Source organism: Wyeomyia smithii, chromosome 1 (assembly GCF_029784165.1).
Source record: "Wyeomyia smithii strain HCP4-BCI-WySm-NY-G18 chromosome 1, ASM2978416v1, whole genome shotgun sequence".
Classification (NCBI taxonomy): Eukaryota; Metazoa; Arthropoda; class Insecta; order Diptera; family Culicidae; genus Wyeomyia; species Wyeomyia smithii.
Genome location: NC_073694.1, coordinates 127,135,085 through 127,192,103, shown reverse-complemented (window position 1 = coordinate 127,192,103; position 57,019 = coordinate 127,135,085). Strand labels below are relative to the sequence as shown.

The 57,019-nt window shown below is 38.5% G+C and overlaps 3 protein-coding genes across 3 annotated transcripts; 1 reads left to right on the top strand and 2 right to left on the bottom strand.

The window, feature by feature from the left end:
* Positions 1-14,624: 14,624 nt before the first annotated feature.
* LOC129718099 (major facilitator superfamily domain-containing protein 10) lies at positions 14,625-55,250 on the top strand. Its single transcript, XM_055668520.1, has 5 exons — positions 14,625-14,785; positions 20,196-20,712; positions 20,766-21,357; positions 54,644-54,811; positions 54,866-55,250. Exons 2-5 carry the CDS (start codon positions 20,269-20,271, stop codon positions 55,096-55,098), a joined length of 1,437 nt encoding a protein of 478 aa, XP_055524495.1. The 5' UTR covers positions 14,625-14,785; positions 20,196-20,268; the 3' UTR covers positions 55,099-55,250.
* Positions 17,164-19,147, bottom strand: LOC129718103 (uncharacterized). The gene is made up of 3 exons (XM_055668525.1): positions 18,956-19,147; positions 18,555-18,893; positions 17,164-18,492 (listed from the first exon to the last, which is right to left on the bottom strand). The coding sequence occupies exons 1-3, from the start codon at positions 19,027-19,029 to the stop codon at positions 18,348-18,350; spliced, it is 558 nt and encodes a 185-aa protein (XP_055524500.1). The 5' UTR covers positions 19,030-19,147; the 3' UTR covers positions 17,164-18,347.
* LOC129718097 (uncharacterized) lies at positions 38,562-43,450 on the bottom strand. The gene is made up of 2 exons (XM_055668517.1): positions 39,777-43,450; positions 38,562-39,716 (listed from the first exon to the last, which is right to left on the bottom strand). The coding sequence occupies exon 1, from the start codon at positions 43,441-43,443 to the stop codon at positions 39,835-39,837; it is 3,609 nt and encodes a 1,202-aa protein (XP_055524492.1). The 5' UTR covers positions 43,444-43,450; the 3' UTR covers positions 38,562-39,716; positions 39,777-39,834.
* Positions 55,251-57,019: the final 1,769 nt, after the last annotated feature.

Sequence of the window (57,019 nt, the reverse complement as noted above, 5' to 3'; positions counted from 1 at the left end):
AACTACAGGAACAGCACAATGAAAATTAATTTTATGTTGGCTTTTATAACTGGTGATAACCTTGGACTTTCTGAAGTACTTGATTTAGTTGAATCCGTTCGGGCCAACTTCTATTGTAGAATGTGCAAGCGGAATCGTCAGGAAAGAGAAACTGATTGTATTGAATACGAGAACAGTTTCCGGACAATTGAAAGTTGTGCAGAAGATATAAAAGTTAATGACACATCGGTGACCGGGATAAAGCGAGAAAGTATTTTCAACCGTATTCCATCATATCACATAATTAATAATGTTTATTTCGATTTGATGCACGATGTATGGGAAGGCATTTGCGTATATGCATGAGGACACTGCTTAAATTATTTCATAAAGATAAAAAAATATTTACTCTCGAGGAACTTAACTTTAGAAAAAACACGTTCGTTTTTGGAAACCTGAGCTTTGGTAACATACCGAATGTTGTAAAGGATTTTAGCCATGGGCGCAATTAAGGAAAATTTTTAGGGGGGGCTAGTTTTCATACACTTCATTTAAAAAAAATAGGAAAAAGAGTTACAATGCGCCTATTTAAAAACGCATTAAGTAGTGTCGTAATAGAAGACAAAATCACTTCAACCGGGAATAAATCTCCGAAGATGTATTGAATATCTTGACCATCTCTTTCAGCTGACACTGTTTCGATATTGAGGCGAACTAGGTTTGGTAAACGCACTGCCCAGCGCGTACCAGCAGTACATCCGTGCTAGTCGGCATAAAATAGGTCCCAGTGTGGTCCAAGGCATAATGCCATATTCTTAACTCCACGTAGAACCGACTGGAATACGAGCAACCATGAGAAGATTGGGGAACCGGTACTTGGTCGTATGCTGACAGGGAAGCGATAGTTGTTCTCCTGTTTTCCAGGATGGAGGCGGCTCGAACAGCGACTGATCCGAAGTGGACGGTGAATATGAAATGCATAAATCCTCTACACCCAAGACGGCGGCCCCGGCGCGAGACTAGGTATCGCAGCCCTAGTAAAGCAGCATGCCAAAATAAACATACTAAGAACAATCAAGAATTGAAAAACGAACCAGAATTACCCGCAATGATCTAGTGATGAAATGAGGACGACGATTAGAAGCACGGTATATGTAACAGTAGATTGCTTAACGCCTCGGATGCCGACCGGATCCTGCTGGATCAGCTAGAACTTCACCAGTTCGGCATCGTTGCGCTCCAGGAGATTTACCGAAAAGATGAGAAGGTACGCCGAATTTGTGGCCGCAGGGCAAAATTTTACCAGAGCGGCGGCACAAACAATGAGCTGGTACCGGGTTTATAGTGCTGGGCAGGATGCAGAGTCGTGCGGTAAAGTGGCAGGCGTTCAGCGACACGTTGTGTTTGTTGAGAATAAAAGGCCGGTTCTACAACTACACCATCCTCAATGCCTACTGCCCTCTCGAAGGACGTCCCGATAAAGAGAAAGAAACGTTCTACGCACAGCTGGGGAAACTCTACGATAGCTGCTCGCGTAGAGACATCAAGATCGTCATTGGGGACATGAACGCTCAGGTCGGTAGGGAGAACATATATAAGCACTTCGCAGCTTCCCGCAGACTGGCAGTCCGAAGAACCTGCTTTTCCCAAAAAAAAAATCCACGAAACCACCTGGAGATCACCTGACCAACGTACAACAAACCAAATTAACCATGTTCTAATCGACGGCTCTTTTTTCTCAGACATACAAACGTACGCACCAATTGTGGTGGGGGTATTGGCATGACCACTTCGATCGAGTATAGTGCGACGTAGTAAAAAGTTGACGATGTAGCTGATACGACCGGTAGTTCTCTACGGAATCGATACATTAACGCTTCTGGCCCCAACGCTCTTGGAGTTTTCGAACAGAAGGTGCTGCGGACTATCTATTGTGGAGTACAGACAGACGACGGATAACGGCGACAGTGCATGAACCATGAGCTGCACGCGCTGCTTGGAGAGAACCCCGTTGCACAGCTGGCGAAAGTCGATAGGTTGCGGTGGGCCGGTCGCGTCGTAAGGATGCCGGACGATGATCCTGTGAAATCACTTCTCTTCAGCAACCCTGTGGACTAGGGGGCGCAGCGTGCGCGATGGCTCGACCAGATCGAAAGAGACTTGCGGGTGATGAGACGTCTGAGGAACTGGCGAAACACAGCCCAAAACCGAGCAGCATGGCAACAACTCCTTGATACAGCACGAGCCACCACGGCACTCGTCTTATTAGTAAGGAAAGTAAGAGAGCTAGGTTTGAGAATCGATCCTGGGCTACTAGTTCTCAGCCAATTAGTGTTGATTTTGATGCTCTGATAGGAAGTATGGGATGTATTTATATTGACTACAATTATTCTCTGGGGAATTCTAGGGTGGGCCTAAAACTTGCTAGGGGGGGCTGTAGCCCCCCTTAGCCCCCCCGTAGGTGCGCCCATGATTTTAGCATTATAAAGAGCAAGTTAAAAATGACAGCGAGTGAGATTAAACGTTTATAACTTTTTTTCCTCTAATAATTGGAGAGTTAATACCTAAAGACGATAAAGTATGGCATTATTTCTGTGTGTTATTGAAACTATGTTATTTATTTATGTTACGTAAAATACCCCGTTATTTAGTACCAACATTGAAGGATTTAATTTTCGTTCATCATTCACAGTACCAAACATTGTTTAATGATACGTTGAAACCAAAGCATCATAACATTACCCATTACGCTACTTTTTTACTATGCTCAGGCACACCTCGTCATCAGTGGACTATGAGAGGAGAAGCCAAACATAAAGATGCTAAACAATATAGCAGAGTTAATAATAATAAAATTAATTTGTGCAAATCACTTGGGATTAAATATTGCTATAATTTTGCAAACAACGTCATAAACAACAATTTTGTAACTTCTATTGATCTTAGTAAATCTAATAGAACAAGTCTCATGGTATCTTTTAAATACGAAAGTCTGGATTTCGAGAAATTCAACTTAGACAGAAGCTGCTTGGTATCTCTAAATAAGTTTTTTAAAGAAGGCTCTGTATATAAAAGCGGTGTCGTTTTCTATATTAGTGATAGAGATTTATTGAACGTATTCGAGCTTGATCATATAATCATCGACACAAATGACAAATTGTTCCTAATATGCTTAAGATATATTCCTCTCGATTTTGACGAACATCTGCAATCATTCGAAATGTACAAATCAGAACAATCTTTGATTATAGCCAACATAGAAAAGTTTGAATCGAAAGTGATAAATTTGCACAAAGTTAATAATAAAACATATTTCAGATGCTGTAATTTCGTTAAACTTGATACGAGTATTGTAGAATAAAGATGTGAAGATTACAGAAATAAGCTGAAACAAAATTATAAAGATTAGAATAAAATATCAAAGCAAAAAATAAAACTGAGAAAATGAAGAACAGAACAATGAATTTTTTTTTTTGAAATAAATAATTTATTTTTTTGTTTCAAATATCTTTCTTTTTATTACTTCAACATAGCAAAATAGTTAATATAATGCAGCTTCGAGCATGATTGAAACAAACTATACCTATATTGTTTTAAAACTTAAAATTTTGGTCGAAACAAATTAGGACGCTGTCGTTTCAATGGAAATGAAACTTCAACTCAAATATATTTCTATTTGAAGGTTGTTCTGTCAAAATTGGTGAACAATCGCGCATATTATTAAAATAACAGCAAGCCCTGGTTATTCTAATAATAATTTTGCATAAGCCTCCAAATAAACAGAAATGCTGTTGTTTGTAACTCTCTTTTCTTTTGATTCTACAGTGTTTTTTTCTGCGTGAAGCATTTAACAAGAGCATTTCAACAGTCGAGCAACGGCTTAGCAAATGTTTCATTGATATTTTATTCGAAAGGTCGAACACATTCAGAATAGTAGCCTAATAATTTTTTTGCGGTGCATCTATTCAACGCTGGTTTAACAAGTGTTTAATGAAATATTCTGATGTTGTTGTTTAAAACCCTCTTCGCCGTTTCTAGACAACTGTGTGCCGGAAAATTTCAACCATTTTCCATTTCGGTTGTTGTTCGACTGTTGTCTAATCAAAGTTATTCAATAATTGTAAAATGCTGTTCAAATTTTCATAGAGTTTCGCAGTTTCCGAGAATAAAAAAATCTTTCGGGGCATCACTGACGTTCATTTGAAAGTACACAAGTTGCTAAATCTTTTAGTGATTTAAAAAAATGTTTATACTGCCATAAATCAACTATACGACGCGTTCAGAAGGATGTTTTATAAAACCGGTGATCTAGCGTTCACGTCTATAAGAGCTAAAGAATTGCTCTCTGAAAGACTTCAAATGCATGTATGCAGAATTTGAACAACACCTGCAGAATAATAGTTGCGGAGTTGCCGTTTGAACCGTTCAAACAGCTTTTATTGGGCGATAACACCACTGATGAATTGAGACCTTTAAAGCGCTTCAACGCAGCACATATTTATTAGTGCTGCTGGTAATCACTTACAAACGTTTGAACAACTTCTGTTAAGCTAGAGTTCCACTGTTGAATAAGTACATGAACATAGAATGCTGCAACGTTTGTTCAACAAATAGTTCAACGTGTTGTTTATTCAGCATCGATTGCTTCAACACTGCTTTTGTTCCACATTTGCTCTCTAACAGCTTCCAAATTGTTTTTCGGGTAATTCTGGGTAAAAACTTATTCTGACCTAAATGCTTGTATATATCTGATATAATGTTAAAAAGGCGAAATAGCGAGCTGATAAAGTGCTGCAGGTGGCAAACCATTGATATGTATCACTAATGCTGATTTGGAGCACCCATGAGATTTCTCTTTTCTGACCAGTGAGATAAGAAAACAAGCGAAAAAGTTAGAACCTTAATTATTTGGTGTCTGGAACGAATACAAAAAACCTAAATTAATCCACCTAGCGGTCAGACTCAGCCTTTCTCATTCAAACTTGTTATTTGTTAAAATAACAATAGATAGAAATAGATTTACATGAATGCTTAAATCCAATAAAGGTATATTCACTCTTTGGGTTCTAAAATATTGATGTTGTAATTGGAGTATAAATTATGAAATTTGACGTAATGTTAGTGCTTAAGAAATAGCGAAATAAAAGAAATGACTCTTAATTTCGAACAATTTAATCATGAGCGATACCGGGAACGTTCAAATAATACGATACCACATTTAAATTATGTTGAGGCCACATATATCGATCAAAGCAGGTATAGTTTTAAATAGTCTTTGAATTTCTTTTCTTTCCAAAACTTTTAAATCACATATCAAATTGATATGAAGTTTGTTATTTGTAACTTTGAGAGATGACTCGTTTGTATGACACTAGTTATGTTCAAATAAGTCGTGTAATACTTGAGATAATATACTTTCGTTGTTTTTGCCTTTCTCCTAGAAAGGTATAGCAATCACTGGAAAACCAAAGGTATAAAAGTGGTCCCAATGGCCGAATGTCATGTACCACTCGACCCCTTTCGACGAACTGAGCATTTTCTGTATGTATGTATGTATGTGTGTATGTGTGTGTGTGTGTGTGTGTGTGTGTGTGTGTGTATGTGCAACTTTTTTTTCGCACTCACTATTCTCAGAGATGGTCTGACCGAACGGATTTCAATGAAATTAATTGCAAATGAAAGTTGCCCTATAAGACCCTTTTGAATTTTTTTGTCATCTGATTTCTAGTTTAGAGGTTATGTATCAAAGTGTAAAAATCACGAAACATCAATATCTCAGAAACCACACATCTGATTTGATTAAAATTAGTTTCAAATGAACGGGCTACCTTAAAAACCCTTAACTTTTGAATTTTATGAAGATTGAACATGTGGTTCAGAAGTTATGGAAAGAAACGTGTTCTGGAGACTATTTAATCTCACTCATGTTTCTCAGAGATGGCTGGCCCGATTTTTATAAAATTAGTGTCATATGAGTGGTCTTGTTGCCCCATAACACCCTAATGATTTTTTTTACAAACGGATTATTACTTTTCCTATTATGTTTGAAAATGTGAAATCCAGTTATGAAAAGAAACATATTCTGATGACTACTTGGGCTCACTCACTTTTCTCGGAGATGGTTGACCCGATTTCCACAGAATTAGCATCAAATAAATAGTCTAGCTGCCTCATAACACCCTATTGAATTTTGCTGTAATCGGAATGTAACTTCGTCTGTAATGTATCGAAATGTGAAAATCACGAAACTTCATTATCTTAGAAACTACACAACAGATTTGAACAATATTGATATCAGATAAACGGGCTAGTTAAGGGTTAACTGATGAATTATGATTGAACACGTGGTTTCAAAGTTTGGCTGCCCCATACGTTACCTTTTTATTTGATTGTAATCAAACTTAAGCAAGCGTTATGTTTTAATTTGTAAAACAACGAAAGTCTATTATCTCAAGTATTACACGACTTTTTTGAACATAACTAGTGTCATACAAATGAGTCATCTCTCAAACTTACAAATAACAAACTTCATAACAATTTGATATGCTGTTTAAAAGTTTTAGAAAAAACAGAAATTCAAAGACTATTCAACACTTTACCTGCTTCGATCAATATATATGGCCTCAACATGATTTAAATGTGGTATCGTACTATTTGAACGTTCCCGGCATCGCTCGTGATTAAATTGTTCGAAATTAAGAGTCATTGCATTCATTTCGCTATTTCTTAAGTACTAACATTACGTCAAATTTCATATTTTATACTTTAATTACAACATCAATATTTTAGAACCCAAAGAGTGGATAAAAATTTATTGGATTTAAGCATTCATGTAAATCTATTTTTACAAATAATAAGTTTGAATGAGAAAGGCTGAGTCTGACCGCTAGGTGGATTAATTTAGGTTTTTTTAAACAATCTAATACATAACGGTTGCTTAAGTTCGATTATAATCAAATGAAATGAGAATGTAAAGGGCAGCCAAACTTTTAAATCACGTGTTCAATCCTAATTCATCAGTTAATCCTTAACTAGCCCGTTCATCTGATATCAATATTGTTCAAATCGGTTGTGTAGTTTCTAAGATAATGAAGTTTCGTGATTTTCACATTTCGATACATTACAGACGAAGTTACAGTCCGATGACAACAAAATTCAATAGGGTGTTATGAGGTAGCTAGACCATTCATTTAAAACTAACTTTGTAGAAATCGGTTCAACCATCTCTGAGAAAAGTGAGTGAGTTTATGTAGTCTTTTTAAACATAACAGACAAAGTAATAATCCGTTTGCAAAAAAAAAATCAATAGGGTCTTATGGGGCAACAAGACCTTCCATATGATACTGATTTTATGAAAATTGGTCCAGCCATCTCTGAGAAACATGAGTGAGATTAAATAGTCTCCAGAACACGTTTCTTTCTATTCCTTTCTTTCTATTACTTCTGAACCACAAGTTCAATCTTCATAAAATTCAAAAGTTGAGGATTTTTTAGGTAGCCCGCTCATTTGAAATCAATTTTGTTCAAATCGGTTGTGTAGTTTCTGAGATATTGATGTTTCGTTATTTTTACATTTTGATACATAACCTCTAAACTAAAAATCCGATTACAATAAAATTCAATAGGGTCTTATGGGGCAGCTAGACCTTTCATTTTCAATTAATTTCATTGAAATCGGTTCAGCCATCTCTGAGAAAATCGAGTGAGATTGGGAGAGCGTTACACACACACATACACACACCAATACAGAAAATGCTCAGCTCGTCGAGCTGAGTCGAGTGATATACGACATTCGGCCCTTTTGAGCACTTTTAAACCTTTAGTTTTTGCAGTGATTGCTATACCTTTCTAGGAGAAAGGAAAAACATTCAGAAGGAATACATATGGTTTATTTTGTGCATGTGTTCTTCCTCAACATCGTTTGGAATTCAAAAGGGACTTTTTCAGCTTCTGATATTGACGGCTCAGAAAACAACAAGCCCAGGAGATTTAGATCATGGATCCAACTCACTAGTTTGCAATTGTTTTGCATTGGGTATTTCGGAAAGTTTCATGCTTTCATATACCCGAACTTTGCGTCGAAAATTCCCACTCCTTAAAGTTTTTTTTCCATTTACGTGGAGTATCCATGTTCCGTCTATTTTTAATTGACCACTCGATATCGCTCGTTATTGGCTTTTACGAAAAAAAGGAATGCGTCTTCAATATGCATTTAAAACACTAGATCGTAGCACTTACGTTAGCCCTTTAAGCGTATATTTTGCTCTCAGTAATGCTAGTTTAGCATAATGCCCCAAACATTATAAAAACATGATATAAAGCTATTTGGCATTAACAAGGCTGAATTAGTGCTAATAAAATGCTATCTCTTAATGCTTATGGTCACTTGGGTAATCAAAGCTTTTGGTATGTCCTCCTACATTGGAGAAACATACCAAACAAAATCGGTAGCAGTCTTGCAAACAGACTTTTCTCCCGAAGCACGAGATGTGGTGTTCCAGCCGCAGCAGAAAAATGCTACCCCATGGCAGTTGAAGGTGTTGTGGAAGGCATTATGAAAAATAAAAGAAAAATGAAGTACTACTACGATCGAAAATCTCGAACGCTACCTGCTGTCGAAACGGGATCGCCGGTGTATGTACAGTTACAACCAGACACTAGCAAAACGTGGACTCCTGGAACTGTAAATCAAAAGCTGAACGATAGGTCCTATATCGTATAGGTTGATGGATCTTGTTATCGCCGGAATCTAGTGTACATAAAGCCGCGTAATGAACTGACTTTTCGCCCAAATACCTCGCTCTGTCAAACTGCTCGATAAATAATGAACAAAATGAATTTTCTTTTTCTCGGCCTTATCGAGCCCCAAAAAAATCCCATAAGGAACTGTCAAAAAATTATTTACAAAATCAATGCAGCATTTTTTGAGTAGGAACGAGACAAATGCAGGGCTGCGCAGGTACACTGCCTTCAAAAACAACTCAAACAGTGATTTTATTCAGGGTGTGGTACCATTCGAGTAGTTCATTTTGTACCAACTTTTTTGGATGATTTCTTCCTGAGTGTTACGTATGTCTTATGTATGTGCTGTTACCACCGCGCTGTATCCTGCAACTGCAACCGGAATTTCTCCACACGACGTCAACAATAGGAATGGGCGAACTGCTCACGAGCCGTTTATATGAACCAGCGAAAAGAGCCAAAGAACGAACAGCTCACGAAAAAGAACCACCACATACTTGACATACGTAACACAGGCGATTTTTTTGGTACTCTTTGCCCCACATCACCCGGTACCAACACCAGTATGAACTGCTCGACAAAAATGAACGGAATGAATTTTCTTCATAGCGGCTCTACTCGAGCCCTCAACAAAATGCCTTACGAAACTGTCAAAAATTTGTTTACAAAATCAATGCTGCATTTTTCGAGTGGGAACGAGACAAATGCAGGGCTGCGCAGGAACACAACCTCCATAAACTACTCAAACAGAAGTTTTTTTTACAGAGGTTGGTACTTTCGAGTAGTTCATTTTGTGCCAACTTTTTTGGAAGATTTCTTCCTGAGTGTTACGTATGTCTTATGTATGTGGAACCACGGTTCTTTGAGCGCACCAGAACTGTTTGGTACGCGCGAACCCGAAATTTTTTTTTGATAGCACGAGTTGTCAACGCTAGTGAATCATTGTGAACCATGAGCCGTTCATATGAGTTCCTTCAGAACCGTGAGTGAGCGGTTCAGAGCCGCTCTTGCAAAAAATTTGTTTCGCCCACCCCTACTAATCTCTGGTCGCAGTGATGAGTTCACACAGAAAAAAAATCGGCAATGAAATTTTGCTGTACATTTAGCCAATCAAAATATATTTTGCTGGTTAACCAGTAAGAGTAAGGGAAGCATGTTTGCCTCAGGCACCACCTTTACCCACCCACAGGATCATAACCAAATAGATGTATATTTACCGTATCTACTTTTACCGTAATATAGCCCAACAGTAATTTAGCTATGGTACCGTATCAGCTATCGGTAACTTTGTAATGATCCCGTATGAGCGCAGCGGTTTTCTACATAATTAATAACCATAAAACGTACCTAACAATTAGTCCGGGATATAGTCACGACTGTATATTGGCTATCGTCCGTTTCTGGTTATTGATTATGCGGGTTGGCGGATTTCACTAATGACAATTTGACGTGAACATTTTTGACACATTGATTTGCTCGCTGATTTCCAGCAAACAAGCATTTACTGTTTTGTATTTAGCAAATAGTTTTACTGATTTTTCGTGAATCATTGAATCGATTACTGGTTTTCAGTGAATTAATCAATTCAATGCTGGTTTACAGTAAAAATAAAATTACTGAATGAAATTCAGTAAATTTTGGAACTGAATTACAGCACCATTCTGGAAAAATTGTTGTGAATAGATAAACAAGTGGTTTGCTGATAAACTTTCAGTAAAGTACTATGCTGGGCCATAAACTGACATTTTGGTGTTTATGGCATTTTGCCTACGCTGGATGATGGTGTCTTCTCAAACCTGGTGGTGCCGGTGGCGGTGCCACATGCGCTATAAACATGCACACACGCGCTACAGACATGCATACACGCCATAAACATAAACACACGCTATATAGCAAGCCACACACGCTATATAGCAAGCCACATACCTTATATATTAGGGACACACGCTACAGATATTCACACGCGTTATGTGCACACCCTATATATGCATACGCTGGATGATGGTGGCAACTCAAACCACCTGGCGGTGCGAGTCTCTTTCAGTTTCGGGTTGTATTCACCCAACGATATCTGAATCGGATTAGCGCTGGTGGAGTCCAACTCAGATCGCAGAGAAGCCGAACTGAAAGAGGTAAGAACTGCAGCTAACCACCGCCGCTGTTGCCCGCTGCTGATCCACTTCGCCTACTGCCATCGGTGTTGATGTCCGCTGCTGCTGCCTGCTGCTAGTAAACTGAACTGATGGGGTGAAATGTTCGAACGGTACCTTTATACCAAGGCTTCGTCAGTTAGTTAGAAAGGAGGAGGGGCTAAGTAGCTAATGAAATGACAAGGAACGTAAATAAGCATCGGGAACAAAAAGTTACAACAACAATAACAACAAAGTCAGATCGATTGTATCCGTTAGTGTCGACTGTGCTTGGGAAGAGAGGTAGTGATTGGCTGCGGGGTATGATTTAGACAATCGATATTAATTACCAATTTTTCAATATCTCAAACAATAGTTTGTTTTTGTTACATAAATTTAACCGTGAAAGAATTTCTGATTGATTGATGCCAAAACCTCGAAAACCTGATTTTAAATGACTGAAAAACGAGCACTCAAAACCTGACCACTTTTCCCTGGTTTTTCCTAGTTGAATTACTAGATTTTCAAATTCAGGTGCCTAACTTCGATATAGACGTTAGTCAACGTCAAAAACCGCCAATTTGGCAACTACACGCTCATTTAATTTAACTCTAAACTGAATTAAATATCACTCTGTTTCGTTAAAAGTGGACGTACTCTAAATAGAGTATTTGTGCTTTTACTCAACTTTGGGTAACATATCTATCTGTCAGAAACTGAGCAAATTTTACCCTGTTGCTATTAATCACAAATCAACGAAACTGAGTGAAAGTTACCCAGTTTTGTAATTCAAATATTTTTAAAGGAATTATCTCAGATATCAATTGAATTAAAAAACCACCAATTAAACGCAAATCACTAACTGTTTATTCATAAATGAATAAAAGTAGTCCAATGAACAAAGTTCAAACAACTTCAACATCTCCTGCCTTGGCGGTTTCTTTTATAAGGGCATCCTTAACAGTGCGCTTCTATACCCTGTTTGGCAGCGCTCTATCATCACTTCATACGCGTACCGGTCGCTGCTAAACGCGCTAGAAAAATAGTAGCCGGGCCTCCAGGAGGCATCGCGCTCTCAAATTTGGCAGCCCAGTAACAGCGCTGCTAAAGGTTTATGCTGGATGAAACGTCAAACAGAGACGATAGCAACAACCGGTATGAAAACGGGTGAGTGCGTAAAATAGCCGCGCTGTATACACAGACGCCATAACAACTTAAATAGTAGCGCACTGTTAAGGATGCCCCAACAGCAACGATACGGTTAACATATGCTCGGGAACTGTTGTTTAATCTTTAATATAAGGTACTTGACATGAAGTCCGTAATCATGTGCGATTTTGATTCCAAACATTGATTTGAATCTGGTACATTTAAGAAAATCTATCTGGTCACGAAAACGAACATTAGACCTGTTTCGAAAGGCCTTCCAATACAAGCAATGTGAGGTTGCTCTTTCTCGAGAGATGCCAGGTACATTTTAAAATCTTCGACGCCGTTAGTGGTTCGGGCTCGAACCAATTTACAACTTTTAGTAACACTTTAGAAATAACTGATAAAACGTCGAATATTAGCATCAGAATATATACTGCTTTTACTACTTGAAAAGTTTTGACATTCGCACATATTACGCAAAAATGAGTAAATGCGGCTATGGAGAGAATCTGAGTGAATATTACTCAGTTCAAACAATCAGTGTTACTTAGTTTTTGACGTTTAGCATAGAAATATAAAACAGAGTAGATGTTAATCAGTTTAGGGTAAAATTGAAAGTGCGTGTATACGTATAGGTTTCACATGTCAGAGGTGCCAGATATCTTCTCAAAGCGCAATGTTGACTAACTTTTTTATTCGGCTCGTATAACCCAGAGTCCACACTGAAAAAACTGGACACGCTCCATCCAAGTGTTTCATCAATTGGATATGAAAATGACTCTGCATTGTTATTTGTAGAATTTCTTCCATCGAATTCAATGATTTTTCACTTTCGTTTCAAGTTGCCGCACACATCAACTTACATCCATGAGCCGCACTCCACTAACGTATGATTCAAACATCCCTTTCAGGTGAATTGCACTTGAATCTGCCCCACTGTTTCATCACAGTGATTATCATGTGCGAAACACTTTCATTTACGTATGATTCCAACATCCCTTTCAAGTGAATTGCACATGAATCTGCCCCACTGTTTCATTACAGTGATTATCATGTGCGAAACACTTTCAGTTGATTTGTTTTGTTTTCATATGTCAAATGATGTGCCGTTTGGGCTGAAAAGTAGAAAAATGGCGACAGATGAAAAGTAAACGAGTGTCATACGGCTCAGAAGTTTGAGGATTTTCCAGACTACATCTGTAAATTTTTGGAAGGTCAGTGATTTATGTCACGTAAAAGAATCGAATTCTAATCTTATTTCGTCCTTCCAGCACAAGATCACAAAGATTCTGATGAAAACATCTTTACGCTAGAGGCAAGTATTTGTTTACTAAAACATCAACTATTTATATTAAACTAATTTGAATCTTTGTTTGCTTTGCAGGCTTCTTCAACAAAAAAGGATAGTTTATATTCGGTGATGAATTTTTATAGTGAAATTTCAATTTTATAAATAAAAAATATCATATGCAATCATATCCATATAAAACTGTTTTCATTTTTAAATCGAATAAAAATCATTCGAAGCTCGGTAAACATTTCTTTGAGATTCAAAATCCAAACACTTTATGTCTATATGTCATAACACCAGAATTGAAAGTGTTTTCCTTTTGAAAATGAGGTGTTGCACGATGAATAATTCTACAGTGTTTCGCATATGAATTCTATATGTTTTGACCAGTAGGACAAATTCAAGTGCAAAACACTTTATAATGTCGTGTCGATTTCTTTCAGTGTATGTGTATATAGAGTCATATTTGAGCCTAAGACAAGACGCGACAGCTGGCTTCTTATTTTTCTTTTCGTAACGGCCGTCATCCTCGTCGAAATTTTTTTGAACGTTCCATACCGTTGATGCCAGAATGATTATTTTTAACAACTTCTGCAGGTCAATGAAAATAAAACAAATTAAAATTGCAATATATAGGCGAATAATACTCAATTCTTATTTATTATTTTATGTTCAATAAAGCATACTTCTATTATCAAATTTTTTCTTCCTAAGCTTCTTGGTACCCAATTTTTTTTTTTGGCTCGTTGCGATTCAGTTCGCAGGTCTATATATCCAGCTTTCCACGAGCGGTAATGGCGGATGGATTTGACATTTCATGTAGGTTTTCAAACTGCTAGTTCATTGGATATTTCCACTGAACTGAAATTAGTTAGATGGGTTTGACACATGATGGAGGTTGTCATACTACTGGTTCAATGGATTTTTCCATTGAACTAGTTTTTTTATATGTCAAATCCATTCAAAAAGTACTAGTTCAACGGAAATATCCTATGAACTATAGTTTGACAACCTACATTGAATGTCAAATCCATCCGCCATTACCGCTGGATATAGTGTCTATAGAGATGCTTTGTTAAATTTAACTGAACCAGTGTACAGGTTTAAAAGTTGGATTGAAATGTGTAGTTAAAACTTCGAGAAAACACATATTCTTTATCACGCTTAATTACAACACTTTTCACCCACTCCTAACATTATCACCTTGTTCATTTACATTGCTCGATTGGTACCCTCGTTTCTCACTGATTTGGTTCCTTCGGTTTCATCTTTGCGCGACTCTATATAATAAACATAGACTCTAGAAAAAGATATCTATCTTTTCAGTACAGATGAAAATGTGGCAACACTGTTTCTAATGTTATGTGTCGCACGGTGCTGGAATGTTGGATGTAGCAATATGACGACGGCGAATAATAAGTGAAAGTCAATTTAAGTTAGGTTGCTATTTATTTTGAGCCACGTTTCTATAAGTTTCTTCAACTTTACTTGTGTAAGTAGTAACATCCCTTTTCATATATAGTATATTTATTTTTATTTGACTGTTTACTATGCACGAAAATTTATTGATCAATAAATGTGTCTGAATTGGAATATTTCTGCATGAGATAATACGAAGTGACGTGCAATGTGGCTAGTTGGCCATAATAGCTATTGATAAAGGTATAGTAATTGAAAACTTGGTATTGAATCGAGCAAATATTGAACCTGTTCTTTTGACAAAAAAAATATTAAAAATTAATTTTTGAGACATTTCGAGATCGTCTATAATATCTATTTTTTTTTGAAACAGCTTGAATTAAACACATTTCGCAGTGATGGATCTGAGCTTGTGAAGTTGCGCAAAGAATCACACTTCAACTCTATTGGTTTCGGGATAGATGAAAACACAGATTTTTGGCCGAGTGGTCATCTGTAGCTGGTAGATCAGCTTTGCTGGATAGATTCCGGGATCAGGCATATTTATCTTATTTCTATCTATATTATTTTATTTTTATCTACAAATAAAAATAAGTCACTGTCCGTATACCACTAAATAAGGCAAGAACGGATCAGCGAGTCGGCGCGGAAATTTGCATGTAGCCGATTTTATGGCCCGGGAAGTTTTTAATGCTGGTTCGAGACTCCCTCCTCTGAAAGGCATACAAATGGTACACAAATTTTTGAATAAGTAGAATCAAGTAAATGAAATCAAATTTGGAATGCGAGTATTTTGAAGTACAAGAAATGTTTCTAGATTATTTGACACCCCTCCAAGGATGTTCTCATTCCGTTAAAACCTTTTGAGTTTGAACATTTTCGATTTGTCAGATTCGTTATCAATTAAGAATTCCCATGTCTTCAATGTTTAAATTTATTCAAATAAAAAGAAAGAAGTGTGGCAAAAACCAGAAAAATAAGGGAAAGTTAGGAATTTTTTTTGATCAGGGAATATCACGGGAAACTAAAAAATTATCGGAATATTTTCAATCGAGTCGCGATTTTTTTGAACGGTTTATAAGTGCTGAAACGATTTTTCACGTAAGAAGCATTCTACTGTTTGGTTTCATATTTGATCGAATACGTTTTTAACAGAGGGGATTCACTGCTGTCAAATTTCATATATGTGTGTGTTATCGCAGATCAACTCTGGTCCATGACGTTTGTTGGTCCATGAAGTTTGTTGGTCCATGACGTTTGTAACTAACTATGAACAATAATGGGGTAAACAGTGTAAAAAAAGGTAGTTGGGGTAATTGTACCAAATAAATACGCAGTACGCGTTTTCGTCAATCAGTATTTAATAAAACATGGGAAACTAATTATCCAGTGAATATTGCTAACGAACAACTAATGACCCTCAAAAAGAATGATTTTTGTGAGTTTGTTGCGATTGGACTGTCGTTGCACATTTTTGCTGTACTGAGTGAACCGAATATCAAGGTAGCAAGTTATGATAAGTTTCAGTAAAGTAATTCTGTGGTTATCTGTGTCATTGTGATCACCTATTGTTCCAAAAATGTCCGATAATTCATTGTGGATCCTAAACAACGTACAATTCATCAAGAAATGAAAATATTTTGCTACATTTAGATCGCTTTTTTGCTTGGTCAAAATTTTAAACTCCATTGCCACAATTTTACAAATCGTAATTACATTTTTACTACAGTAAGCTTCCATTTTGCCACTCAAAAGTTCCGCAAGGCATTTTTTGCATTTCAGCTGACGAATAACCTCCTTCTGCGTACACCGTGCTTCATTTGCTGTTGCTGCTCCAACATACTCGTCATCCATAAAATCTCTAGAATACGGTAACTCTCGAATAAGTTGTTCGTTAACTGACTCAAACTCTTCGTTATTGACCATGCCTGAGTTAATCTTAGATACCAAATGGTTTCGCAAAGCATTTGGCGCATCTCTCGTTAACATTGTGGACTGATTAAGATCCAGAATATTTGCCTTGACCGGTATGGTCACGTTATTGTGACACAGTAAGCGTTTATAGGCGGCAATGAATTGCGAAACATTGGGATTATTATTATTACCACCCTTTGCTCTAATGGCTGCGAACAGAATTTCCACATGATCTTGACTAAATCTGTAAGTGGGTAGGCAAGTCAACTCTTTCTCGTTCTGAACGTATTGCTGGAACATTTCGCGAAAGCTGTTTAAATCTATCAGGAGGCCCAAGAATCCTGTTTTGTACCTAGTCCTCAATATGGACTCTCCAGTTGGAAGATTTATGTTACGGATGTATTCCTCAGCATATTCGAAGGCAACGTTCAGTATGTCGAAATTGTCTTCGCAAAGAGGTTTTTTGAAGGCAACTGAATCACAGTTTTTGCTATTTAGAGTATCAAAGATATCATTCATTAAAAGAAATGTGTTTATCTGATAGTCGTGCAGCCAATTTCAAATTGGTAAGGTTTTGAAGATCATTTAGTTGACGAATATATTCCCAACTAGCTTCACCGTTGATCGTATGTAACGTTCCAATTGAACAAAACATGTTTCGAACCAATTTCAACATGTGACAAGGATCCAAAAGCACATATACATGATGTCCAGTCGATGGGTGTGGAAACCACGTGCGAAGCTTCTCGAAAGCCTTAAGCTGACAGCCCATACTGGTAACAGTTGCGAAATTCGTCACTGTTCCATCGAATGTAAATCCGATTATTTTAACTTTCGCTGCTTGTAATGCAGAAAGGACACTTGCTACCAGTAACTTTTTGTCATCTGATTTAAGCCCGTTTATAAAAAAATAAGCCACAGGAATTTTCCATGGCTCTTCAATCGATGACACAACGAAAACGAGAGCTTCTTTTGCTAAAATCAGATCTTCGCTGTTATTCAGAAACTCGAACGATTTGCCATAATCCACAACACCATCGAACTGTTTGGTGTGCGGGTTCTACTGAACATGTTGGCGGATGGCCACCTCATCCATTGTTAAACATGTCAGCAAAGGACGACCTTCCCGTTGTTTAACTTTTTGCTCTAGGATAGCAAAAGCTTCTGAAGTTAAACCTGGCAATCCATCTATGCTCCTATACCAGCGTATGATTGTACTTTCATGGGGAAGTGTGTTGTTGAAAGCTTGTCGTACAAAGTCGTACGCCTTAGGCGAGTAAAAATGGAGAGTCATTGCAAACTTCCTCACGTTAGCACTGTACGAAATACCAGAGTTATTGACTATTTCTTTGAGAAGTTCTTCGTTTCTGCCATAATCCTATCTAAAACGAGTCTACGTGGAGAAATGGTTACGTTGATTTAAAAAAGTGTTTAACAAACCTGTACTGGTATTTCTCCTCTTTCTGTAAGTAGTTTTCTTTATTTTAGTTCTTTAAATATACTTTCAAAATGTGAAACTTTTTTTTGTAAGCGATGTTTCTGAACTTTCAATGTATTAATTGGCATTATTTTATTATTTAATTGCCTGCATACTTTAGGAAGTATTTCTACGGCTTGTATCGGTGTTAAGTTAGAACTATCTTTGATATCACCTGCGTACCTTAGCCTACAAAATATTTATAAAAATGCTTAAAAATAAACATTATGAAAAAAAATGCATTTCACTTTGGACGGCGCTCTCCGTTACTTGATCCAACCACGGCGAGACATGTGTCGGCGGAGGGAATATTCAATGGCAGAACCTTCTTCACTTCTGTTGTGGAACAGTTAGTCTGATCTACAGATTGCTTCACAATTGTCATGGAGCTAAAACAGTAAATTTATCATCAAAAACCTTCTAGTTTAATTGCCTATTCTATTCAACTCACGGTGGTAAACAATCATCCAGTCGATTAACTATGGCAACCGGCACCAAGTTGCAAATATCTCTAAGCGGTGTCCGGATATCACTAGAGCAATGACCAGATGGTAGATTCTTTCTTCGGATTAAAATCTTTTCATTCTGCTCCGGAAACACACTGGGGATAGCATTACTCTGTAACTTTCGCTTGCCAATTGTGGTGAAGGAAAAATCTGATTCTGTAAAATGGGCCGCACAGATTCGAACACTGTTTCCATTCAGTTTTCCGTTTTCCATGTCCTCCTGTTCTATATAAGGAGCCAAAGCAGTCCACCACTGTTGCGCTTGAACAGGATTTATGGGAAATCTATAAAGAATACAATGAATTGTAGGAGGGTTTAGAAAAAAATGAAGAAAACTGTTAGTTACCTGTGTGTCGATGAAACTTCATCACTTTTCGGCAAATACAGGTTGCTGCCACAAAATTTCACTACACAACGCATTGTTTTAAAACATTTTTCGCGATTTCTCGAATTTCAATAAAAAAATGGTCAATTTTATCAAATTTTACATCAAACAATTTAACGACTAAAACCGCAAACGACAAAAACCAAAACAATCAGACGCCATGTTGCCAAAAATGTTGGTTACACGATATTTGACAGATAGATCCCCCTTGGTTTTTAACTTGAATTTCAGAGTTGCGCTTGCACTTCTGCTAAAAAACACTATAAATTAGTGTGGTATTTCAGAGAAAATCAGAAAAAAACAGGAATTTATTTTAAAAACTTTATCGCCACTCTAGTCTGCCATAACTTATTAATTAACGTTTGTTATTATTTGACAGTACAGGTCGGACTCGATTATCCGGAGACTCGATTATCCGGGGGCTCGATTAACCGGAGCTCGATTATCCGGAGTATTTTTTTGTTTCTGTATTTCTATAACGTACTTTTGTCTTCTGGGTCATTGGGAGGTTCGGGGTTGTTCATAATTGTAGCGGTACAAGCCTCGTTCCGCTTAGGCAGTTCATTTTTGGCAGCTTTCTCGTCGTTCCTTCAACCAATTCTTACTCAATAACCTCCAAAATCAAGGTATTATGGTTTTTTGTTGCCAATAAGGACAACCGCTATTGGTAAACCGGTTTCGGAATTATGGTAGGAACATATCACTGTAATATAATGGCCATGATAATTGCAGTACTTAGAACCACAAGCAGGCCTGTTCCGGATACTCTCGGATTATTGAACCAAAACTCATCAAGCGAAATTAATAACGACTTGAAATCCGCAAAGTAGTCCATATCGAGCGTCTAGGTCGTTATAGGTCACTCAAGACATGAAACATGAGTGTTTGTTTTTACATCTTCGAGATAATCAATATAACATAATTTATTATTGCGCATATATGTATAACAAACGCCGACAAACAGTCTAAAGACAATTTTAAATTTTTTTCGTCGGTACATGCATTGTATACAATTTATTATAATAGAAAACTCACTGTTCTAGATGACATATATTAGAAATTTAAATAGAAAAAAATGGCTCGATTATCCGGAAGGTTCGATTATCCGGAGCGAAATGTTTTTCAAAACTCCGGATAATCGAGTCCGACCTGTATTACTTTGTGTATTGTTGGTAATATATGTTTTTACTATTTTACACAGCACAACCATGCCACGGAGATATTAAAGCAGTCGCAAACTTTATTTCAATCACCAGCAACATCACTTCATCAAAATGACATATACCACAATGACTGCAGTTAGAAAACGGTCTGCACTTCACAGTTCCAGTGTAAACGAGCATCTGAGTGGAACAGCATCATCGGAAAAAGTTGTGCAATCATCGAAATCAATCCATGATATTACGAGAACTCATCCAACCGCTTATCTAATATTCGCGTCCCTTATAATGGATTTGCTAGCTTTCACCATGATTCTTCCACTGTTACCGTCTATGTTAGAGTACTATAAGAATCACGATATTGGTGGATACTACGAGTATCTATCAGATAATATCAGCTACTTCCAAGAGTGGCTAGGTGCACCAAAGCGCTTCAATTCCGTGTTATTCGGCGGTGCGTTAGGATCTATGTTCAGTTTGCTACAGTTTATCGTTAGTCCTATTGTTGGAGGGTTATCAGATATATATGGTCGCAAGCCAGTATTAATCGTCTGTGCCGTAAGTTGTCTCCTAATGTGTGAATCAATATTCTGATATAGTATTATTCGTAGATTGGAATAGCTGCTTCATATGGATTATGGGCATATTCAAATAATTTCTTGCTTTTTATTTTGGCCCGCTTTATTGGTGGGCTCAGCAAGGGAAACATTTCTATTTGTATGGCTGTAATCACAGATGTATCTAACCAACAAAATCGTGGAAAGGCAATGGCGCTGGTTGGAATCGCATTTTCTCTAGGTTTCATTGTAGGTCCTATGATTGGAGCTATGTTTTCTCGATTTGCGAACAAAACACATTCCCGTTGGTTTTGGCTACCAGCGACCTTTGCTATGGGTCTAGCGTTATTGGATGTTTTATTTATCGCAATATGTTTGAAGGAATCATTGCCAATACATAAAAGATCGAAAAAAATCATTAATACGCTGTCGCATGCTGTCGACCACATCAGTATACCAGCTTTATTCAAGTTTTCAGCTGTGAAAAATATTTCCAAACGAGACGTTACCTCACTTCGCAGTCTTGGAATGGTGTACTTCACTTACTTATTCATCTATTCAGGATTGGAGTTTACAGTTACATTTTTAATGTACCATAAGTTTAACTATACGTCAATAGATCAGGCCAAGATGTTCCTGACGACTGGTAAGTAAGTCGCGAAAATATAATTGAATTGTTTCCAAAACACAGGCGCATGGAACGAGGTGTAACTAAATGAAACGGAAATTTAGGGCATAAATTTATTTATCATTTACTGCCATATTAGGAAACTATGATATGTTGGGGTCGATTTTTGACGTAGGACTACGTCTAACCGCACTATATCGAGATACATTCTGCGGAAACTACAACCTAGGTGTAACGTTGGAATGAAAGATTTCAAACGGTAATACTGATGTAACCACATGATGGATTACAATAATCAATATGCCGTTGGATTAATAAAATGATGGACAATTTTGTGATTCCTCAGTTATCATTTTCATTTCATTGTTAAATAGTGAAAATTTCACAAAAGTTTCAAGGTCGAATTTTCAAGAACAATGTACCAATCACATGCGAGCCTGGTACAGACTAGAGATGGTCGGGTACGGGTATTTTTACCCGAAACCCGTACCCGACCCGTACCGACGGGTTCGGGTCGGGTTTCGGGTAACGCCAAAAAATATTCTACGGGTTCGGGTCGGGTACGGGTAATTAAAAAACCAAGGCTTCGGGTTCGGGTCGGGTACGGGTTTGAAAAATTCTCAATTGGTCGGGTACGGGTCGGGTACGGGTAATTCAATTTTCGTGCATTCAATTTTTATCATTTCAAGCCTGGGTGTTTTCTTAATGTCGATAATCGGTCAGATCGGAGAAAAAATCGCCCATCATCACTCAACGAGAGATCGCCCAATACCTATTCTGACAGTTGTCGGCAGTCTATGCACCAAGGGAATGACATCATGCTATCGCTTTCTAATGTTAGATTGAATAGTTCTTCCTGCAACGGTTTTGATTTAAATGGAGTTTTTGTCGGGCTTTTTTCATAACCGTCAGGAAAACCGCGGAGCATTGCACAGTGGGGCGACTTAATACAAATGCTTGTCAAGTAAAAAAAAAGTGTCGATAAATACGACAAAAATATGGTATATACTTAATTTTGGGGTGCTGAACACGAATCTCCATTCCACTTTTTATTTGGAGACGTTCATAAAGCACGTGACTTAATTTTTCATGATTTTTAGCACTTCTCCCCTAACTTTTTTACCCAAATTTTGGACTTAAGCACTTAAATATTTATTTATTTATTTATTTATTTATTTATTTATTGGATATCTGTTTTTTACAGATTTTTAGAATTTATCAATGACACCGAATCTATACTCAAAATTACAGGTTTTTGGAAAATGCAATGAATAATCAAATTTTTCTCAAGTTATAAACTATATTAATTTTGACCTTTTAAAATTCGTTTGACCCTTTAATGTGTTTATAAAACTCGTCGTTTATTTTAAACTTTACCAGACATGCACTTTTCATAGTGTACCGATTCCTTATAGTGGACCACCCGCCTGAAACTCTGGGTTCATTATCATTCGTTCACACGCACACTCGGTTCTAGCCTGGCTCCGGCCATCATCTCGAGAAACCACATATGACAATTAGTGCATAAAATGTACGAGGTACCCAGGCATGTTGAACAAAAAAAATTGAAAAAAAAAAAACAGGACGGGTCGGGTACCGGCAATTTCGGCGTTTTTCTCTATGGGGTACGGGTCGGGTAGTTAGAATAAATATTTTTCGGGTTCGGGTCGGGTACGGGTATTTTAAACAAACCAGACTTCGGGTTCGGGTCGGGTACGGGTTTGAAAATTTTCGATGAGTCGGGTACGGGTCGGGTACGGGTAACAAATTTCCCATACCCGACCATCTCTAGTACAGACTTCATGAGTAGACACCAACTGCCTGCTGTGATATCCTGAACAGCAGTGGCAAAAAAAATTGACAGAATCTCCCCGTCCCAATAGGTCAACTAATGCTCGCTTCCATGAGCCTAGACTATTTTGATGTCTTGAAGATGAAGCTTTTTCGGAGAGTTCGTAACCACCTCCAATATCAGACAGTTTTACGTTCAGCGGTTAGAATGTTATTAAAACTGATGTCTTGAAGGAAAACATGCTGGCAACAGTACTGCACCGAGCAATGTATGAATAGAGCGCTGGTCACTCGTCGTCTATCAGTGCAGTAGAACTCGATATTCATTTGTGTGCAGCCAAGCCAAGTGAAGACTACATTGCCGCTGTCGACGCACAGTGGGGCGTGTTGGGTTAACGCGTAGGTATCGTTTTGCTATCTGGAACACAATCGAATTGCCGTTTGAATTGTCTTCTTCTAGTTTCGTATAGTAGTAAATATCATAATTCAATATGATTATTCGGGTGCCGCAAAATACACTGCGCCACCGGGGACAACAAAATTCTGTACACACTTAGATTTTTTTGCCGAGAACTCAACAGCTGATAAATTCAGCGAAATGTTTTACAAGTTTTCGGCAGAACTTTCAAGAACTTCGGCAAACGAAATTTAATATCTGCTGGTTTACGGTAGATCGATATATTTGCTGAATGTTCGTCGAAATATATTGCTGACATTTGTTAAAAATTTCGCCGAGCTCCATCAGCTGTTGAGAAGTTTGCCGAGATAAATTAGGTGTGTACGTGTCTCGGTCGAGGCAGATAGCAGGGTTTATAAATTAGGTTCATTGTACAGATAATATGCGTTGTTTATTTTTGAACTCTACACTTTGTTTTTCTAATGTCCATTTTAAATTTTCTGTGAATATACATTTTTGTAATTCTTTATCGTCATTTTTTCCACGAACTTGTAACTGCAGGAAAATTTTATTATGTGACATCTGTGCCGCTTGGTGATTGGAGAGTAAGCCATCGTTCACAAGACAAATAAATGTTGTTTAATTTCTACTGAATCGTACTCAATTTAGGTCTGTATAGAAGCTTGCGTTTTCGCATATTGAAGAAAATTGACTGTATTAGAATAAAAGGTATGCATCAATCATAAAGAGAATATTTTTTCTTCTAAAATAGAGTGCTGCAAATAAATAATCAAAATACAGACCCCGCTCGATTTTGCCAAACACGACACAGCAGAATTTTCTTGTTGCCAAGATTGAACTATGCAAAAAATGAACGGTTCTCTTTCCATGACTTTTTTCATAGATATTTCCACCAATGAAGTAGTTTAAGTTCCAAGTCGTTTGAGGTGTCGCCTGATGAATTGAGGCTGACGACCTAGATACTTGATGTTACTACCAGAGTAATTAGAGGCTTAGTACTGCTTAGATCATGATCATTATATTACCGGCACATGTGTATATTCCAGGAACCGTTTCACCGATTCCGGTCATCCGCTTCGGCAACATAAAGAATCAAAATTTTTCTCTTTTGGAGGATGTTGAGCTTAAATTGATTCAAATAATCAAGAAAATTAATCGAACCGTGCCAAAAGTAAAACGAGCTTAAATCAAACAGAGCCTCAAAGGGAAAAATAAAACTATTTGAGTTCTACGTCAACTATGCGGTCGTGTCTTGAATACCACCCTCCTACTATTTTCACTTATTTTCAAATTACCGGCTTCCAAGTACTTTAAATGTACTTGGAAATTTTCAAAGTGCTGTTTCTCGTTGTATGTAGCCAGTTCTAGGTGAGTTCTAATCGCAAACAATTTCGAAATTCGCAAATGAGCCTTTTATTTGTAAACAATGAAAAAGGCTAAATTTCCAAATGGGTCGTTTAACTATAAACAAATTTCTGATTTGTATATCAGCTAAAAGAGTGAATTAGTCTGAGCAAAACATGATTTACGTGCTTTATATATTGTGTGTAATGTGTGCAAAAAATTAATTATAAACAAAAATGTGTGCGATCAGAGTCGACAGGATTTCAAAAATAAAAATAATGGTTAGAATAAAAATTATTAAATAATTTTATTCTGAATCGTCAAAGCACCAACAATCAGAAAATAATAAAGCATATCAGGACGCATAGATTACACATAAAAATTTTATTTTGAACTCAACAGATCTTTAACAAGTGTAAATTAGAAAAAAAAAACACATTTTTGGCTAATCCCAGTGAAAAAAAAATCAGTTATTAGAGAATGAAGATATTCTAAGAGCAATGAAATGTATTCTTTGTTGTTTCCTCGACACTTTGTTCATTTTGATGAAAAGAAATGTTTTCCTGACATCTAGAATGTCGTCGCATTCGATTACACTAATGTCGCTTTTTACGCGGGGGATACATGCCGTGTAAAAAAACCGCGTAAATTCCGGAATCCGCGTAAAAAAACCGCGTAAATTCCGGAATCCGCGTAAAAAAGACCATTGTTAATTTTTCATTTCGAGTGAAGGGAAACCGAAAGCCGCGCAAAAAAATACCGCGTAAATTCCGGAATCCGCGTAAAAAAAACTGCTTAAACTCCGGAATCCGCGTAAAAAAAGCCGCGTAAAAAGAAACCCGCGTAAAAAGCCACCTTAGTGTATATGATTCTATTTCAGTTATCGTTTCAATATTGAGAATATGTAACTTCCAATGCAAGTTGTTTTACAATTCCATGTTATTTTTATAAACCTAAAATTTCTCTTATTTTTAAATTCATTGGCACTTTCATGAGGAGGCTATACAGTTTTTCATTTCTCAAAAAAAAAAAAATTTCTTTTTACTCCATCTAAAAGTACAACTTCTTGTGAATAGAGATTTGTGCCCAAATTTTCCACCGCGGGTGTTCGTCAGTGATTTCAGTTAACCTGTTAACTGAATCTCCATCGTCAACACCGCAAACCTTTTTGAAAAAGATTTTCGGGGAAACGATCATAACTCCACTAATCCAGTTAAATCTCTCTATAATGACTTTTTTATCAGATCGACTTGAACTGTCCTGCAGTACGGTCGCATTTTACCAACAGATCGAGGCTAAGTCTTAGACTACCGAGAGATATTGAAATTTTGTTTTTCGCTTTCAACAGGCAATCTTCTTGAAAGACTACCTGTTGAAACGCAAAGTAATAAATTTGTTTTTAACGTTAACGAGTGTTTAGTGAGTAAATTTGGTTTGAGATATTTCTAATTAAATTCTATAGTGGAGTGAAAGTGTAAAGTGTGTGAGAAGTTTTCCAGTAATGCCTGGAAAAAATAAAAAAGCTCGCTTTGATGCGGCTTCAAGGAAACGTGAGGCATCTCCTCCAAGTGACACTAAAAGTTCGACTAACAGGTATGATATTCTTTATTCCGTTGGGGATCAAGAAATTCACACTTTTCATACTGAGCATAAAGCCGTTATGAAAAAGGTTAAAGTTCCACCTATTGTGGTATTTGTAGCAAATTTTAAAGCATTTCGATCAGTGCTTTCATCGTTTCTGTCGGATGTAAAAGGTAATTTTCAAATTGGCCGCCTAGGCGAAATTCGTATTTTGGCCGAATCTCTCGATGGCCATAAACATCTTTTACAGTATTTGACTAAAAAGATGTATAAATTTTATTCTTTTGATGCCAAAAACGAGAGACCGTTTAAGGCTGTTTTGAAAGGTCTTTCAAATGACCAAACTATTGAGGAAATTAAAGAATGTTTGTCAGAATCACTTGGTTTTGCTCCCAACCAAGTAATTTTGATGAAACGAAAGGCAAATGCCAAAATTAATCAAACTGGAATACACCAGGAAAATTACTTAGTACATTTTGATCGTACCAAAGTAAATAATTTGAAATGTTTGGAAAAAGCACGTGTTTTATTTAACGTGCGAATAAAGTGGGAAAATTTCAAGAGACATGGAGAAATCCATAATCTTACTCAATGTCGGAATTGTCAAGCCTATGGTCATGGAACTCGAAACTGCCATATGGCAGCAAAATGTATGATTTGTGGTGACACTAGTCACACGAAAGATATCTGCCCCGTGAAAGAAACCACTAATAGTTTCAAATGTGTAAATTGTGGGGGAAATCACAAATCTAATTTCTTTAATTGTCCTGTAAGGTCAAAAATTATTGCTTCTAGACAACGTAGGAATTCTAAACAACCTGTTGTCAATGTGGGTATACAAAAGACTTTCAATACTGTTCAGGCATCACCAGCACTTTCATTAGCAGGTGTGTCTGTAGGTAATAATTTAAATTCAGATAACAAATTTCAGACAAAAAATCCTGTTCAGGCAACACCAGCCTGTTCATATGCCAGTGTCCTTACAGGTAATATTTCAAATTTAAACAGTAACAAACCGTTCGTGTTTGGTGCTGAAAAGTCAGCCAGTATTGATTTAGGTAGTCCAACTCCAGAAAAGATTGAATACCTGCAACAATCCATGCTGCAGCTAATGTCCGTTTTGTTGAACTGTAACTCGATGTACGAGGCTGTTCAAGAAGGTATAAAATTTACAACTAATATTGTTATGAAATTGAAATTCAGCAATGATTTTAAATAATGCTGTAAATTTCCTAAATTGGAATGCTCGCTCTTTAAAAGCGAAAGAGGATGAATTTTTCAATTTTTTAACAGTCCACGATGTGCATATTGCAGTTGTGACTGAAACGCTTTTAAAGCCAAATATTAAACTAAAAAAGAACCCAAATTATATAGTTCATAGGTTTGATAGAATTGATGTTGCCGGTGGTGGACTTGCAATAGTTATCCACCGTCGAATAAAACATCGTGTTTTACCCCATCTTGAAACCAAAGCTATCGAGAGTTTGGGAATTGAAATTGAAACAAGTATTGGCATTTTATTTATAGCCGCAGTGTATTTGCCTTTTCAATGCACTGGTGAGCGAAAAAATTATTTCAAGGGAGATTTACAAAAACTCACAAGAAATAAATCTAAATTTTTAATCATCGGTGATTTTAATACCGAATACCGTATATAGTCGTCGGGTATACCTGAGGATCGAGGATTACCTTCCATGTGCAATCCAACCGTAGCGACGTCGAACATAAGGATAGATCCAAAGCGCTTGGGCGCGCTGGAGGTTTCGGGATACGTGTCATTTCACCGTTGTTCAAAATAGTCATGTCGAAGTCATCGCAAAGGTTATAGATTAAAGAGAAGCGGTTATCATTGTAGGGGGAACCCCAAGCCACACCATGAGAGTTGAAGTCTCCCAAAATCAAACGTGGCGAGGGAAGAAGTTCTATTAAATCAAAGAGCAACCGTTGCCCAACCTGTGCTCTGGGAGGAATATATATTGAGGCAATACAAAGCTCTTTACCTTGTATTGTCATTTGACATGCGACAACTTCGATGCCTGGAATCGAGGGGAGGATAATACGATAGAAAGAATAGCACTTTTTAATCCCTAAAAGTGCTCCTCCATATGGGGTGTCTCGATCAAGGCGAATAATATTCAAAATCATGGAAAGGGAAAATGCATCGCATTTGTTTCTATTTATTAAAACTTTAAATGAATCCATTTTTGGTAAAATACTTCTACAATTCCACTGTAAGACAGAGATAGAATCCTTCGTATACGCAGATGAATTAGGCATCGAAGGATACAATCGCTGCAAGGAGGGGCCATTGGGCAGTCAACTGCTTCAAAAATGATCTAACTGTTGGGAGGAATGCTGTAAGAAAAATTTTAATTGGATCGGGTACATTGAAAGTTTCAAAAATCCAGTCCACTGTCAGAAAATTTCACTAATCCAGAGTTTGTTTCATCAACTGGGAGTGCAAAAGGAACAACTGGGGTTTTAGATGTTCCTGGCAGTGCTGGGAACTCCTTCTGGGACTTTAAATTTGCAAGCCCAGGAGGAGTTTGCTTCGGTTTTTCCGCAGCACTGTTTGGTTTGTTTGTAACTTTCATTTCACTTTGGGAAATCTTAGGACCTTTTCGGGGAAGTTTAGGAGAGGAAATATTTTTCCTCTTTCTAGACGCCCCAGGATTGGCACAAGATGTTCCCGCTGGTGAATCGTCAGAATCGGTTTCATCAGAGGACAACAGATCAAAGGGGTTTGATGTTATGGTAGAAGTGGTCACGGTCTTCTTCAGCATCTCAGCGTAAGATCGCTTTGAACGCTCCTTAAGTGACCGCTTGATTTTATCTCTGCGCTGCATGTACACCGGGCATGTGGAGAGCTCATGCTGATTTTCCCCGCAGTGAATACATTTTTCAGCATTTACACTGCAAGAATCGTCCGCATGAGTTTCTCCACACTTGCTACATCGTGCCTTATTGCAGCACCGTCGAATAAAACATCGTGTTTTACCCCATCTTGAAACCAAAGCTATCGAGAGTTTGGGAATTGAAATTGAAACAAGTATTGGCATTTTATTTATAGCCGCAGTGTATTTGCCTTTTCAATGCACTGGTGAGCGAAAAAATTATTTCAAGGGAGATTTACAAAAACTCACAAGAAATAAATCTAAATTTTTAATCATCGGTGATTTTAATACCGAATACCGTATATAGTCGTCGGGTATACCTCCCTTCTGGAAGACCAAAAACGCGTCGGATCTTTGCGTGTAGACATCGGAGCACTCTTTGTCCCACCACGGAGTTGGAGGCCGCTCTTTGATCGTTACGCCGGGATATTTCTTCGTTTGGGCTTGCAACGCGGCCCGCGAGGAGGTTGTATTCTTCAAGTGGTGGGTGATGTTGAATCGACTCGACCGCTTTTGAAATCATTTCCTCGTATAACTTCCAATCGACATTCCGTGTGAGGTCATACGGAATGTCAATTGGTCGCATGCGAGTTGAACCGTTAGTAATTGAAATAAGAATAGGCAGATGGTCGCTACCGTGAGGATCGAGGATTACCTTCCATGTGCAATCCAACCGTAGCGACGTCGAACATAAGGATAGATCCAAAGCGCTTGGGCGCGCTGGAGGTTTCGGGATACGTGTCATTTCACCGTTGTTCAAAATAGTCATGTCGAAGTCATCGCAAAGGTTATAGATTAAAGAGAAGCGGTTATCATTGTAGGGGGAACCCCAAGCCACACCATGAGAGTTGAAGTCTCCCAAAATCAAACGTGGCGAGGGAAGAAGTTCTATTAAATCAAAGAGCAACCGTTGCCCAACCTGTGCTCTGGGAGGAATATATATTGAGGCAATACAAAGCTCTTTACCTTGTATTGTCATTTGACATGCGACAACTTCGATGCCTGGAATCGAGGGGAGGATAATACGATAGAAAGAATAGCACTTTTTAATCCCTAAAAGTGCTCCTCCATATGGGGTGTCTCGATCAAGGCGAATAATATTCAAAATCATGGAAAGGGAAAATGCATCGCATTTGTTTCTATTTATTAAAACTTTAAATGAATCCATTTTTGGTAAAATACTTCTACAATTCCACTGTAAGACAGAGATAGAATCCTTCGTATACGCAGATGAATTAGGCATCGAAGGATACAATCGCTGCAAGGAGGGGCCATTGGGCAGTCAACTGCTTCAAAAATGATCTAACTGTTGGGAGGAATGCTGTAAGAAAAATTTTAATTGGATCGGGTACATTGAAAGTTTCAAAAATCCAGTCCACTGTCAGAAAATTTCACTAATCCAGAGTTTGTTTCATCAACTGGGAGTGCAAAAGGAACAACTGGGGTTTTAGATGTTCCTGGCAGTGCTGGGAACTCCTTCTGGGACTTTAAATTTGCAAGCCCAGGAGGAGTTTGCTTCGGTTTCTCCGCAGCACTGTTTGGTTTGTTTGTAACTTTCATTTCACTTTGGGAAATCTTAGGACCTTTTCGGGGAAGTTTAGGAGAGGAAATATTTTTCCTCTTTCTAGACGCCCCAGGATTGGCACAAGATGTTCCCGCTGGTGAATCGTCAGAATCGGTTTCATCAGAGGACAACAGATCAAAGGGGTTCGATGTTATGGTAGAAGTGGTCACGGTCTTCTTCAGCATCTCAGCGTAAGATCGCTTTGAACGCTCCTTAAGTGACCGCTTGATTTTATCTCTGCGCTGCATGTACACCGGGCAAGTGGAGAGCTCATGCTGATTTTCCCCGCAGTGAATACATTTTTCAGCATTTACACTGCAAGAATCGTCCGCATGAGTTTCTCCACACTTGCTACATCGTGCCTTATTGCAGCAGTAGGCGGCTGTGTGGCCTAGCTGCTTGCAATTGGTGCAATTCATAACACGGGGTACATACAATCGCACAGGCAGACGAACCCGATCGATCGAGACGTGGCTAGGGAGAGCAGATCCGGCAAACGTAACACGAAACGAGTCTGACGGAGTGTACACTTTTGTGCCGTGGACAAGAGACACAGACCGCAATTGCTTGCAATCTATGATCTTTACTTTTACGTCGTGACACAAAGCATTTTTGAAGCAGCCAAAACCGCTTGCCAAGATACACTCGACCGACAGACTCGAATCGGTTATGACACCGTCGATCTCCACGTCTCGTGCGGGTATATAAACACGATTCTCGCGTGTGAAAAGCTCGGAGCGAGCAATAGCGTTGGCCTGTTCCAGTCGCTGACCACGACACGGAGCTTGTTGGGTCTGACCTTGGAGATTTCGGTCACGGCCTTGTACCCCTCCGTCAGGTCTTTCGAAATCTGCAGGATGTTTAACGGTTTCGATTTCGGTCCTGCTTATGGCCGAAAGAAAACAGTAAAGCTGCCCTGAGATCCGTCCGGGTAAAGCCTGGGGCGAGGGGGGACTGGAGAATTAACAGTGGAAGGGTTGGCAGGAGGGACAGGGTCGGAGGGGTTCGGGGATGGTGGCACGGGAGGCGAGGGATCTACATCCATCGCGCTAAATCTAGCGCACTAGCGCCGACAGAACACATACCTCTTTACTTCTCCTTTCAGCAGGGTTGGTTGTCCGAACGGTCGAAGCTGCAGCCGTTACAGCCAGCAGCACCAATACAGCAGCTCCAAACAGCCACCAGCAGCGAGCCGGGTGTGTGATCACTCAGCACAGCGACACAACTCGATGTCAACTGTTGGCTTCTTCTTTTTCCTCCTTTGTGTTGAGATTCTCGTCCACTGCTGTAGCACAAATCACTTAGCAGCCAAATCGGCTTACGCACCAGCAAACAGCCACGATGCGAAACAGTTGCGCAAAGGCGGGCGACCTTGAACCTTCACTCGACCAGGCAAACAATGTCAACACTTGCTCACGCGTCTTTTGTTTTATATTCTATCGGAGCGATCACCAAACACGTCCGATACTGATGCGTGTTCGGCACAGAATGATAACACATATTAATGAGAACTCAATTTTTGCAAATGAGCAGTTTGGTTTTCGCCATGGGCATTCCACTACTCATCAGTTACTTAGAGTAACAAATATGATTCGAACTAATAAATCTGAAGGCTATTCGACTGGAGCAGCTCTACTAGATATAGAAAAGGCATTCGACAGTGTTTGGCATAAAGGTTTAATAGCTAAAATGTCAAATTTCAGTTTTCTGCCTTACCTTACAAAAATGATACAAAGTTATTTAACTGACCGCACTCTCCAGGTTAACTATCTAAATGGTAAATCTAATAGATTGCCTGTTAGAACTGGTGTGCCTCAGGGGAGTATCTTGGGCCCAATCTTATATAACATTTTTACTTCTGATCTTCCTGATTTACCACCAGGTTGTGAGAAATCTCTGTTTTGTGACGATACAAGCATTTCCGTAAAAGGAAAAAGCCTTCGTGTTATATGCAGTCGGCTACAAAAAAGTTTAGATATATTTTCTTCATGCTTGCAGAAATGGAAGATTTCCCCTAATGCATCTAAAAAACAGTTAATTATTTTTCCTCATAAGCGCAGAGTTTCATTTCTCAAACCCACCCATAACCACGTTATTAAGATGAACGGTGTGGTCTTAAATTGGTCTGATCAAGTTAAATACTTAGGGCTAATTTATGATAAGAATCTTACTTTCAAGGAGCACATTGAAAATATCCAGTCAAAGTGCAAAAAGTATATCAAATGTTTATATCCTCTTATCAACAGGAATTCTAGACTTTGTCTCAAGAATAAACTGTTAATTTACAAACAAATTTTTAGGCCAGCAATGTTATATGCAGTTCCCATCTGGACAAGTTGTTGTACAACCAGGAAGAAGACACTTCAAAGGATTCAGAATAAACTTTTGAAAATGATTTTGAAGCGTCCTCCCTGGTTTAGCACGAACGAGCTACATAGGCTCACTAATGTAGAAACATTAGAAAATATGTCAAGCCAAATTATCAACAAATTCCGACAAAAATCGTTGCAATCCTCAATTGCAACGATTAGCTCACTTTATAATCAGTAAGATAGTTTTAAGTTTATTTTAAGTTTTGTTTTATTCCTTTTTTTTCCTTTTTTTTTTTTATTCTCGCTTATTTTCCGTCGGTCTAGTTCCGCCACTGTTGTGGCCAATCACCGTCGCCCGGGGAGGCGACTCCACACCCAGGACCCTAACTCACGACCCGTTTATTAACGGACCGGCGCCAACGGCTTTACTTCCTCATGCGATGGAAGGCGTGATCTCAGAGATTTTTCGCCTCAGAAAATCTCCCGGTGTCGGCTAGGATTGAATCTAGACCAGTTGGGTTGGTTGTGAGTGGATCACGCCACCTCACAACCATCGACACCTATGTCGGCGGTGGGATTCGAACCCAGGCATCAAGCGTGGTTGGCGGAGACGTTACCAACCACACTAGGCCCCCGCCTTTTTTTTTTCCTTGACAAGTAGGTTTAATAATTTTTCCTACAAATACATTAACTTAACTGCGAAAGCTAATAACATTCAATAATATAAAAAAGCGTACAAATACATATATATATATAATAGTGTTGAAATGTCACCATTTGTGGCAGAACACACAATATTAATTCTGAATAGATATTAGTACATAAATAAATCATTACAAACATTCCCCCCCCTATTTAAAAAAAAATGACTTTTTTATAGTGCCAATTCTGTCTATAGCGACATTTTCAATGGTCCCTTCTGTTTAACATACATAAAAAATCCTCGTTTTATTGCGACATTTCTCTATTATGAAGTTCCCTTGAGATGTCGCCATAAAGCGATTCGACTGTAGTTTTAATTTTCATAAACCAATGCTTTTTGTTGCTATCGAAAACTTGTACCATTAAAAATTATTACTTTGATGTAGTAAAAAGAATTCCTACACACCTTAAAAAGAATCTAAACTTCCCTTTTTTTTGAGCAAAAAGGTATATGACCCCTTAAACGCCATTATTGTTAAAATTCATTAAAACTATGTAAGCTCTCCAAGCATTACTATTCAATAGTGTTATCATACGATCAGGGAGCTGGATTCACGATTGTGTGGGCCCGGGGCCCAGTGTTGTGTAGGGGCTCCGAATGATGTTTATATTTGGAACCTTTATTTATCTTTGAAAGCTTTTGTCCCAAATATTTAGAACACCTTTTTTCGCTGAAAACTTAGCAAAGCAAAGCAAAGCCTTGGTGCTACATTTCGATTCGGAACTCGACCTTCTGTTTATTATACACAGACTTCGCAGCCAACTGTTAAGTGTACAGGACAATTGCGGGGCTAGCGCTACGATCCTACTGACACTAACAGTCTCTCTCCAGTCGAGACTCGAACCTACGACAACTAGCTTGTTAGGCCAGCATCGTACCTCGAGATCAGCTGGGAGGGTCGCTGAAAACTTATCAATTACAAAATCAACACTTAATTTTTTCAGCATATCGTATTTACAAATTTCTCAATGCTAATCAATTTCATCTTCTGAAAAGGGAGCCCACCCAGCTGTATTCGAAACCATTACACTTAAATGAATAAGGGGACCCGGCCCCCCTGGGATCAATCAATCCGGCTCTGCATACGTTCATGTCATGTATAATTAAAGAAAATCACATCGATGAGTAAGCAGCTAATATAGAGCTTGAAGAAAAGATTTTGTAGTTGGGAAGCAGTTATTTTTGACTTGTCTTTTTTATATTTGCCAAAAATTCTTGAAATATTGATCTCCTACTTTAACCTTCTCTCTACCATGGCTACTCCAGAGCACTACAGGTTTGAGTTAAAAAAACCTTCCGAAATATGCACTATATTTTACTATTTATTAAAACTACTGTTAGATAACCTATTGTAAATAAAATAAAAAAATATTAAAACTTTACAGTGCTACTCAAAAAGCACAATATTTCTTGAACAATATACTGATTGTTCACAAATATATTTATGCATTTTGAGTTGAATTGCCAAATATTTCGAAAGGCTTTCTGCATCCAAACATGTGGAACTCTAGAGTAACCTTGGTAGAGAGAGGGTAAAAATTCAACTTCAAGAGGCTTCAATGCTCCTTAAAAACATTTGTTTATCGATTATTCTGATTGGTACGAAATTCTTTATGAATTTTGGCGGAAAGTGTATAATTGATGTTTAAATAAAACTATTAATTGAAAATCTTTGTATCTTCACAATATTAATTAATATATAATTTGCGCAACATTTTCAGTAAATTTTTGCATATTGATCTGCGTAAAAAAATACTTAGGGTATCCTAAAAGTGAATTGAAGTCTTTACTAAATCATTTTTAAAAAAACCCTTTTACTCTGGGAAGTATTTAATTATTTTTCGTTTTTTTTAGACTGCTCATAGGTTCACCAAAAATAAAAAATAAAGACAGATAAATAAACTCATTGTATGATGACCGAAGACAGATTCCCGAGGAAACCATGAAAATTGTTGATAATGTCAATCAATGTCATTCATTGATTGCTGAGACTAAATTCGGTAAAAAGAATACAGAGTTTTATCCTTTTGGATATACTCCTAAAATATTCCTAGAATCAGGAAAAAAATGCAGCATGTACACTAGACTGGGACACGGTTATATGGGAAAAAACGATGGTGTTATTTTTTCGCTCCCATACACTTTTCGTGTTCCTTATGAGCCTTATAACAACTGTGTAACTTTTTAGATCGATCGGTTGAACTATATTTTGCGCCCGATTTTCAAAGTTTTCATACGATTTTATATGGGCAAATTCACTTTACCAAAATTTATTCCCTAGAGATGTCCAGTTGGCTGTTAAAAATATATCGATACATAATGTTTGTAAGAAATTTTCCTGAAAAAAAAACTCTTCTGAAGACCGTAAGGCGCTACGATGCTTGTAGAAAATGTTATTCACCCCAAACCGATTGAATGTCTGACGAAAGGTTCACTATTGAATTTTTCTATCAATACTGCTGCAGCATGCTGCTGTTGCAAATTCAACCATGTGATAAGAAATGATATCGCGTAAAATTTATCTTAGAGGCTTCTCTGAAGATACTATGAGCAAAGATCACACTTATAAGCTCAATTCCACACGAAATTATTTCTCATCATTCAGCGAGTTTGTAGTTAAGAGTTAAATTTGACTCAGTTCCGTTGAAAGTGGATCTACCCTAAATAGAGTAACCATGTAGTTATTCACTTTTGAGTAGCATTAAAATATGTCAAAAACTGGGTACTACTTACTCATTTTAAATGCAATATGAGCTGAGTAACTTTTACCCAGTTTCGTTATTTTGACGTTTACGAAAGCAAAAGCAATTGAGATTGCGGAAATTCAATATTTGAAATTAGTTAGAAAGAATCGTTAAAATGTTACAGATTTATTTTCACATTGTGTATTATATTGGAATGGAATTCTACCTCCTCCATACATCCCAGAACCAATATCTCACATGAGAGGAAGATGACAACGGAACCCTACGATAATGGTTCAAATAGTTATTTTTTAGATTTTCCATTGGAATATCTTACATTTTAGTTTACAACAACGCGTCATTAAATCCAGCTAGAGTTTTATCCATTTCAGTTCTTTTTAACTAATTTCAAGTAATCAATGTTTGGACGCCTTGGACATGCGGAACGAAGAGACAAAATAAACGGTTACTCAAAAATGAGTGAAACAGCAAAATATTAGTAATAGTTAATCAGTTTTGATAATGAATGTTACTTATTTTTTGACACATAAAATGAAAATATGGAATTGAGAGCCAAAAGTTTTTTTCCACAACGGCGGCGTGCTTAAAACTGTCGGCGGCGGCGCGGCTTGGCAACGCACAGATCCATCGATTACTACAAAAGAAAGGATTCTTTTCATAAATGTTGTCACTCTTTCTAAGATTAATGATATGACGAAACGGTTACTTCACATTTTGCTAGTTTCACCTTTATCGCAAATCACTATGATGTATTGTACTGAGCAGTTCCAAGCAAAATGTGCCAATTTCAAAACATATATTTATTTGACAATTTTGGTTCGGCTGAAGCATAGCACAGATGGGTTAAAAATGGCATTTTGTGCTATTAGTTTTAGTAAAATAGAGCCAGAACGGTCTTTTTGATCAGTTTCGGCAAAGTTGCAGATAGTTGTTCTGTCCTTCCAAAAAATATACAGTTTTTTGGTATTTAAGGAAACCAAACCTAAATTAAATATCTAAAAAAGATCAGTTTAAAAAAATCTTTCTGTAAAATATACGAAAAATTAGCTAAATAATGGTGGTTGCGGCTGTAAAAATTTCATTTTTATAAAAAAAATTGAGCAAGACCGATTTCCTTGATTGGTGCAATGTCTTCGGCAAAGTTATAGATGATGGTTTTGTCCTTTCAAAATATACAAATATACTGTTGTAGAGTACTTTCGTTTTCCAAAAATATACAAAGAAACACCTTTAAAAAATTACAAATTTATCATCTCAATCCTCTAGTGCCCAAGCCTACCTTCAGACGGGCTTCAGTAATATCAATTGAGTGTTCAATAAATACCTAAAAATGTTTGTAAAGATTTTTTGGCTTGGACACTAAAGGAGTAATTTGAGCCAAAATTGTTCATTTGGTCGGTACAGTGTTTTTGGCAAAGTTGAAGAGAATCATAATTTGTAGTATATTTTTGTTTTTTTTTTTAGTCACAAAAAATGTTTCTTACGGTTTATATATTTGAATCCCTCTGACTATAAAAAATGAAATATACACTAAGGTCTCTTTTACGCGTTTTTTATTGTATGCGGATTTCGGAATTGACGAGGTTCTTACGCGGATTTCGGAATTTACGCGTTTTTTTCTATGCGAATTTCGGAATATACGTGGATGTTTTACAAAAGACTTTTTTATGCGGCATGTTTTGCCTTTCTCCTAGAAAGGTATAGCAATCACTTGCAAAACCGAAAGTATAAAAGTGCTCCAAAGGGCCGAATGGCATATATCAATCGACTCAGCTCGACGAGCTTAGCATTTTCTGTATGTGTGTGTGTGTGCCTGTGTGTGTATGTGCAGATTTTCATTCTCACTCACTGTTCGTTCTTCTTCGATAAAAGTCACTGGTCACAATTCTTTTAGCAAGAAAAAGTCTTAGTTTTATGAAACACAATTTTCCAACTTAACTGAATTTATTGAAGCACTAAATGTACTAACGAATGAACGTCGCGATCGCCATGAACCATTTATTGGTGCTGAACAAGCAAGAAGAGACAGAGTCCCAGATTCATGCGTATTTATAGGTAATCTGTTATCGAGAGAATTGATCTACTCTGCTATCACTGATAGTGCTCTGATATTAGTGTATTGAGAATAAGATTAGACACTCTCTTGATCGATGAAGCTAACGTCAATTACAGAGTGGGTCTGCTGGACAAAAAACTACATAATTATAAACATACCGGCCGCCTTAGAAATATGCGGTATTTCTAAACTAATCTACTGACTAATCTAATGGCTATCGCAGAAAACATAACTATCTTACATATATATTTTCCTTTGACAATTGGTTTCTTCGTGTAGTATATTATGTGTACTAGATGAACCTTTTCCTGGTTGGAAGTGAGTGGGGTAAGCGTCTTCGATACAGCTGTTGCTGGATTGATGCGGGTGTACGAAATATCTGCTCCTACTACTCCTTGTAGTATAATTAGCTGGCGATTTTCCGTTCTGCGTTGAACACACCGGTCCTGTACCGGTCTCCCTGGGTGAATTCGTGCGATGTGACCGTCCTGGGGTGCACTCCCCGGTCATCGTGAATGTAGAGCATACTGAAACATATGAGAGGCGATTTTTTACAAGCATAAAACAAATTCGAAAAGACTTCCCTGGTGCGGAGGCTTGCGCGCCTCCGCGGGCGCCCAGCGCCGATGATGTATTCCTTGGTTGATGCATTTGTTGAGATGCGTTTACGTTGATGAACTGTAATGCCTTGCGCGGCATTCTTGGACATCCAATGAAGTCATGATGATGATACGATAAAATTTCGGATAAACGATGTGGTAACAAAGTGGTGTCTTCGATGGTCTTGCGTGTTGAAATTGACTCCAGTGGTCTCAGTCCTGATAATTGAGAAAAGCAACCAAACCAGACTAAGTGACGTGGCCATCATCACCAGCCGATCCCGATATTGCATGCAGATTAGTTGCTGAGTTGAGCGAGTGAGATAAAACTGGAACCAAATTTCCACTTCAGAGCATCACGAAGAGATGTTGTGGGTGGTCAACGACCGACCCTTGACGACCGACGACAGCTATGGGAGACAAAACATTCCTTAAACTTTTTGCAAGTTCAATAAAGACAAAAACTTAACTGGAACGCGGGAGCCCCGTGGCTCCCGCAGGCGCTTAAGCGCCTTTGATGGGGAAGCCTTAGTTCTTCCCTTCTGTGTGTGGTTGATCGTTGTCACGTATGGGCAAAATGCAGATTTTACTTATTGCCCGTGAGAAGTTACCGTCCTTCGTTTTCACCATCACCACCCGGATGTTGCCGTCTGCTCCCTTAGTGACATGCGTCACTCGACCGAGAGCCCATTTGAGCGGGGGAAGATTGTCTTCCTTCACCAAGACCATTCTCCCCACGAAAAGGTTGTTACGTTGCCTCGTCCACTTCGTCCTGTTGTGCAAGTCGGACAAGTATTGCGTTGACCATTTCCCCCAAATCCGCTGCAGGAAATCTTGTGCGCACTGCCATCGAGAAAGCCGATTCTCTGGAACCTCGTTGAGTGCTGGCTCTGGTAGTGCGGTGAGTGGGCGTTGAACCAAAAAGTGCCCTGGAGTTAGTACTTCAAAGTCTCCGGGGTCATTACTCAAAGGAGTAAGAGGTCTTGAATTTAGACATGACTCTATTTGTACAAGTATCGTTTGAAGCTCGTCTGGTGTGAGAACCTTCATGCCGATTGTCCGTTTGAGATGCTGCTTCATGGACTTAACGGCAGCCTCCCACAAGCCGCCAAAATTAGGAGATCTAGGTGGAATGAACTTAAACTCGACACCGTCATCTGCTGCTTCTGAGACAATTTGCTCTTGCGATCGCTGAGTGAGAAAAACCTTGCGCAGTTCATCTAGTTCACGCTTAGCTCCCACAAAGTTCTTGCCGTTATCGCACATGACGATCGACGGTTTACCTCGTCTCGCCACAAACCGTTTAAAAGCAGCTATAAATGCGGATGTCGTCAAATCCGCAACCAATTCGATGTGAACTGCTTTGGTAACGAGGCATACAAAAATAGCAGCATAGCATTTTAGCGGACCCTTCTTGCGATTTGCGTAATTTGTCTGGAACGGTCCGCAGTAGTCGACACCAACACGTAAAAACGGTGGGGCAGGTGTCACGCGTTCTGAGGGTAGATCAGCCATCAATTGCTCGTGCACAGTTGGTTTGACTCGAAAGCAAAAGACGCAACGGTGAATGATTTTGCGGGCGAGATTGCGGATGCTCAATGGCCAGAATCGCTCTCGAACACTGGCAATGAGCAGCTGTTGCCCTGCGTGTAGCAGCTTATGATGGTAGTGCAATACGATAAGTTCAGTTAGCGGGTGATCTTTGTCCAAAATTATCGGATGTCGTCTTCCGGTTGAAATCTGCGCATTCGCATGCCGGCCGCCGACGCGAACTATACCATCCAGGATTTTTGGGCAGAGTGAATTAATGCGGGATGTCGGTTTAACTTCGGTTTTTTGTAGCAAATCCTTGATTTCTTGTCCGAAACGCTCGTGCTGAGCCAATTTTACGAGATGAAGAAGCGATGTTTCTCTTTCGATGAACGTTAACTGTCCAGACCATCGGTTATCGCGATTGCCCTTGCAACAGTTGTGTTTGAATCTCAGAAACCATGCCACGAGTCGTACCAAGCTTGTTAACGACGATTTCAAACTAAATATCTCATTTGGGGGAGATACATGAGCTACCGTACAAACAGCAGAATGTTCTTCTAGTAGAGAAGTTGCGAAGTTTGCTTCAGAGATGGCCACACTCTGCGGCCACGCAGTTTCATCTCCTTGCAGCCACTGTGGTCCGCCCCACCACAGCTTATCGTGTATCAGTTGTTCGGCTGTAGTGCCACGCGAAAGAACTTCGGCTGGGTTATCTGTACCTGGGACATGACTCCACCTTCCATTTTTAGTTGCGTGCTGGATTTCGGACACTCGGTTGGCCACAAACACTTGCCAACGCGATGGAACCGATGCAAGCCAATATCGCACTATCATTGAATCTGTCCAATAATGTTGACGGGCCGAAATCTTCAAACTGCTAACCACCTTCTCACTCAAATGTGTCAGTAGTAAGGCAGACGACAGCTCTAAACGTGGAATAGATTGCTTTTTCTTTCGCTTTTTCATATCCTCAAGCGGTGCGACTCTAGATTTCGCGGCAATCAGGTGCGATGTAACGCTTTCGTCGTGATGTGTGCATCGCAAGTAAATGCAAGCCCCGTAGGCCACTGTCGATGCATCGCAAAACCCGTGTAGCTCAACTGTGCGACAGTCGTTGTTGAATGCAATCCACCGCGGTACCTTCAAATTAACTAGATTCTCCAAGCCGTGCCGGAATTCGTTCCACTGCATTTTGAGCACATGTGCAAGTGTTTCGTCCCACGAAACCTTCTGCTTCCAGAGGGATTGGACGAATATTTTTGCTGTGATGACAATCGGGCCAACTAGTCCAAGCGGATCGAAAACCTTTGCCAGGTCAGACACGACAGTACGCTTACAAATTTCTGAATAATTCCACTCAGGAATCCTGAATTTAAAGCAATCTAGACGGGGCTCCCAGATGAGCCCTAGTGTTTTTATTGTGGCACTCGATTCATCCAACTCAAATGACGTGCGATCATCTTTGAATCCGTCTGGTATCTGTTCTAGTATGGCAGGACAATTAGAACTCCACTTACGCAGTGTGAATCCACCTCCGTTCAATAGTGCTTGCATACTGGCGCACAGCCGCACACCTTCGTCGATGCTATCAGTTCCGGACATCATATCATCGACATAAAAATCTTCCGCCAGTACCTTCGCTGCTGCTGGATACTTGCTTCCGTCGAGTTCTGCTAGGCGTTTCAAGCATTTCGTCGCCAAATACGGTGCTGACGCTGTCCCGTAAGTGACGGTTTGAAGTTCAAAAATGCGAATAAATTCATTCCGATTCGCTCGCCAAAATATTCGTTGCAGCCGCCAATCGCCGGGCTGAACTCGTACCATGCGGTACATTTTTTCGATGTCGGCGACAACAGCATACCGATGTAGCCTAAATCGCAAAACAATTGCAAGCAAATCATCTTGCACCGTTGGACCGATCAAAAGAGAATCATTGAGAGAAATGCCACTGCTGGTGGTGCATGATGCGTCAAATACCACGCGCAGTTTTGTGGTTGAACTGTCAGGCCGAAGCACGTAATGGTGCGGTATATAATACTGTGGGGCTGTTGATTCATCGTCATCCGTCACCTCTCTCATGTGACCCAATCGCAAATATTCTTCAATGAACTGCTCATACATAGCTTTGACTATAGTGTTGCCTGCCAGTCGTCTCTCTAAGGCAAGAAAACGTTTCAGCGCAGTGTGTTTCGAATCGCCCAGTTTAAAAACGAGTGAATCCCTTTTCGGCAACGTCACAATGAATCTTCCGTTGGAGTCTCTGACTGTGGTACGATCAAACCATGCTTCACATGCTGATTCGTCTACCGAGTGAACACTGTTGGATCGACAAGTCTCAAGCTCCCAAAACCTCCCTACAAGTTCATCTAACCGTTCGCTGCACGTATTAGCAGTAACAGGTTGAGTGTGTCTGAAATCATCCGAAATTTTCCCACAAACTATCCACCCAAAAAGAGTATTTTGCACAGATGGACCATCACTTCCAAGGTTGATCTTGTCTGCTGACAGTATGTCGTAAAATAATCCCGCTCCGATGATGATGTCTATCGAGCCTGGCTCGTAGAATTTTGGGTCTGCGAGGTTAATGTCATTTGGCAATTCCATACCGGTGAGATTTATTCTAGCAAGGGGTAGAGTTTGTGTTACTTGTGGCAGCACGTAAAACGTTTCATCTTCAACGAAGTGGGACACTCGAGAGCGGACTCGGGCGATAACAGATTGTTTGCATTTTTTGATTGCTTGCCCAATTCCACTGATAGAGAGATTTTCACGATATCGTTTGAACTTAAGCCTTTGAGACAAGTTCTCCGAGATAAAACAGAGCTGAGAGCCGCTATCAAGCAAGGCTCTGGCGAACGTTGAGTTTCCGAAGTGATCTTCGATGATTATGAGTGCCGTTGCGAGTAATATCGATCGTGGTGCTTAAATTTCACTAACAGTTAGAGCAGCATTGTGACTTGTGGTTGTGTTTGTGGCGAGTGGCGTTTGTACATGCATGCTTGAGGTGGCAACAGGACTGGATGATCGTTGCAGGGTGTCTTGCTGAGGAGTTTGATTGCGTGTTTGTTTTTGTGTTTGTGAGGTTGTTTGTGTCTGTGTCGTGTGTGGGTTCTTCGGATTCGTTTGCGGTCGCGGTGGCTGTGGAACTAGAGAATTACTATCAATCTGAGCTGAACCTTGATGCAGCATCGTGTGATGCCGCTGTCCACATATTTTGCAAGAACTCCTAGTGCAGAGCTTGGATACGTGTCCTCGTGATAAGCAGTTGAAGCAAAGCCGGGCATTTTTAACTGCGTTTCTTCTGTCCACTACCTTCATTGTCTTAAATTTCGTGCACTGAAATCCCTGATGTCTCTCATCACTACAGAATGGACAGGCTGTTGGTGTACCTGTGTAGCTGCTCCCAACGCGCTGCAATTTTCGCGATTCAATTGATTGAAATTGTCTTGGTGCTACCGATTGTAATACAATGCAATGGTTTTTTAGGAATTCCAACATGACAGTGTACCTTGGGACGTCACGCGATCGATGTTCAGTTTCCCACAAACGCAGAGTAGTGTTGTCCAGTTTGCTAGCCAGCAGGTGAGCCAAAATCGTGCTCCATGATACAGTGTCCTCTCCTAGTTTGCTCAGCATTTGCAGATGCTTGTCGAATTCACTAATGACGTGGTTCAGTGATTCAAAGTTTTCCCTTTTCATTTGATCCACCGCCAACAGGGCGTCGAGATGAGATTTGACCAATAATTTCTTATTTTCGTATCGCGATTCCAATGCTCTCCAGGCTATCGAATAGTTGTTCGCTGTTAATTCGATCGATCCTATTTCTTGTAGCGCTTCTCCGGACAATGACGTGCGAAGATAGGTAAATTTGTCCACATCGGAAAGTTGCGCATTGTCTGCTTTCAGGTTCTTGAATGTATCTCTGAACGTCATCCAATCGCGCAAGTTTCCACTAAACGTTGGTAGTTTTAGCTCTGGAAGTTTAACGCGCATCATTGAAGCAGGGAAGTGATGCTGATTCACGTTCGGGGTGGGAACAATGTTGGCGGAATTCACTGCGTTTCGTGAAATAAGATCTGCCAACGACTGTTTCAACAAGAAATATTCACTCACGAAGTTTTTCAGGTGCATTCGATTTTCCCGCTCCCGTGTTTCTTTATTCACCGCCATTCTGCTGAGATGTGCCTCTTCCGACTCATCGGGATCTACGAACTCCTCTCCAGCATCGGTATCTTCTAGAAGCAGCTCTATTCGCGTCCGAATTTCACAGTACAGATCATAAACCTCATCTAACTTTTTTATACGAATCTGTAAAGAACTCTTGTCCCGCTCTTCTCTGTAATTTTGAACGAATTCCTTCATGGTGTCCATTACATTGTGCAGTTGTCGCTCCTGCCGTGTTAATTTGCGCAGCTCGCTATTAGACATATTGCACCTTTTACTCTCACTATGCTAGTTTCACTGTCCCACAGCTTGACCGACCGAATACTTTTACGAAACCGAAAGAAATGACAGAACCCACCGACCTACAGACAGGCAATTTGTAGTAGAAATTTAACGTAATATATTGCCAACAAACCACAACCTCAACTCAGTGGACAAAACCCTTTCTTTCCAGTTTAATATTAAACTATTGAATAAATTGCTTGATTTTATTGTTTCGACTCTTGGCCACATGCATAATTGCCAATTCGCAATGAAGGATCACTGATCATGCATTCAGTTTGTTACGTTTACTTATCTGTTCCTTTCAATGTAGGCACACGTGCAGACGATGACAAATGTTCCTTGAAATTCCAGACATTCCTCTATCAAATCGCTGCGCTGCAACCAACCACGTTGGAACGGATGAATAGATTCCCCGACGAAACTAACGCAATGGCGGATTCACGCCACATGAACAAATCACTTCACTAGAGATTGTATGTCCACCGGGGCCATCCGGCTCGAAGGACCATTAAATGTTCGTTCTTCTTCGATAAAAGTCACTGGTCACAATTCTTTTAGCAAGAAAAAGTCTTAGTTTTATGAAACACAATTTTCCAACTTAACTGAATTTATTGAAGCACTAAATGTACTAACGAATGAACGTCGCGATCGCCATGAACCATTTATTGGTGCTGAACAAGCAAGAAGAGACAGAGTCCCAGATTCATGCGTATTTATAGGTAATCTGTTATCGAGAGAATTGATCTACTCTGCTATCACTGATAGTGCTCTGATATTAGTGTATTGAGAATAAGATTAGACACTCTCTTGATCGATGAAGCTAACGTCAATTACAGAGTGGGTCTGCTGGACAAAAAACTACATAATTATAAACACTCACTTTTCTCAGAGATGGTTGGACCGATTTTCATGAAATAAATTGCAAATGAGAGGTCTTGTTGTCCCATAAAACCCTATTTAATTTTATTGTAATCGGATTTTTAGTTTAGAGGTTATGTATCATAATGTGAAAATCATGAAACATCATTATCTCGAAAAATACACAACCGATTTGAACAAAATTGGTTTCAAACAGAGTAGGCAGTGTGACTTTGCACTCGTATCCAAGTGAGTTTTAAAACTTGCTAGCACATTTATTTTCGGTTTGCACGTAAACCCTACTAACAGTGCATTACACTTGAGTTAGATTTGAGTTTGAATTCTACATAACAACAATTGCATAAAAATCGAATTGCGATGAAATTCACGCCGCGTCTGCTGCAACAGTTTGTTGCATTGTCCTTTGAAAGCATAAATTCGATCTAAAAAAGTAGGAGGTTGTATCCAAGACACGACCGCATAAATGACGTAGAACTACGTACACTATTCACAAATGCATTGAGTGTTTCATTACCCTAGTAACACAACTGGGTTTATCAAAGATTTATAGCGCTATAAAACTTTGATGAAACCGATATTTTTACTTGGGTAATGAGTTACAATGTCTAATAATGAAGGGTTGTGAATTTCGTGAACCGGATTCAGCAGTTAGCAGAACGTGCCGAGTTAAGGTGGTAGTGTGTAAAAGCCACCACGTGGTCAACAACGAATTTTCAGCTTAACTAGACTCGGGAATAGTTAATGCGTTATCTATGAAAACACTTTTCTATGTTTTTATCACCATAACAAACATGATGATATGTTTTTACAAGTGATGCATTAACTATTACCGAGTGGTGAGCATTTGAAAATTCGAAGTTGACCACGTGGTGTCTTAAAGTCGGCCATTTATGGCTTCGACGCACTTCCACCTTAAAAACCATACACAGCACACACACAAATCATACCATATCATAGACACACACACATCATACCATATCATACAGACACACACACACACATCATACCATATTATACAGACACACGCACACACACACATATCATATCATACATACACACATCATACCATATCGTCAGTTGAATCCAATACTGGCACAACTCAAAATTCATAGTTTCGAGAAAAACACGTTTGAAAATTTGCGTCAAAAATTTCTTTTTTCATTTTCGTGAAAAACTCCAATTTTAAGACTTTTCATTTTTATTGAACTTGTTTGGGTCTATCATGTGTATGTAATGAACAAGTTATAAGAATTGTAACCTCATTTTTCTGTCTTTTTAGGGATATTTTTGATTTTTGCAATAAAGGCACATCTACTTATATTTCTGGAAATATTGTGAATTTTGAAACGGGTCCTTGTGAGATGAAACTTTATAGTATTTGGCATCGTTTGCCATCAAAAACTCAAAACTGCAAAATTTTGAGTTGTGCCAGTATTGAATTCAACTGATATCATCATACCATACATACATCATACCATATCATACACACACAGCAAGCAAGCGACCAATCAGAGGACGTTATTTTTATTTCAACAAGGTTTGACAATTTTCAATAGTGCAATAGTATTTTATTTCTGTTGAATTAAGCGCTGATGAATCCAACGAAACATATCGATAAGCAATAGTTCGTAGAATCAAACAACATTTTTCTGCATTTGGGCAGATGCGTGTATGATTTTCCAATCGATTGCTGCAAGAATGAAGAAAATCGGTTGAAAACCAACCGACCTATAACCATTTTGCTGTTCAAAATCGGTTACTGATCGCAACTTTTGTGCTGCCCCAACAGTGGGGGAGTTAAGATACACGGACAACATGCACTGTGGAAGCTATTTCACCTTCTGTAAATTAGACGACCGCGACAGATGTAACTGCTAGAATCCGCACAGAATGCTTGCTTACGTTGCACTGTGGGGCAGAACCCAGAAAAGTCGCGACAAAACTAAAAAAAATGAAATTCATTTTTCATGCCTCATTTTATTTTCTACTTGCAGTAGACATGTTATCGACTAGAAATCATGATAATTCACTTTGAAAATAATTCAGAAAATGTGCTATAATATTGTAAAAGTGAGGATTTACAAGGCTTGTAAAATGGAAGAAAAAATTTTCTCAGATATTTTCCAGTAGGGCATGCAAATACTTAGAAATTAATTAGCTAACTCATATGATCCTCATAAAACAGAGTATAAACTAATAAGTAATGTGATATTAAGACAGTTTTGTTGAAAATAGGTTCGTAGGAGGCATAGTATGTAAAACAAGTTTTTTCGTTATTTTTTCTTCATTTTCGGCAATATGAAAAATATAAAGTTCTACGTTGTTTTGCTATGACACTATTATTGTACTAAAATACAAGGTATTGGCTAGTACTAAACCAAAAATCAGCTGCTACTAGTTGCGACTTACCGAGTAATTCGAGTTTTCGCAACGATTATTTTCATGTCAATTCATGTAAAAAATCGTCATTCAGCAGTGTCCGTATCGATGTTTTTCCTACAATAGGCTTTGCTGAATGCCGGTGTATGCAACACGACCATGATAATGTTAGGGGGTCTTTCGAAACTGATGTCCAGTAGTATTAAGACCCCTCGGAAATTATTAGGGAACAGTTTGTTATTGGGTGAACAGTGTTTTAAAAAAAAGTAAGCGTTTAGTATTCATGTTAACCCTCTAGTGCCCAAGGCCGCCATTTGGCGGGCTTCAGTCGAAGTTCCGAAAAGCTTCAATAAATACTTGAAAAGTGTTTATAATGGTTTATAGTGATTTTACCGAAGTCCGTTTAGAAATTAATTTGGGCACTAGAGGGTTAAATGGTATAAAATTAAACAAGAGGAACTCTTAGAAAGGGAACATGACCAACTTATCTTTAATTAAACAATGTTCCTATTTGAAACATTTTATCACAAACAATAACATTAAAATTATATTTTATATTCTTTATCAAATATGATGACACATCATAGGTTGACAAAAAACTATACAAAGGCAACTACGAACCTTCAATAATTCATTTCATGATGACTCGAAAGCTCGAATATATCTGAAATTGAAATATATGTACTTAAGTCCCAGTTATAATTCATTACTGAAATTTTGGGTTTATGAATAATGAAAATAATTTTATCTCGTTAACGGTCAGTCCTACAGTTGTAATATGTTCGACAACTTCATGTCAATTGATGATATGATCAACTCTCCCGAAGAAACAAAATGGCTAGCACCATTTATTCATAAGATAGATGTCAGCGCCATCTGTAGAAAAAAAATTAAAGCTGCCTGAATACATTTTTCAAGAAGATGTTTTTATGGTGAACAACATTGCCGAAAATATGAACACTGTGAAAACAACTGTTAAGGATTTATGAGGTTTTGTCGCGCCAACGGACCAATTTGCCCCACTGTGCGTTGTCAACAATTATTACCTTTCAATGACTTGTTTATTTGCCTTGAAAAAAGGCATTTTGCTGTTCAAAATTGGATTTGGTGATGACGATATTTATGCTGCCCCAAAAGTGGGGGAATAATGGCAGTCTGGCGAGGCACGCTGAGAAGAACCGCGCTGCTCCTGAGACGAGGTGACCAACCACAGTGCTAGTGCTGCTGCTAAGGAAGGACGACTGCTATTGACAACTTGTCGCTGTCCAGAACTATTATGAGCGGCTTCGGCTGAAACAGGCTCTTATATAGGCCAAATAGCATGTTTTCAATTGCAAGGTATATGATTCTGTCGACCGTGCTTGGGAAGCAATCATATAACGACCAATCAGAGGACGTAATTTTCGTTTAAACAAGGCTTGACAATTATCAATAGTACAATAGTTTGCATAATCAATCAGCAATTTTTTACATTTGGGTGGATGCGTGTATAATTTTCGAAACAATTGCTGCAAAAATGAAGGAAATCGGTTGAAAACAAACTGATTTATAAGCATTTTAAAAGGGACATATTTCGTCCCCTTTTCGTTACTAGTTTTCCCATTTACATCCCTATGTGGTAGGCTAAAGAAAAACGTAGTTCTACGTCAAAACAAAACTCATCGCGTCACATCATCGCCTGCATCGTTGGATACATCGTGCACTGCATGCATTGCACGCATTTATATTTTCATGCCATCACTGGTTTCAAATGAACGGGCTTCCAGGAATACCCTTAACTTTTGAATTTTATAAAGATTGAACTTGTAGTTCAAAAGTTATGAAAAGAAACGTGTTCTGAAGACTGTTCTATCTCACTCATATTTCTCAGAGATGGCTGGATCGATTTTCAAAAAATCAGTGTCAAGCGGAAGGTCTAGTTGCCCCATAAGACCCTATTGATTTGTTTTGCAATCGGACTATTACTTTGCCTGTTATGTTTAAAAATTTGAAATCCAGCTATGAAAAGGAACATTTTCCGAAGACCACTTGAACTCACTCACTTTCCTCAGAGATGGCTGAACCGATTTCCACAAAATTAGTGTCAACTAATAAGTCTTGCTGCCTCATAACAACCTATCGAATTTTACTGTACTCGGACTGTAACTTCGTCTGTAATAACCGAAATGTGAAAATCACGAAACTTCATTATCTCAGAAACCACACAACCGATTTGATCAATATTATTATTAGATGAGCGGGCTAGTTATGCGTTAACTGATGAATTATGATTGAACACGTGGTTTCAAAGTTTGGCTGCCCTATACGTTCCCATTTCATTTGATTACAATAGGACTTGAGCAACCGTATGGTGGCGAACCAGCCTGTGGCTGAAAGCCACCTTAATAAAGTAATAAAAAAAAACTTAAGCAACCGTTGAGTATAAAATTGTTAATAAAACAACGAAAGTCTACACAGTGCAACCATTTTTTTGCCTTGGCTTCTCTGTATGATTTTTTGATGAAGTTTGATGCGAAAATGAATTTCCCGGAGTTTGAACATATTTCAACTTAAGGGGCAACAATGGCGCCATTTTGAATTTTTGAGAAACTGGAAATTTTTGATGTTTTTTGACGCCATTTTGTTTTAAGACCAAATATCAAAATTCTAAGAGTTTGTCCACATATTAGCATCTTTTTACCCATGTTTTGAAAAAAAAAAACAGATCTAAAATCGGACGAAAACTGCGCTCAAAACGGTGATTCTACGAAACCGGTTTTGGCATAGTTTTAGTATATATCACAAAGCAAAATAATATCGATTATTTTTGAACATTAATGGTTATTCGCTAGTATCTTAAAGTGGTAGTCAAATAATATCTTATCTTGAGTAAAAAAGTCTCAGAAGTCGAATGGTAGCGTAAAATGTCAGCAAAATGTCGATTTTGCCCAATTCCCCTACAATACAAAAAGAGGTTTATCTGCTGACATTTTACGTAGATCAGACACCTACCATTCGATTTCTGAGACTTTTTTACTCAAAATAAGATATAATTTGACTACCACTTTAAGATATTAGCGAATTACCAATAATGCTCAGAAATAATCGATATTATTTTGCTGTGTGAAATATACTAAAACTATTCCAAAACCGGTTCCGTAGAATCACCGTTTTGAGCTCAGTTTTTGCCCGATTTATGATCTTTTTTTTCAAAAGATGGGTAAAAAAATGCTAATATGTGGACAAACTCTTAGAATTTCGATATTAGGTCTTAAAACAAAATGGCGTCGAAAAAACATCAAAAATTACCAGTTTCTCAAAAATTCAAAGTGGCGCCATCGTTACCCCATAAGTTGAAATATGTTCAAACTCGGGGAAATTTAGTTTTGCATAAAAACACACCAAAAAATTATATATAGAAGCAAAGACAGACAAAAAAGTCATTTTTTGTTGCACTGTGCTATTATCTCAAAGATTACATGACTTATTTGAACATAACTATAGTCATACTAACGAGTCATCTCTCAAACTTACAAATAACAAACTTCATAACAATTTGATATGGGTTTTATTCCCTTTGGATGGTTGATCTTTCTCGGTGAAATATACACTCAAAAGTGGTCGTCTCTAAATTCAAAATATGGTCCAGGGTCAATATTTGGTTTCTATGCATCATCTCGATTACGGAAATATCCATATTGAGTATTATTCGGTCATTTTAGACTGTTTCCTAGAAGTTGCCATTTAGTGCCTGAGGTCAATTGTTAGCTCATTGCATCATTCTGGTCCCAGAGATACTCATTTTGGATGGTATTTGGTTATTTTAGGCTGTTTTTCACAAACCGGAAATCGCCATCTTGGATTTTAGATAATTTCTGGCCTCTGACCGTCATTCTGGTTGAAGAAATACCCATATTGGGTGTTATTCGATCGGCTGTTTTTCAGGAACCGGAAATCACCAACCTAGAATCCAACCTTCCAGAAAATGGAGGGGTGTCGCACCATTATGGACATATTTGTTACCCCTAAAAACATTCACATGCTAAATTTGGTTCCGTTTACTCGGTTGGTTCTCGAGATGTGCAGAAATTTGAGTTTCATTTGTATGGCACTCCTCCCTTTCAAAAGAAGGAGGGGTGTCAAAACATTATAAACATATTTTTCACCACTGAAAACATTTACATGCCAAATTCGGTTTCATTTGCTTGGTTTGTTCTTGAGTTGTGCAGAAATTTATGTTTCATTTGTATGGTACCCCTCCCTTCCAGAATAGGGAGGGGTCTCAAACTATCATAGGAACCATTATCGGCACCAAAAACCCCTGCCTACAAATTTTCACGTCGATCGGTTCGGTAGTTTTCGAGCCTATATGGAGCAGACAGACAGACAGACTGACAGACCGGACTGCATTTTTATATGTATAGATTACAATATTAATTAATTAAATTAATTAAACCTAAAGAAAGAATATACATTTATTGGATTGAAGCGTTCATGTAAAACTATTTTTACAAATAAAAGTTTGAATTAGAAAGGCTGGGTCTGACCGCTAGGTGGATAAATTTAGGTTTTTTGTCTTCAAATCGCTTATCTAGAGTGTCCGATTTTTTGCGCGTTGCTTATCCCCGCAGTTATTTCACGCACTATTTATCCCCCGCGTAAAAAAACTTCAACGATTCTACTGTACCCGATGGCACAATAATAAGGTACTCCACTGCACCTGACAGTTGACTGATAAGCAGTGGGGCCTACTTTAATCAGTCGATGAAACAAGCCTCCTGAATTTTTATCAATATCGACAATTTCAATGGCTAGAACGAAAACTCTTATTATTTAGCTGTATAACGAATACATAAAATACCGTTCAACACAGATAAATCTTTGAATAAACATCGAATGAGAAAAATAAACCGTTATTGCAACTATTCAGGCGCTATTCGTGTGCTTAAGAAAATCCCTTGAAAACATATGTAAACTGCCTGAAATAGGTTCGGGGTGATTGGAATATTGTCTCTCGATTGGGAACTTTAATTGATTATTTGATTTTTTAATTGATTATTGTTATAAAATACCGTTCAACACAGATAAATCTTTGAATAAACATCGAATGAGAAAAATAAACCGTTATTGCAACTATTCAGGCGCTATTCGTGTGCTTAAGAAAATCCCTTGAAAACATATGTAAACTGCCTGAAATAGGTTCGGGGTGATTGGAATATTGTCTCTCGATTGGGAACTTTAATTGATTATTGTTAAAGTTTGCTAAATCAGTTTTAGAATCTGTAAACAAGTGCTGACAGCGAAAAAGATTGTGAACTTTGCTTTGCTTATTTTTGTATTTCACCTCACTTTACGTATTTCGAGTATTTGGTTTATACACAGGCGGCTTCTAGGCTGCTTGAAATATGTTCTCTATTATGTGATTTATCTCGTTGCCGAGTCCAAAACAAGAATGAAGGTGAATTTTGTATACGCTGTCTTTTATATCAAGTTGCACTGGAATATTTTAACCCTTTCCGACCGAGCCCACACAATTGTGTAGGTAAAAAATGACGGATAACAAAACCTAAATCGAAGTAATTTCTATATAAAAACACTTGCTTGCTCCGTTTTTTTTTATTTTTCGTGGCAGCTGCGATGTTGACACTAGCGTTGTGAGTAATAAAACAATGAATAGGACGTTCAAAAATCGAGAGAGAAGGTTTTTCTTAAAATCACCTTCTACCTACGCAATTATATGGGTCCGGTCGGAAAGGGTTAATTTCAAGGAGTGGCTACTAAGAGATGATAATTGGAGACGAGCAATCCCAGTTTATTCTGTCGGCCGTGTGAGGGAAAGCAAGCATTTTGCTTAGCTCTGATTGATCGAAATATACGTTTCAAATAGGAATGGAAATTTCCAATGGTACGTTAGTTCGCACATTCATAGAAAGTTGTAAACTTACTGCATTTAGGCGGATGCGTAAATAATTTTCTAATCGATTGCTGTAAAAACGAAGGATATCTGTGGAAACCAACCGAGTTATAAGCATTTGGAAAGGGAACAAATTTCGTCTCTTTTTCTGTTTTGAGTTTTTCATTTTATGTGTTTTATTTATCCAGCTTCATAAACTTTCAGGCGTTGTCATGGCGCTTCTTCAAGGGTCCGTGGTACGAAGACTTCCTCAAAGTTCAACACATATTGCTGCCGTAGCTGGCCTGTACTTAATCATTCCTGCGTTTGTATTAGTCGGAATAGCTGAATCGTCTCAAATACTGTATTTGGGGATGATTTTATTTGCTATATGTAAGCATGAGTCTTAATTGATAAATATATTTTATTATATAAATTTTTTTTTAGCTACTGCATTTGTGGTTACTTGTATGACCACCCTTATATCAAAATATGGCGATTTTCATCAAAAAGGAACTGTTCTAGGTGTTTTTCGTTCACTTGGTGCACTTGCTCGTGCACTTGGCCCGATTGTAGCGTCTGTTGCATTCTGGAGTTTTGGATCAAAAATTACTTATATTACTGGTGGAGTTCTTCTGCTTCTTCCAACACTTATGATGCAGCGACTAAAGTTGTCCTAATGTAAATATGTAGTTTTGGCATTGATGCTGCAACGAGTTATGAAGTTTTTTGTTGTGCACTTTCATCTACAAACATCTATAATACTCCAGCAAACAGTATTTGTTTTTTTTTTATGATTTTCAATTTTTGTAATATACACATTGTGATACAAGGCGTTTTTTAATTGAATCTACCTAAAATCCTGAATATGTCTTACTGAATTGCTCACTGAAATGAGCAATCAGGCAGTAGTGACGATAGAATATTTATGACGTGGGACTACGTCTTTCTTCACTATACTGGGGTACATTATTTTTTTTTTTTTTTCTTCACATAACATTTATTTGACACGGCACAAATACAATTTAATGTTTAACGGCGCCAATTATATCTGATGACTTAAAAACTAAAGCAAATTTTTTATCCTCGCTGCCGACTACGAGCTGAAATTAAGTCTAACTTAAAACTAGCATGGGACTTCCAATCAGTGTTTTGTTGTTCAATGGTCGTCTGATAATCGTCGAATGGCATGTATGGATTCGTTCTGCTGAGCCACGATGTCGTGAGTTGGGACAGAGGCTCGTAGTCCTTGGGTCCTGGTTCTGTTGTGCGGGGTCTGGTTGCTGGTTTTGTGCTTAAGGTTCAAACGTGTTCTTGTCGTTTTGTTGGGTGTAGACGGAGGGGAACGGGACTAGACTGGGGCGTGGATGGATTTCAGGAAAACGTATATAAGGGACATGTAGGATAGGTCACGGCTCGCCAAGACATCACGAACAGGAACAGCCGGCTGTCTACCCTCGGCCTGCAGGGAAGCTATTAATTTAGACCTGGCGTCACGGTGTACAGGGCATGACCAAACCACATGCTCTATGTCGTGATAACCTTCACCACAGGCACAGATACCACTTTCCCCGAGCCCAACACGACGGAGGAGCGCGTCAAATCTATAGTGATTGGACATAAGCCGGGACATCACGCAAATGAAATCCCGACCTACATCCAACCCCTTGAACCACGGGTTCGTCGATACTTTGGGGATTATGGAATGTAACCACCTTCCCAATTCCCCTCTGGTCCAAGCATTTTGCCAACTGATGATCGTATTCTGACGTACAAGTGCGAAAAATTCATTAAAGGCAATTGGTCTTTCATAAATATCACCGTTTGTTGCGCCCACCTTAGCCAAAGAGTCCGCTTTCTCATTACCCGGTATCGAGCAGTGAGAAGGGACCCACGCTAAGGTAATCTGAGTAGATTTTTCGGATAAAGCACTCAGATGTTCCCGTATTTTCCCCAGGAAATACGGAGAGTGCTTAACATCTTTCATCGATCGGAGAGCCTCAATGGAACTGAGACTGTCCGTAAAGATGAAATAATGGTCCGTGGGCATTTTTTCGATAATCCCTAGGGTGTACTGAATTGCAGCTAATTCTGCGACGTAAACAGAAGCAGGATTATCGAGCTTATGGGAGACGGTTAAATTGTTATTGAAGATACCGAAGCCAGTGGACCCATCAAGAAGTGATCCGTCAGTGTAGTACATATTGTCGCAGTTGATGTTTCGATATTTATTGGAAAAAATTTTAGGGATCTGCTGCACGCGTAAATGATCCGGGATTCCACGAGTTTCTTCTATCATGGATGTATCGAAAAACACAGTAGAATCAGAAGTATTTGATAAGTCGACACGATTTGGAATATTCGAAGAAGGGTTAATATTTTGGGACATGTGATTGAAATACAATGTCATAAAACGGGTTTGAGAATTAAGTTCGATTAACCTTTCAAAATTTTCAATCACGGGACGGTTCAAGACCTCACATTTGATTAGAATACGAGAAGACAGGCTCCAGAAGCGGTTTTTCAATGGTAGTACTCCAGCTAAAACCTCCAAACTCATCGTATGGGTCGACTGCATGCAACCTAAGGCGATACGCAAAC

Coding starts and splice junctions, on each gene's coding strand:
- LOC129718103 (XM_055668525.1), bottom strand. CDS start 19,029: ATGCGTTGTGTAGTGAAATTTTGTGGCAGCAACCTGTATTTGCCGAAA. Junction 18,894..18,955: donor GAAGTTTCATCGACACACAG/GTAACTAACAGT, acceptor TATTCTTTATAG/ATTTCCCATAAATCCTGTTC. Junction 18,493..18,554: donor CTGGATGATTGTTTACCACC/GTGAGTTGAATA, acceptor TTACTGTTTTAG/CTCCATGACAATTGTGAAGC.
- LOC129718099 (XM_055668520.1), top strand. CDS start 20,269: ATGACATATACCACAATGACTGCAGTTAGAAAACGGTCTGCACTTCAC. Junction 20,713..20,765: donor CAGTATTAATCGTCTGTGCC/GTAAGTTGTCTC, acceptor TATTATTCGTAG/ATTGGAATAGCTGCTTCATA. Junction 21,358..54,643: donor CAAGATGTTCCTGACGACTG/GTAAGTAAGTCG, acceptor ATAAACTTTCAG/GCGTTGTCATGGCGCTTCTT.
- LOC129718097 (XM_055668517.1), bottom strand. CDS start 43,443: ATGGAATTGCCAAATGACATTAACCTCGCAGACCCAAAATTCTACGAG.